Raw genomic sequence first — 71,706 nt, 5'->3', positions numbered from 1 at the left:
AAGGCTCGGGCAGCCCTCCTACGCACCAATATTGGATACGAGAGGTCCGCTAATCGTCATCGCACACCGGCTCCTCGCTACCATGTTGGCCAGAAAGTATGGCTCTCCACTCGAGACCTGCCAGTTCGGGGGGAGTGTCGTAAGCTGGGTCCCAGGTTTGTGGGCCCTTTCCCAATCTCGGCGATCATCAACCCTGCTGCTGTTCGCCTTCGTCTTCCTCGGACCATGAGGGTCCATCCGACTTTCCATGTTTCCCGAATCAAGCCCGTCAAGACCAGTCGTTTGGTCCCTCCCTCCGACCCACCCCCTCCGCCCAGGTTCATTGATGGTGGTCCTGTCTATTCGGTCAAAAGACTGTTGGCTGTGTCTTGTTTCCTGTGTATTTAAACCCCGCCTCATTTCTCATGTCTTTGCCAGATTGTCTTTGTTACCCTAGTGTTCTAGCTCTCTCGCGTTTAAGTCCTGTTTGATTCCCCGTGTATGATCTGTTTTTGGTATTTTTGTGACCCTCGATTCTGCCTGTTCCTGATCTGCCCTTTTGCCTGGTTTAACTGTCTTTTTGGTATTTTGACCTCTGCTACGTTTCTTGGATTAAAGATTTGGATTTCGGACATTGTACTTCTGCCTGACTCTCTCTGCATTTGGATCCACACACACCTGCCCTTTACATAACCTAAGACTTTATTTTATCATCATTTTATTCCATGTGTCTAGCCTGGCTCCAAAAAATTGGCGTGTCAATGACCCATACGTACAGACACTAGGATTGTATGTGCACTATAATTTATTTGTTCTAATCAAGTGTCCAGATGAACTTTACCTGAGAAGAGCTTGAGGAGAACTTGAAAATTCTCAAATATGCAGGAATAACAGCCTGTAAGACTACCACTATGTCTATGAAGATCGACTCCCTTTTGGAGCCAGCCTCAACAGGCCATTCAAGGAAGTGCAGTGAAAGTATAATGTACACAGTATATACAGATGCTATACACAGAGATGGGCTGTTGTAAAGTGTTATAGTGAACAGTAACAATGATTTCCTGAAATGTTTTTTGTGACAGTGGAGCTGAATGAGTTTGTGAGACAGGAAGCTCCACTGTTTCTGCAGTGTCATGGAGGGGATTAGATGGATGGATTCCTCAAAAATTATAGTCTGTTCATCCCCTTCTTGTTCACAGCATCAGTGTTGGTCCTTCTGTCCAGTCAAGTCAACACCCAAGTACTAACAATGGTTTGATCACAGTTGTCTTTCTCCTATCAACCACCATCTCCTTGTTCTTCTCCACAAGTCTTTCCAGTATCTTCGTGACATATGTGGCGCATGTGCAACCAGTCTGATGTCATTGGAGAAAGATGAGGTTATCTTCTTGGGTACCTGTACCAAGCAGATTGTTTTCCACAGCACCAATATCCTTTCCTGCCTCAGACTTAGGTTAAAGATGTGTTGCAGGATACCAGACAGCTGGGTAATGTAGGACTTCAGGACACTGGGACTGATACGATTAGGGCCTGCAGCTTTGCCTTGGTGGATTTACTTTAGCTGTCTTCTATCCTTGCTGGTCTTCACAGCCATTTTGGGGAGCATGGTCATGTCAATGGAGGTTGGAGTTGGGGGGGTTGTGATCAAAGTTGCTCAGCAGGGTGGGGTTGTGGTAGGACAGGGGAATGTTTTGGTATCTGAGAGGGTATGAGGGCTGGTCCAATGTGAAAAGGCACAGATTGGGATCCAAAAAAACAAAAACACAGGTCGTTGGCTCCGTCTAGGCTGCCCCCCTGTTGACGGTCTTTGATGTTGAAGTTAATTCTCCAGATTCTCTCAGTCAGTTTCATCTTGCGATCACACTGTACCCATTTCAGATCATCATTGTCACCAGATCTGCTTCTTTTTATTCAGCAGATCCTTCAAATCATTTTTGTTCCAAGGCTTGTTTTTGGGAAAACAGTGTACAGTCGTGGTTAGGATGGTTGTATCCTCACACAAGTTTATATACTCTGTGATACAGTGATGTTATTAATGGCACTCCCATGTAGTTTGCAGAGCACATCCCAATCCATAGTTTTAAACAATCCTTCAGGGCATTGCTGGCCTCCTGAGTCCACCTTCATTCCTTGTGTAAACAAGCTCCCTTTGAACTGCAGGAACATATTAAGGCTTTACAGAGACTAGGTTATGGTCTAATCTCCCAAGTGGGGGCAGGTCAGTGGCACTCTATGCATCTTTATCATTTGCATACAAGTGGAGTGGAGTCCAGTTTAACATATTAAAAATCCCCAGTGGTGGTAAAAAAAGCCTCAGAGAGTTGAGACTGGTTGTGTGCAAACACAGCTTCACTGTGCTTGGCACAATCCCAACAGCAAAAAATGTGAGAAATAGAATGATAAAAATCAAAAGATACTGAAAAAGCTTAGGAGCCATAGTGAATGGTGTTCCAAGTGAAAGAATAAGAGAGACAGGTGATGTGCGCCAAAAGGCCAGGCAACCAGAGACACATGGCAAAAGTGAAGTTTAAGTTGGAAGTGTGTGTGTATGTGCAGGCCTCCCAATAAAAGACACTGTCGGAGTGAATCATGGGGGGAAATCACAGTGGCAGCGAGACCTGCTACAGGGTCTCAACTAGATATTCCCAGTTCACCTTCACTACATGTCTAGGCTTTCCAGGGCTTTTCAGTACCCTCCTCCACCACCAAATCTGACTCACGACCAGGTAGTAATTATATGACAGCTCTGATCTTGTCTTCACCTGAGTATCCATGACATATGACCGTAAATCTGATGACACGGCTCAAGTTGATAAAATGATCTTTGGGATACTGTTATCATAAAGCCCACCTTGCAGTACCTAATGCAAACATGTTGTTTGTTAAGGAATATCCATGACTAGCACAGATGTCCTGTAACAAAATATCATCACAAATTAGGTAGGCCATTCCTCCAAGTCACCATCCAGAGGACCACGGTGTCTCCAAGCAACACACTCTGCAGGACACTATACAAAGTCTGGATACTCTGAACTGCTGTTCAGCACAAAGGCACAACTGGAGCTGTCTAAGCAAGACACAATTTTATGGAGGTCCCCCCCTTGTTCTGAGGGATAACTTCCAATACAGCATCCTGCCTGTGCCTCTCACCCTGAGAAGAGTCCGTTCTGGATGCCTCCTCAATGACATAGTTAATGCAGCTAACATAGGCGCTACCCTGGTTGGTATAGCCATGTAGGCATGGATTTTTAGAAATACATTATGGTGTGTCTGGGATTGTCTATGCGAGTCCCTCATCTGGCAAGGTATCTGCCTGTGCTTGAGGCAGCTACATCTCCACCTATTTTTTCCTTTTTTAACTTTTTCCATGTTGACTATTCATGAGCTTGTTACATGTTAGCCATTTCCGTCCCGGCACATCTGGAACCTGCCAACCTAAGCTAGATTTCTGAAGCAGTCAAACTTGAATTATGAGTGACAAAAAGTCCCAGCAATCATCATTACTGAGCTCCTGCCTAGTCACCTTCTATGACTTATATCAATGCAACATCCCTGGATCCAGGTATGTCTACCAAGTAAACCAGTCTCTCCACTGTCAACCACTCTAGAGCCTTGATGTAGGTCTCACCTGCAGTCATCCAGTTAAAATCAAAATCAGAGTTTTTGCTCACCTCCACTTATTTATGCTACTGAAGTGTTGTTGCACATAAGATCGAGCTGACGGCAATAGAGTAAGATATCATTCTCCATCAGTCATGGATTTGAAACATTAAAAACACAGAGACACTTATGAAAAACAAGACACATATTAATAAACAAGACCGATAGCCTATCTCTCTTGCTTTCCAATTGGCTCTATTCTATTGCAGTCAGCTTGATCTTATGTACAACAACACTTCAGTAGTTAGCGGTGAGGTGGGTCAACCGTCCTGGATCCAAGCTTAGTTTAAATCTTAGTTTAAATCCTTAGTTCCCCCAAATCTAGTCTTTTCCAAGAGTATCTGAACCAGGAATTCTGGCATCCAGTTTCTTCCTTGGTTTTGGTGGGACTGTGTGGTTGACTTCATTGATGCTTACATGGACCATCTGGCCACCCCCAAGTGGGTGCCACCTTTCTCTCTAGGTTCCTGAGTAGTTCCATCTGGTTCTTTCGTCACCTGGCAATCCTCCTGACTGGTTTAGGCGGATGTGCCCCAATATTTAAATGTGTTAAATATTGGGGCACAGCGGTGGTGCTATAGCACCACCATCAGACCAGACTCAGTTTTCAACTGAAGATGAATAAGCCCATTGGTTTTCCACTAGCACCACCACCAGGGCTACCTTTGTTTTTAAAGAACCATATCTCCTGATATATTGTGTTAGGTGATATGGTTTATTGTGCACATTACTCATACATGAGGATTAATAACCATTTTGATTTGGTGGCTTGTTTTGTAATTCTTCAAATCATATCTATGCAGTGGACGTCTGCACTTAATCATTTTCTCTTTGCTTGATTTCATAACAACAAATGTACTTTTTCAGCTCTCTGCTTCTGCTGTTAAAGCAACAAATGAGAAATGCAATATTATGCTAGACACTGTCATCCTCTTGTGGTCTGTGTGGAACAACTAGAAGATGAGTGCTACAGTCAATGTCATCACTAATGTTGGCAGATCTGCGTTTCATCATAGGCTGCCAGATTTATAGAGCAGCTGTTAGATTTCTGAGGAAAACAAAGCTTCAGCAGATCAGCCTAATTATCTGGATCACCATGCAGGGGAAATACAAGGCATTCAGTGTGTCTGTGTACAAAGTACTGTATATCCATTTTAATTGGTAAAACATGGGATTTTCTCACAGACATGTTACCAAAGTGCCAGTATCTCTACGGGTACTGTTTTAATTAAGGTGTTAGACTAGTGGTGTCAGTAATTGCAGTGAAAAGCTATGAACCAAACAACAGCAGATACAATTAGTCACAAATTTACTAAGTCAAGACTTTAATAAAACCTTTTATTGTGTTTGTCAAAGTCTGGGTACCAGACAGAACTTACAAAAGTTATCATTCAGTTTCTACCACACATTTATACATATCTGTGCAATTCTGAGCTTACATTGATAATCCTGTCACCTCTTCTCAAGTAAAGCAAAAGACATCTGGGTCAGAGTAACAGGAGTAAACAACATAAATATCCAACTTGGTAGAGAGGCAAAGTAATTCAATTATGTACAACAGCTTAAGTCACAAAAAATACAATACATACATTAACCAGACAAAACCAACTGTTTGTTGCTTCAATTTCCCAAGTCAGTCAGAAGTCCAGTTGTAATGTAGATATTTACAGATACTGTATGTCTTCAATGCACAATATTTGAGTTCCTAACAAAAAAGAAGTAAAGGAAGTCATGAACTTTCAAATGCAAAAAAAGGTTTCCACTCCTTAACTGTTCAACTTGAGCTGGAACTGATGACATTTGTGCACTGAGGTTCACAGAAGGAGCCAAAGCGCCCGTAGATGTCTTTGGCTCGAACAGCAAAATGATAAGTGGAGCCAGACTGGAACTGGGTCAGTGTACAGGCCATGGGAAGAGGAAGGGCCTTCACCTCCCCAATCTTCTTCCAGTGCTGCTGTGCTGCATTGCTGTTTGAGTTGTCTTGATGGAAGGCATAGAGGTGATAGCTGTCTACAGCTGCACAGGTCCGATCAGTTTCTGCCACACACCAGGACAGCACTATACCAGTCTGACTTGGCACCAGCTTCAGCTGAGGTTGCTGAGGAGGTGAGGTGCGCTCAGCCTCGGGGGGTAAACGTGGAGGTGCAGGTGCTGCTGGGAGAGGGGGCAGTACCATGCTGGAGCCCCTGGCTGGCGCAGTAGTGGTTACAGTGCGGGATTTCAAAGGAGAGTCCTATAAAAGAGGAAACCGTCATAAGTTAGTCATCTAGTAAAAGGGGCTAAATATGATCATGACCACTATTTCTTGAATAATTTAAAAACATCTTATTATCATTTATAGTGAAATGAAAGTGGTTCTAGAAATGTTATGGAGAAAGTTTTTCAAAAACTGAGATAAATAAAAGCTCAACTTCCAAACAGCCATCAAATTGAGCTTTTACAGTTAAGAATCTGTCTACTGGACAAAGTCAACTGGACTGATGGCAGCCTCTCAGCATAAGATCCGCACATTTCGTTACAACATCACATGCAAATAATAAATAATCAAGACTTAACAGGTAAGGTATAGAATTAAATAACTAAATTTGTTCTATGCAAAATATAAAAAAATGTATTTCTAATTCATCACCAGTGGGGGGCGGTGGTGGACTGTCAACTGAGGATTGCTGGAAGAGTTCTGACTGATTTGCGGGGACAACCTTGCTCCTGAACCTGAGGACAGAGCAGATGTGAAAATTAGATATGCAGTTTACATGCAAAATACACAAACTTTAATTGTGTTTATTTTTTTATTAAGAATTAGATGCAATATTTATCATAACAGTGCCCAATAATTAACATGACATGAGCAGTGGTTTATGCGTTTGTTAGAATATGACATGCATGCACTAAATCAATATAATGTGGCGGTCTTACTGTTGGGAATGCTGACGACTGGGTGAGGACGCTGACTCGGAGAGGGGGCTGCAAGGGTGGCATTTTTCACTCCTGTCACTGCAGAGCGTGCAATACAACATAATAAGACTTAAAGCTGCTTTTCAATACAATATTTGAACAAACATCATGAATTAAAAATCTATTTTATTGTATGGGAAAAACAGGTATGCTTCAGCCTTACCTTGCACATCATCATCATCTTCAGTGAGATCGATGACAGAGCCTTTGGGTCGTGTCGTGGCTGATTTGGATGAAGTGGCTCCTGTAGCTTGGTTGTCTGAGAAAAGAGAAAATAAAAGTTGATCAAGAGAAATAAAAAAATAAAAAAGACAAATACAGCAACAAAACACCAAAACAAGCAAATTGTACAGAAAGGCACATTGATGTTTAAACGATAATATACATTTTAAGTGAAAACCAAATGTTGCCATGTCTTTTATCTCCCCGTCTGACGTTTGTGCGCGTGTCCCACATGACAGACAACTTGATTTTTACAAGCTTCTGAATCCAGGAGAGATGACATTTTATATACCACCAAAACAAAACAACCTTTCTAATCAACGCAAACCCCCACCTGTCTTTGATGTCAGAGACGTCCCTTGTGGGGGTCCTGGAGCAGTGGAACCTGTTGCTGCTGGCCCCGACGTTGCAGGTGAAGAGGCTGACGACATAGCTCCGGCTACAGACACAGACTGAGCTGGAGTCCTGGCTGTGGTAACAGACACCCCAGCATTGGGCGTAGTTATCCCCCCAGCACCACCCTGGTACACGGCTCGTGCAAGAGAGATTTGGGCAGAAGACATCTGGCCAGTGGAGGCCTGGAGCGCTGGGACAGTGGCAGCGGCTGGGGCAGACATTGGTGCTGTGGTAGTGGTGGGAGCAGGCTTGAGTATAAAAGTGGCGGTGGAAGCAGTGGTTTTGGCCTTGTTGAGTGAGTTGGCTGCAGACAGAGAGGAGACAGGGATGTTGACCAGCGTTCCTGCCTGGCCATTAGTCACTGATAAAGGCAGCTGGATGAGAAGCGGCTGGCCTGTAGCCACCATGCTGCTCCCAGGGGCCGTCTTCAGCAGTAGGGTGCCTGTGGGACTCTGAGTGGTAATGCCAGTGGAAGCAGCATTAGAGGTGGAGGTGATCAGCTGGAGGATGGGGGCCTGTGTAACCATGGCTGTCGAGGTGGATGTTGCTGCTGGGACTGGGGCTGGGGCTGTTAGAGCTTGTGGGGCTGGATTTGCTGAGGAAAATAGGAAAGTGTCACTGAGATTTTCAAATGAACAGGATTTTGCACTCCTTTACTCATCTGCTCCTTATTAATTACAGTCAACTAAAAGGTGCAAAACCAGAAGCAGATTAGTCCTCATTGTAATCATCCATTAAAAACCTATCCCAGCATGCAATGAGCAAAAGACAGGTAAACACCTATTCCAACTCATCCACTCAGATACAGACAAATTCATTCACATGCTTACACACACCAACAGGAAACTGAAAGAATAAGGATGGTGATAGATCCATTATTATCAGTACATCTCAGACCAAAACCTCCCTGAGCCCGTCTGTGGCACTCAGCTCCAAGCCCATTAGTTATCAAAAACATATTTTTTATTTTTTTGATGTGGGACTGGCTTTCCTTTCAAAGCTGGCAAGAATCTAGGTGCAGTGAGAGTGATACTTAAACAAAAAAACATCACAAATGTGCACTTTCATTTTTTCAAAAGGCAGTTGGGCACTGTAGTTTTTAATAAAAATAACTGACTGGACTAAATAGAGATGGGGACCATTTTCAGCTGCAGACTTGGTAATGCATGCGAGTATTTAAGCCAGCAGGGCAGCGTATGCCGATTGCTTCAAAATAAAATATGGTGCCCATGTTAATGGTAATGAAGGAACATGTCGCTCTGTGTTTGGCTTCACAGGGAATACATGTTAGTTTGATCAAATCATAGTTGGGTTTGGTCTTTTAAAACATTTCTTAGCACAATGGACGGGACATGACAGAATCCAGACAAAAATCACATGAAAAAATAGAAAACATGCAAACTATAATGCCACTGGTTATTCTATCGAAAACAAAGACCAATAAAACATCCTACGCAAAAGGAAATCCTACAACTCACCAGGTGTGCTGGAGGAAGAAACTGTTGCTTGAGTCTGCTTTACCTCCATGGAAGTCCGGACTGGCCTGTTCAGAAAGATTGCTTATGCTTAGAGTTTTTCACACTTTGAGCCGTTTATGTCCATGACAGGAAGACGATTGAATGTGGTAAGGTGCTGAGATTTCAATTTATTCCATTTCATACAGTCATCTTTGAACAACATGTGGCAAGACTCGACCACATAATTAAAGTACATGTCTGAATTTTCATTAAAGCATTTATCGGTATGCAATTATAGTTAAGCGTTTTTGAGTGTGGTGCCAACTCCGCAACTTTTTGTGTACAAGTCATCGGGGTGCAGTGAGACTGATATTTAGACAAAACGTTTTGATAATTTCAATGACACATAATGACAATTGTCCCAGTATGCTTCTGTTGCTGTAGCATGAAACCCTCAAAATGACAGCTATTTTTTTTATTTAACCTTTATTTAACCAGGAAAAGTCTCTGAGATAAAAAATCTCTTTTATAAGAGCATCCTAGCAGAGACAGGCAGCAGCACAATTAACATGGTTGCAGAGATACATGTGACAACAAAAAATGAAAATAAAGAATAAATTACAGAATTGTAAAATATCAAAAATATTCATCATATTCGTCACAAGTCATCAACATAGGGGATCAAATGGGGGCAATATGAATCAGTCATCAGTCAAAACATCTACAGCCAGATGTCCAGGCCTCCAAGTCATTTAAAATTGCTTTAAATGCATCCAGTGAGACCAGCTCCCAAATATACAGGTTATTTTGCAACTTATTCCAAGCAGAGGGAGCAGCAACCTTTTTCCCAGTTCAGTTTGGGCTTTAGGGAGATAATAGGAATAAGTCCTGGGAGCGAAGACAGTAATTTCCCATATTTATTTGAAGGATACAGATTTGTAGGTGAGATGGAAGCAGACCAAGAATAACCTTACAAATAAGAATATGCCAGTGGTTAAGTCTAAGGGTGGACAAGGCAGACCATCCAACCTGAGCATACAATGAGAAATGGTGAGTAAGGGCATTAAAATTTGTCATAAACCTCAGTGCTCCATGGTGGACAGTACCCAGCGTGTGTAAGCATTGCAAAGATGCATGCACATATACTACATTGCCATAGTCCAGCACAGACATAAAGATGACAGTGACAAATCTTTTGGCATCGAAGGAAAGGTAAGACTTGATTCTAAAATGAAAACCCAATTTCAGCTTTAGTTTTTGTCACTAATTGCTATATTTGAGGCATAAAATAGAGAATCGTCAATTACAATCCCTAGATATTTGTATTGAGATACAGACTCAATCTCAGAGTCCTGAGATTGGACTCTGAGAGTGATAGATGAAAGGTTTAGTGGCTTCAATTTTGTACTAGAAAACATTGTTACATTTGTTTTGTCAGCATTCAGAACTAAATTTTAAAATCATACAAGGTACCTTGCGCAGTGTTAAAAGCTTGTTGAAGCTGACAAGGAGCCTGGCTTGATGTAAACTCAGAACAGTATCATCTGCATAAAGTGGAAATTTGCATTGGAAACATTTTGATGAGGACTGTTGATATATATATATATATATATATATATATATATATATATAATATATATATATATATATATTATATATATATATATATTATATATATATATATATATAGAATAGGAGTGGTCCAAGGACCGATCCCTGGGGCACACCCTTAGATACACTAAGGGAGCTAGAGGTGAAGTTCCGCCTGCATGCACTGAGGTCTGCCTGATAAACAGTTTTCAAACCTACAGACAGTTTGTTCAGTCCTACATTGATAGGTCTTTACTTCAATATTGCATGATCCACAGTGTTAAAAGCCTTAGACAAGACAATAAAAGGGGCTGCACAAGGTTGCTTGTTGTCTAAGGATTCACTGAAATCATTTACTACTTTTAAGGCCGCTGTAGTTGTGCTGTGTTTTTCCTAAAACGTAATTCATAGTCAGATAAGATATTGTTAGTAGATAAAAACTCTTTGAGTTGTTCTTTCATCATATTCTCGAAAAAATTCTGCTCTTCTCTTCACTCGCAGTATTTCATTGATAACATCCCGAATTTCTCTCCAGCTGTCACAGGACAGTAGAGGGAATCGACGCTCAATGTACATCCTCATCGTCTTCCTTAAGTTCGTGGGCAGTGCGTCCTTGCCCAATAATCCAACATAGTTGACCTTTGCAACCCAGTCACAGTAGACATCATATGGGACTAAGGAGCGGAATATGTACGATGCGTAGCGATCAGCCCTGGGATTCCCTGAGCTTCTTTTGCAGTTGTGGTACAGCACTTTCTCCAACTGGGAAGTGATCGTGCGGAGTTTAATGTCTGCTCTGCATCTTCCCTCACTGTATTCTGCCAGCTTTTTTGCCATGGCAATATGACGTGCCATATCTTTGTCCTCTTCCTCCTCCATTTTCTCTTCTTTCTTGTCCTTCTTGACAGACAGTGCAGGAGTCTTACCAACAGAGGGCACCACTTCTTCACTGGGCACCTCACGATGTGGCTCTACTGTCTGCCGACGGAGCACGCTGTTGGGAGGAGAGGTGCAGTTTTAACTACACTCTGCACTGGATGAGGAAACGCTCAGGCTTCACATTGTAGAACGTCACAAGACTCAGGACCTGGACCCACGCGGGGTTACTTTGCAGGTGCAAAACACAGACTGGCACATGTGTTTGTTTATTCCAAACCAGTCTAAAGAAATATTTGGAGTGAAGTTAAGAGTTTTAAAAAGCTGATCCAGGAAAACCGAACAAGAGACATGGAATCTTGGTTTCCAAAAAAGGTATGGATTTAGAGGATGTAAGGATTTGTTATTCTATCCATTAGTTTTAAAATTCTGCCTCTAGGGATTACAGATAGCAACCTGGGACAATGTCAACTATTCACGCTGTGAACGGCTCAGTGTGTAGTACTGGCTTCAGTCCGGTATTGTCACGTTCATACAAAGGCCAAATTATATTCACACAATACCAAAGAGCACACACTGCTGTATTCAAAGATAACATGTTTAAATACAATGATGCTGTGAATTTTGAAAACTCAAAATATTTTGTCACATGATGAAATGGTCTGGCAAACATGTGAACCTGCAGTGAAGTGATAAAAAAATCACTTCAAAAAAACCCTGAAGACCTTACTGTGCAATTTATAAGTTACTATATATAGTATTGTAGAAAGGAATCTAGAGGAGAAACTGCTCTAGGCATGGGCACACTTACCGTTGAGCTTGAGGGTTGTTTGCAACAGTTGTAGTCTTAGCGGCAGTAGCAGCAGCAGCAGCAGCAGCAGCGGCAGCAGCAGCAGCAGCAAGTGCCTGCAGAAATCAGACAATATGCTGTCAGAACATTTTCATAAAATATTACTTGCATAACTTGTATGCAAGTAATATTTTTTTTTTTTAAAGAAAAAAAAGGAAATACATGTATTACCTCCTGTTTCCTTTTGTTCTCCGATGCCTGATTAGCTTCACCAAACTTTTTTGCTAATCGGGCTATTTTGGCCTACAAAACAGTAGAGAGGGAGGTGGATGTTACAATTGATCGCTGCTAACTGTAAGGAGTGAATTTTAGCAGCTCGTAAGATTACAATGATGCCATCTACTTACTTGGAGTGTGTTAATGGCAGTTTGGTGTTTGGTGGCACATTCAATCTTGTCTACTCTGTCCTTGAGTTCTTGGAAATGTTTGTCAAACATTGTCAGCTCCAAGACCCTCAGCCGTTCATCCACTAGCTGTTGCACAATCTGAGAAAGAATATCAGGTAAAGGTGAAAAAAAAAGCAAAATTGTGTCATTACTTTTTTAATATACATTGCCACCAAAGTAGAGTTGGCAGCTTAGACTGGGGGAAAAATGCAGCAGGATAGTTGCATACAAACCTTTTCAAGTTTATGGTGACTCCCAGCTTTTGCAGTAATTTTAAGTTCCAGTTGTGCCTCCAATTCCTCACGCTCCACCTTGGGCCTCTTCCCCTCTCTTTTCACGGTTTGTCCATCTTTTTCAGAACCCTCTGATAAAGTGCGTTTCAGTCCCGAGGTCGAGCCCTTGTCCTCTTGCACTACTTGGGAAACAAAGACAAAGACCTGCTTACTTCCCATTCATTACCCTTTATCTGAACTCGAGAGTCAGATCCCACTAGCAGCTTTGATGGATTTCTTGTGTTTGACTTCAAGTTTTCAGTCAGTGTATTATTATATTTCTGCACAATTTCAACTTCAGGACATTACCTTTATGACAGCAAACCAGATAGCATAAAAACAAGCCATGTCCATAAATGCAAGTCCAATTTACATTTGATCTGAACTTTCAACTAGACAGATAAGCAAAGACAAACTCCTCTCAGAAACTACAGGCCAGTGACATAATGATGTAAACAGGATATTGAATTGTCATGATACAGAAGATCACATATTAAAATTACCTAGTTTTTAATGTTAGAAATGATGTAACGTAATATCGTGAAGTCATAAAGGGTTGTCCATCCAAAATGATGGTTTCTCCAAATGTGATATCAGATGCATCAATTCACACTCAAAATAATATACTTTGTTTTAGATTTTGATAATTGATTATGTCAATTTACAAATCACAGGGAGTAAGAAACAACCTGAAAACAGTAGCATACTATCCTCTGCAACTCTAGAGGAGAATTGCAGTATTTCTGGAGCTTGATCCACATGTTTACATGTAATGCAGACTGTAATTGACGATGAGTCTTTTTGTAATAACCCTGAACCTTACAGTCTTCATCGCTTTCTATTTCAAGTCTACATTAGTTTAACTAAAGAACAAGAAATTATTATTCTATATTGGTAAAGATCAGCAGATATCCAATTATCTTGAAGCTATGTGACACAATGTCCACTCACATACCTGTATTAGATGGTGGAGTGGATGATGGTCGAGATGGCTTTGTGGTTTTTCCAATATCAGTTTTTTCCTTTCTAATCTCTACTTTCACCAAATCCACATCCATCTTATCTTCACTGATGGGTCCTTTCTTCACATCTTCTTTTTTATTCTTCTCTTTTTTTATGTCATCCTCTTTGATTTCCTTTTTTGGTTTTAGATCCACACTAGAGGAGGAAGCTGGATGAGACGGGGGAGGACAAGAAGGAGAGGAATCGGAAGTTATAGATTTAGGTGAAGAAGGTTTTTCATCTTTTAATTTGGCTGTGGAGGCCTCAGGGTCCTTGGCCTTTGTAGTGTCACTATCTGTATCCATTGGTTCTGTGCAGTCAGATACTGGAGGTGGCAGAGGCGAACATGGAACCAAACCTTTAACAGACTCCTTTGCCGAATCCACAGCTGGGTCAACTTTTGCATTCTGTTCCTCCTAAGGAAGAGCATAAATTGATAATTACTGGAAACTTTTTTTGACTGTCTGAACAACTCCATTATAAACCGACATCACTGATATTAATTTGTAGAATAAATAAATGTTTAATGAAAGCCTCTGCACAATTTTCTTAAAACTTTGAAACATTTACCTCTTTCTTTTCCACCTCTGGAATAACTTCAGTGTCTTTTTCCTTGTTTTCCTTAGATTCTGTTGATACTAGTGTAACAGGCTCATTTGATGAGGATGATGAAGAACCTTTCTTCTCCTCCTCCTCGTCCGCCTCCATCTTTTTCAGTTCGAAGTTTAGAGAGTGGAATGGTGATGTGGGAGAAGTAGGAGTTTCTTCCTTTGCTTTTGGACTTTGTGAAGAGGCAGGGGAAGGTGATAGATTCAGGGACAAGAAAGGAGCAGGAGAGGCAGGTGATGTGGCGTTGGGGGAGTTTGTGTCCGAGATGTTGTTTTGCTCTTTGTCTCCTACTTTTTGTCCATCCTCTTTGTGTGTGCCATTCATTAGAGGCGGTGGAGATGGGTTGGACAAACCTGGAGATGATGTCAACAAAGTGCTGTGAAGACTCTCCAGTTGCTGTCGATCACTGATCTTCATGGTTTTCCTGGCACGGAAAATCTTCTTTTTCTCCTCTGTCACAACAACTTCCATTGCTGCCTGTGGAGTGACAAGGAGAGATTAGATGCTATCACAGGGCATGAGGAATCTGGGAAAGATCTACAACACATAGTGAGAGCAGTAAACAGCACAATCTTTTCCGCTTATGAACCTGTCCTGGACTTTACGCACTGCATAGTAAAGAAATGGCTGTAGAGTTTCAGAAGAAACACAAGAGGTCACTGTAGAGCCCTGTGGCTTTCTTGTTTCTTCTATTCTAGAAGGTTCTTCTTTCTCAGAGGTCTGCATACCAAACTGATCGGTTCCCTAACAACCTCTCTCCTCACCACAAATTTGACTCAGTATCCGGGCCAAATCAGGCAGATCCTTACTACCTGATTACACCCTGCTGTATCTGCCCTAAAGTAACAGTCTAGGTGCAGCTCAGTGTGCCAGAAACCCTTTTTCATGTCAGTCAGAAAAGCTTTAACTGCTCTGACAAATTCCCCTTGCCTTAATTTTCTCTTTTAACTTATGAATTTCATGTTTACCTAAGCCCCGATCCAGAGAACAGGAATGACATTGAAGTTACCAGCAGCAGCAACCCAACCTTCCTCCCATCCCCCCACCTTCCTATTGGTTCTGTCCTCAGCGAATCAGAATGGACAAACTGAGGCAGTGTTGGCAGCAGTAAGGAGGTTATGCAAAACATGAGGGATTTGCCGTACATAGTTATGTTTGTTGCACAAATTGTAGTGTTGAGGCTAGTTGTTATATTTTATATGTATTCATTTCATGTATATTCATTTTATTAATGTATATTAATGCAGGAATGGATGTGATTATAATAAACTTTTTTTATGGGAGTCACACAAAATTACAAGCTGTGTGCTGCAGCAGACTGTGCTTAGCTGCATAAAAATTCTCATTTTACATTCAGTAGCAAAACAAGAAATGTGCTGTGATATTAAGTATCATGCAGTGCATATAGTAATTAAAACATCTATGAATAACTCACCTTCAAGCTGAAAGGTTCCTGTTCATGGACTTACAACAGAATTCTTCGACAACCTAAGGGAAAAAGAGATGTATTTTTTAAGTAAATTGTATGTTAATGCTTCAAACTAGGACTATTGAATCAACTATGCATGAAATCCACAGACAATGCAAATCAAAGTGTAACCCTAAAATTAGCTCCTCTGAATTAAGCAGTCTATCTCTATCCCTTTAGTTGTAACTGAGCCCTTGGCTTCAAAGGGAGACAATAATTTGTGTGGTCAATTCAAATTTCATGAAACTGTAAATACAATTATGTTGATGACAATAAAGTCCATTATATATACCTATTACTTTTAGTTTCAGCAGTACTAGCTAACTTTCTGGTCATTTAGTAAAAAATGTGATAATGCTTTTATTAAAGATTTTTGAATATAGTATTTCAAATATAATAATTTGATGACATTGATAGCCGTTCTTATTCGGCATAGTTTAAAGATAAAATCGATAATACACACTATAACAAAAAATTTATCCGGTGACTAATCAGCTATTTGTTGGCACGACGCCAGCATAAGAGAAATCAATTAGACATGAGATGCTAACCAAAGCACACACCAAGGTGAAGAAGAAAAAAAACACCCAAAACAAGGAAACTGCATGGCAGAACAATGGACAAAGGCGTCAAACTGCAAGATAGAGGCTTTCATACAAATCACTTTACCCACATTTCAGTGAATCTGAACTCATGAATGTGCAGGCACCGGGGTTTGTTTTTCAGCTGTTAAAATGTTGACTGTATTGCTTAATCAGTCTGTCTGTTTACACTCCTGTAATGTTATAGCAGAAAGCAGGCACATTCAAATTGTAGATACTATCTTTTGTTAAATCTGTCTGTTGCTTTCAGCACAGGCACAGAACACATAAAGCCAGTTCTTGTTCAAGCAATCTTTAAAATCTTATCTGGTGAGAGCAATAACCTGCTTCAGTTTTACACTTGTAAAGTTGGTTAGCTTTACTGCTACTGCATTGCTGACCTGCAAGACTGCAGCTGACAGAGTCATCTGAAAAGGCATCGATCACCAACAATGTTTAATTTAGCAATGTGTGCTTTGCAGCTTAGCAGGCTGTCATGTGCGTGGAAAAAATCCAACATACGCCTAGAAGACCTGGACTGAGTGTATACTTTACACTGTAAAGCTGAGCAGCACACTGAGATGCTGGCGCATACGCACAACACTGTAAGCCATTCCTACTCTGCTTTCATATCAGCAAGTATGCTCCCAGCAATGACCATAAACTCCTTATTGTAAAAATAAGTGAGAATGTATTTCAGCATAATTGGATAAAAATGTAACCTGAAAAAACTATCATGCAAAAAGTCAGCATAAACAAACAAAAACAGAGTGGTGTAAATGGGCACGATCACTGGTACACTTCACATTCCAATGTTATTGCACACTGCGCAGAGCACAATATCCCCCCCTCCCCCATCCTACGGCCTCATTTACTACGCCTGGATTCAGTGCAGAAACTCAAAATGGCCGTCAGCTCTGCTGTTTGCTGCCAGACTGAGCTCTCTGTAGCTAGCTGAGCAGGATTCTAGATCAGATATATATACCAGGTTGCAGCATCACCCTTCTTAATAAGAATTTTATGTTAACCCTGAGGCTTCACCAAGCTGACAAAGTCAACTGAATGTAGAACATAGAAACTTCATTATACAAAATAAAAATCTTAAATAAGCCAAATTAAACATTCCTCAATTAACACCTCTGTCCAACATATCAGCTCCTATAATACAAGCTACAGCTAATCCAGAACTAGTTTTATTGTACTGGTTGACAGTTAAAATATAGCTATGGTTTAGGTCGTGTTTTTTTTATGGTTTATACTATATGGACATTAACTATAAAATCCAGCGTGGTAAGAATAAGACGTCTTACTAGATGTTTTTTTTCTTCAAGCTCATTAAGTTAACTCAGTTTATCAGCCCATATTTAGAAAAAGGGCTCTCTGCAGCTAGGTCAGTGAGTCCTCCGCTCTACCTGACTTGGAGGAATGCAGAAAATAATCATTACATGTGTTAGGTGAACACGCACAAGCTGGGTGTGGCATTCAATACGCACTGCAATTTCAGCTTTTCTTTTTTTGGAGTGAAAAAAATTACTTAATTCACTTTTACAACAAAGACATTACTTGTGCTTAAATTCTCACAGAAGCCTAATGAATTTATATAATTAATTTCCAAATTATATTCCCCACAATGAGGTCTCTGAGGTGAGAGTGCATTGGTCTGATTCACACCCCATTATGTTGTTTCATGCAAGTTGGGCTTGTCTCCTGTGATATCATGCACTGAGTAGACCATTATATTTCTGTCTTTCTCTCTGCATCTTCTGTCAAATAAATCATTTGCAGGATTTAACTGGAGTCAACAATCCAACATGCACCTACTTCAATGCACAGAACAGTTTATATAAGTTCCAGTACGTTTTCATAACGTATTTTAAAAACTTGCTTGACTAGACTATTGTCTTCTCAGTTAAGCTTCGATAACTACCGCCCCATACATAAGAAGGAATTATTTCACATATATACCTTCATGCTAAGCTGGACACATCAAAAACATGAGGCAAGTAGTGAAGTCAATCTTCTTCTCTGGGTTTTTGAGTATTTCTTTTCTCTCAAATTGCAAAATAGCTGCTTGTAGTTGTTTCAGTACATGCCTCTGCAACCCAGTTTCAACACCAGGTGGCTAGCCATTGATTTGCTGGTCAAATGTCACAAAGTGGCAGTAAACAGCAGGAGTCCTCACGTTTAAGCTTCTGTGATGCCAAACAAACAACAAAACTTGGCATTCCAACCTCACAGTTAGAATGAACATCAAAACTCTCTCTTTCAGTAAAAAAAAAGGATCACATTATTGGGTCAGATGTAGAAGATGCAACCATGTTTCAACGGTATGACTTCTTACTCATCAAATCTTACCCAATATGATTCAACCCTGTTTTGGAGACAGCGAGAAAGGTGATCCCTAACACAAAGTACAAGGTTTTTCTGGATGGGATACAGTGTATAGACATGCATGTGCAACTTGCCAAAACATGTTTGCTTCCTGAGAACAGCATCAAGAAAACTGTGATGAGTTTTTTATTAGGCACCAGTTATTGCTGAGTATGTACCTGGCTAACAAACTAGACTGGCACTGGTACAAACGAAAGCATTTTTAATTGATCAGTCACTGAAATGGATACGAAGTCATTTCAAGACCTTTGTTTGTTAGGCTCTGGCTACATCAGTTTTAAAAAACACATCATTGTCCTCAATCAAAATACTCGGACGTATTCCTTCATACACAGAACTGTGCGTGAGAATGAACCACGGTGTGGCATGAGCAAATAAACAGCGACCAGCAAGCTCAGTGAACATATCTGCACTGACTATATGCGTCACCAACCAGAACAAGTAAGGCCACTGTGGGCTAAAATAAAATGAAGTACCAATTTGCAGGTGCATTACGACTCTTAACATGTTGTTGCTTGAAAACTGCATAAATACTTTTTTCAATTTGTCAGTGCTGGGAATGATTAGACATGTCCACATTCTACATTAAGCTTTCCGCCACATCAATACACTCGGACACTTCACACTCCATGAATATTATATACACGCAACACCATATGACCCCCATATGACCCCCTCCCCCCAAAAAAATAGTGGTAGGAATTGCGCTTCTATCTGAATGAGAGCGATCTTGTGGGTTTGATATGCAGCCACACAATACTGCATTAAAAAAATAAAAAAAAAACAAGCAAAAAAAATGAATGGCAACTTTCATGACTGCTAGCAAGGGAGATGCTTTACACCTGTGGGATGTTTGTGAGATTCACAACTACAAATGGGTTGACGCTGCTATAAATACATATATGTACAGTCACCTGTGTGTATGAACAGAGAACATGTATGACTCAAGTTAATAACTTAAGTTACTAAGCCCAATGTGAGTGTCACCAGGGACAAAATGGTTAAAAAAGCATGCACACTCCTGGCATCTTGTCATGATGCAGGTGACAGAATTTCCCTACCGACATTGTTGATCAGCTAGTTAGTGAGAATTTAAAGCAAACTCCCTGACATTTATATAATGTCTCAAATTAACGTTTTCTATTGAAAGGAAAAAAACAAACAAATTGAAAAACAAGCCAAACTCAGCCTTCTTCAACTAGCATAGCACCCTCTACAAGTATTAAAGCTAACCTTGAGAAGAGAGTGAAGCTGCAAGGAGAACTCAGATAGACTCAAATAAGAGAGAGAAATGTTAAACATGCTTTAAAAAGAAGAAAATTTTGACCTTTAGCAGGATGTGTGGGATTGAGGCCTTCCATGTATTTGTTGATTGTGGGAGCAGGGAACAGCTGAAAGGCCAGCAAGAGAACATAAAAGAAAGGAGGAGGGGCTCAGTTAGGACTAGTCCATTTTGTTCCTTGCAGAGGTATGTTCTATAAAGGCTGTGTGGCCAACCTGAACCTATAGTGGGTGATAATTAAACCCTTTAATACAAAAAGGCAATTCCTGACACAGCACTGTGCTGCACTGCATGGTATGAAACACAAAGATGAACTATTATTTTTCTCTTTATGATATGACATCTATCAAGTGCATGATATATTTGCAAACATACAAATCAATCCTTATGTCTACAACATTTTCAAGTACAGCGTGATTATCAATATCAACCCTAGCTAGCAGCGCACAGAGAGAGGGGAAGTACACTGCACAGGCTGTTGCTTAGTAACCCCCATCCCCCAACTCTAGCACAAACTAGTCCACACTATGGAAATCTACAGCCGACATGGACTAAACCATTCTGACAAAGGGCAGAGGGGGCTATCCTTTCTAAATAACATCATAGGCAAAGAAAGTTTTCTGATTAAAAAAGGTCAAGCACAACACTGTAACAGAAATATCACAGGAGTACTTGACCTTTATTGTGGATCTGTATGTTTTAAAGATATACCTACCTACTCAGTTCAAAATGTTAAGCTGTGTTTCAGTTCATTATTTCTCTTTTTTAAGATGGCTGGTGCTGCAATTGTTTATTTTCAGCATAGTCAAAAAAGATATAATTAGAAACCCTGAAATAGCTGTAAATAAACCTCCTCTTGTCTCTCTACTGAATCTATGACAGAATTGATCTCAACTGCAGACATATGACATGGTCACCCGAGGTACTACGTGGAATAAACTGAGCACACGCTGCCGCTGACCTGAGTACTTAGTTAGCTTCAGTCTACTATTATCCCTCTAATGACTTGATCGGTGTGGACTGCAGAGGACCATACTCAGGCTGTAATATGATCTCTCATACTTTGACCATGCTACAGGCCAACTGAACAATAAACTGCAGGATAAAAAAATCCAATGATGCTTTGACTGAAAGAAGCTCTATCATTAAGGTGAATGATATACATCTGACAGTCATGAACATTTTAAACTTATGGGGCATCTATTTTAAATACTGTGGAAATACTAATTAGGATCTCAATGTGGCCATGGTAGCTGTTTTTTTTTAAATGGTAACGTAAACCTTAGCAGTTTTTGTCAAGAGCTAAGGAAAATCAGTGGCACTGGTGGTTTTAATGTCCCACAGCACAAAAACATATCCTCTTTCATCCTGCAGAGCTCATCCCGCTACACATCCTAGCTTCTCCATTAAAGGCTCTTATTCAATCTTTACTGTGTTACCACTTTCATTTTGGAATAGAGATTTGGAATATTTACATTTTTGACTTTCTGAGTGCAAGAAGTAAATTGAGTCTGAAAATCGAATCAACTTGACCAAACAAAGAATTTGCCATATTGTTTCAAGCAGTTCTATCTCCCACTCCTGGAGAGCTGGTTTAAATGGGAGCAAACTGGATGACAGAAAATGAAATTCAATGCTCAACAAAATGATGATGGAAAACATCTTTTTAAATTAAAAATTCACCTTTGACAGGAGGACTTAAGAAACTGAGGGCATTCATTAGATGTTAGATAAATCATTTCTTGAGCTCATCAATCGGCTACATGAGAAGGTCAGAGAAGCCAGAGAAGGTCAAGCCTGTTCAAACTGTTCCATAAAACTAAAAAACAGGATGTGTCTTTTTAAAGAAACTATGCCTTCGTGAAGACCATCTGTGGTAACAATGAAAAAACCAAATCATTGAAAACTTATATGTGCTATCAAACACTAACCAGCAAAACAAACAAATAAAGCCAGTTTTAAAAGACAAAGCAGCACAACATGCACTTTAGTCAGGGCCTAGCTAACGGCGCACAGCCAGCGCTAAATTGCACACCCTCAACAGACTCAACTTAGAGGCAGCTGCACCCGCCCTCCCCTGTCTCCCTCTCTCTCTCTCACACACACACACACACACACACACACACACACACACACACACACACACACACACACACATTGTCTCTCTTTCTCTCTCTGGAACAGCCTCTCCTAGTCAAGCATGGACTGAACCATTCTGATGAGGGGAGGAAGTAGGTGTGGGGGTGGGGCATTCAAAACAAAAGAGATAAAGGAGAAAGTGTTGAGGTAATTGAAAGGTCAAAAACAGTTACAAATTTGCTAAAAGAGTTTTATTTTCGTGAGATTTGATACAAAAAGTGAAATGTTATAGTGTTGGGATTTTTTTTTAGCTGAGTCGCTTTGATGTTGTTCTTTAAACCAAGTCGATATAAGCCAAATAAGCACTTTTCTCAGAAACATGAATATAACTGCTTTTCATGATTAATTGCAATTACTACATTGGAGTCTGGAAGATTATCTGAGCAATAACTGTAAAGTATTTTTGTCAAGTATTCTTTGCATTTGAAAGCAAGAAATATCGCTTTCTAGCCACATAGTGCCATGCTAGCTGCGCACAGCAAGAAATTAGAGCACAGCTTGACACACTAAGCAGACTCTATCCACCCAGCTTCTCCCACAGCAGGGAGGGCTGCTGTAAAACAGACTGAACCATTCCAGCACGGGGGTGGTTCTTTACTCAAGAGGAACAAAGAACACCCACTTACAAAATGAAAAATATTGTCATTGCATTATTACTTCCTTTACTGAAGTTTGCCCCAATGGATTCTTCAAAAAATAGTTAAATTAAGTAAGTTCTGGATTTGACTAGTTGAGACTCAAAACAGACAGAGAAATTGTAGAAGTAGGAGTAGTGGAGCAAGTAGTAAACAGGAAATGTAATTTGTGATGAAAATTAACTTTCATTCATAAACTTCACCTGTCTTACTCAAAATCCCTGTTGTGAGACTAGAAAAAACCTTGCAGTGCGTACTCTGCCCATCCCCCCTCTCTGTTACTGCAGAAACACAAAATGGCCACCAGCGCTGCTGCGAGCAGCATGCTGAGCACAGGCATGAGCAGATCCTATAACAAACTCCGCCTACTTAAAAAAAAGTACAGTGTATCTGCAGAGCTCTACATACGTACGTAGATCTTGAGGGAAAGCTGAACAAAAACTTCTTACAAATAATGTTATCTCTGTGTCATAGTGATCACCTCTAAATCCTGGTTTAGAGTTTCACTGTTGCTGCCAGAGCCCACATGTCTTGCGCTCACTGTTCAGCAACACTCTGAGCTATGAGTGAAGAGTTAACAAAACTAATTAGTTCATTTTTTCATTACACATGAGTTCAGAGCTACACTGCTAAATGTTTTATGAACCTAAGTCTAGATAACTGGCTAAGAAAAAAATGCCTTTTCTCCCTCAGGCTGCCTCAAGGGTGCTTCAACCAAACAGTAAACCTGACACTTAGATGTCAGACAGAGAGGACGCTGTTGGTCTTACTTATTAACCAACCAATAAAAAAAATCTTAATAGTTACCTAACATAAACATGTTCTGTAGAGGCTATATACTGAGTAGAGAAAAGATATCAGCCAGTGAGAGCAGAGCCTGCATTCCAACATTACTGCGCACAGTGCGCAGTCTTTCCTCCCCCACTCTCACTGCCTGCATCTGGATTCAGTGAAACTCAAAATGGCCACCTGGTCTGCTGTGCGCAGCCACACTGAGGCTTTAGAACCTGCTGTATCTAGTACGACATCTTATCATGTTACGGCAGCACCACACCATTGAAAATAACCTCTATGTACATATTACTCACAATTTTTTTAATTCAGTTGAATGGACCAAAATATTAAGCTGGATGAAACAAAAGCAAATTTCGCACGATTCTCCTAAAGCAGATAACTTACTTGTGTGGCTGTTACACCAATCAGTGCATCGCTCTAACTGTTTGCAAAGGGCTGAAGCATACATCATCATGTAGCCTTACTCTGTAAGCTGCTAAAAGGCTGTTTTTATTTCCTAGATTGAACACTGAAACCCTGTTGGTGTTACTTGCTTAATATTACAGGTTGTTTCTCAAACATTATTACGGTCAGTCTAGCCTTATTTTATATTCCTTTGCGAACTGATTTTTACTACTTTACTGTTTCAAGCAGTGATATGATTATGACTCTTAACATGTTGATGAAAGTGATCAGGGTAGGACTCTGTGCTGGGCAATGTAAAGGCCCGTTATGTAAGCACCTCCTAGATTTAATCACACTAGGCCTTTCTTTTGCATCTTCTCCCCCATTTTTTTTTTTTGCATTTATCACTGGGAGCTTCACTTTCTAATCACTGTCCAAAGATATCCAAGTCAGATGGACTGCAAACTTTAAATGCTGAGAGGTGTGGAAGTGAGTGAGGATGTGTTTATCTATGTAGATGTTAGCTCTGTGATCGACTGACAACCTTCACAACTGGGTACCCTGCCTTTTACCAATTGCACGTCTGGAAGGCTTCCAGTTTTTCATGACCCTGACCAGCATAAGAGGTACAGAAAGTGTTTGGAGAGATGCACATCAATGTAAAATCAAATAATGTGAAACCCCACAAGCAGTATGACTAATTTAAAACTGTTAAAATAAAATTAACAAATAAGAAGACAGGTACAGTTCTATTATTTTATCTTAATGATATTACAATCATCAGGACTGTGGATATAAGGAGTAAAAAAATTATTAAAAGGAGAAATTTGTTCAAGTAGATGTAATGTTTCGATATTTCCAGGAGAAACCTTATCTTATAGAAGATTTTAACTGTGATAATACATTCTAGATATGCTAGCAAGTGTCATAACTTGTGCGACAATTCAAGCTGTCTGTGCTTATACAGTAGCTTAATCATTCAACGTCAAACAATTAATAGATACACACAAATAAAGTGAACTGCTTGGCAAAATAAATATGAATCAAACAGTGATGAACACTCAGACCACATGCCATACCATCTACCACCTAGTGCAGACTTCATTCATGCTTTCCCATATGATCACACAGTTTTATGTTTGCTGCTATCTGAAAACCAGGAAATCAGATGGAGCCAAGACTTCACAGTTATTCTAAGCAGCAGCTGATTATTGATCTTCCCTGTGGTATTCCTTCATGTATGTCTATTTGTGTCTATCATATTCTACACAATAATCTAAGTTTTGGCTCCACTGAGGAATCTGTCATACACTGCAAACACAACAATTAATCGTAGCAACTAAATGCTGTTGCCTACACTTCAAATCACTGTCAGATGAAGCACAACTAACTAGTGTTTTAAGAAGACAAATGACATATGGACAGAATCTAAGGGTGAACAATTCACACTAAAATATGCCAAAATAACACTATCAAAGGAAAGTTATTCTCATAACATATTTAAACTGTTCAGCAATGGCTTAAAAGCATTGCTTCTTAGCCTACCATTGCCCAAACGCTGAACGCGTGTTTTGTTTTTCTTTCCTTGTAAATGAGTGGAGACTAGCAAAGGCTGGGTAGAAGGAAAAGAGGGAAGAAAAATAGGGAGGGGGTGGGGGCGGGCAAAACCAGGAGTTTCCATGTGAATCAAGCAAGCACATGGTGATTCTTCTCTAAACATGCGCTGCTGAGGGAGGCTCATGCATGGCTTAAAAAAAAAAAAAAAACACACAAATGTTGGACACTGCAAACAAAACAACAAAAAACACCATGTGAAAAAGTTAACATAGGTTCCCTGAAAACATATAAATAAAACACATTTGGTTAATTTCAGAGCTGAAATATCTTCATGTATTTGCTGTTTTTTTTCTGGTACAACTCTGACAACCTTAAGACCATCTTGGGAGTAACTACAGTTTAAGTCATATCGCATGAGCTCTAGCTAGCACCACACAGTCAGATCTAAGTCCACAGCCTGACACAGAGCACAAACACCCCTCCCCCACACCAGCAGTCTGCTCCAGTCTGGAGTTTTACAGCCAAGCATGGATTAAACCATTGCAGCAGAAGGGTGTTCTCACCAACAAGGGAGGGAGCTAGAGAGGTAAATGGCAAATTCAAAGCTCTCGGAACAATTTGAGCTCTGTAGCTATATGTTCAAAACTAAATTAGCCTGTGTTAAACAGGAAAACATTTTTAGTGGATTCTAGTTTTCCTTAATTGGTAGATATACCACCCCTGGCCCTGAAAGAGCATCTCATTCTCCCTGAGCTATTTGATTACACTTTCCTTCTCTATCTGTAGCAATAACTGATCTATGATTTTCTAAATGTGGCACATTTCTCAGAAGTTTAACATCAAAATCAAGACAAAGAATTATGGTGTTTTTATGGAAGGGTAAATACAATGCAATATGCTGCATTTTCCCCCTCTCTGCCTCAAACACACATTTTCACATAAGTAGAAAGAAGCTATGAGGAAAAGACAGATTGTTTTCTGTGACAAACAGCTAACATTTCCTTAAGTTAATGATTTGAATTAGTCAACAAGCTAGCCTACCGTTCACTTTCCCCACCCCCACTCCTTTCCCTTTGATGGACTGTTTGCAGTGAATGCTAGAGCACAAAATGGCTGCTGCTTCTGTACGCAGTTAGAGTAGAAACAATCCCTTTTAACAAGAGCACAGCTGCCTTTGCTTTCTTATGACAGTCTCTTGTTGATGTATTTAGTTACAAATATATCATATATGTTGCTTTTCTACCTGATGGTTTGTTCTCTTGTCTTATTTCTTTTCGTCTGCAAGGGGTATCATATTTTTGTATCTCAGGAAGATGTATTTGATATGCAACACTTGGTGAATGTTAATTTAGATTTACATCTCTGGGTGTAATCGGGCTACCTTTTTCTACATAATAATAATAATAAAAAATCATCATTTTAGAAAAAACAGATATACAAACATTAAGAATTGGATTAAATGTATTTCTAAAGGTTTAAAAATGATCTTTAGTAGAGTTTCTCAGAGCAGAGACTTGTGTTGGCCATTAACGTTATTAAACATCAGAAAAATGTATTGGTGGTTTAAATTATGCCCTTAAGGATCACCTTGAAGCTGGTGAGCATGTGACTCCCACTAAGACTCGCTAACATCTGGCTTTTGTGGCAATGGGAAAGGGTATGATTAGCATTGACACCCAGGTCAAATAGCTTTGCAGAAGACAAGGGATGGGAATCGAACTGGAACCGGTTCCAGTTGAGGAACCGGTTCAAACTGGTTCAATTCATCAACATCATTTGCCTCTATGTTAAAAGATTCCCTTATCAATGCCTTCCACTTACTTCCACGTGCCTTGCAAAACAATGACATCACGCTTTCGCAAAAGGCAGTCAGCGCGAACGAAGGAGTTGAGAGAGTGTGGCTTTATTTCACGCAAAATGACGCTAACAGTGCAACGAGCAATGTCTGTGGCACTAAGATTTCAAGCAAGGGTGGAAACACCAGCAACATGCTGAAACATTTGTCAATGCAGCACGGCATTAAATATCAGGAGTACCACGAGTTTGACCGTCTACGCCACGCCGGTCAACGAGTGCTTCCCAGTCTCTCAGCAGAGCAGTGGGGATACGTATTAGTGATGTGTTGGTCGCGAGCCGGCTCTTTTGAAGGGTGGGCTCCCGTCTGAGGGACGTTTTTTCCCCCATACCGGCCGACAAAATCAGCCAACCAATAAATCAGTCGGGTTAGTTAATGCGCAAATTTTTGCCCCTTCTCCTGCTGTAACGTCTTTCAGATACAGACATTGTAGAGCCTGTCACCTGCACAGCACGGTGCTGTTAACCAGAAACACTGTGGCTACATTGTGCTTGGAGATGAAAGAGTGAACTGCAGCCACCAAATAAGTTTTAAAAATTTGGAAAACTTTACAGCAGATGTGACAGATCTCTTTTACCAGTATGCAGCTTGTCCCGCTCCTTGCAGTTGTGTGTGTCCTAAGTCCAAACAGAAAGGCAAACTCCACTGGCAGTGGAAAAGGGGTCAATTTGCAAAAGAGTATAAGAATTTGTCCAATTGATGATCAGTGTCTGACACCGGGAACACACACCGGCCGTGTTGCTAACATACTGCAGTTTGCGCGCATATGTGTTCACACCAGCTGCATGTTTATTGCGGCACTGCTACTGCCAACTTTATATCTCTAAATAGAATTTTTGCAGGTTACTGGAATGTTGACTCTATTTTCATTATGAATTTATTCTGAATTATTTCGGACAGAATATGTCACTAAATTTTGTATTAGTTTGAATTTGGTCAAACATGACATGACAATAGCTCATGCTGTGGTGCTGTTGCAGGTTACTTTAGCATAACAAGTAAGCCAACTTGCTAGCTAACATTACTTGCCATGGATGAATCAATCAATCAATCAATAACAATCAATCAATAATGTTATCTTGATATTGTATATAGTTTTATCATGTGGTTACAAACTCGCCAAGTGAAAATGGAGGGCTTACCACTGTAAATTCACATTTGAACGTATTCCAACCACTGCTATTCTGACAGCGCCCTCCTCCTCTTCTCATTACATCAAACATCACAGAAGTAGCACGCTCCTGTAGATTCCTCCTGTACAAGATCAAGAAGATTCAGCCCCATTTAATAGTGGTGCTCATGCAGGTGCTTGTCAGCTCCTGCCTGGACTACTGCAACTCCCTCCTTATGGGAGCCCATGCATCTAACACCTGGCCTAACACATGGAGCTTATCCTTAATGCTGCTGCCCATCTGGTTCTCAACCTCCCAGAGTTTCGCCTGATCACTCTCCTTTTGTGTTTACTATTCTGGCTCCCACTTGCAGCTCATATCCAGTTCAACACTCTGGTGTTAGCCTACAGGGCAGTGAATGGAACTGACCGTTCTGACTGTGGAGTCATGGTCAAACCCTTCATTCTAGCACAACCATTGCATTGCTCTGCCTTTTGGCTTCTGGCTGCACCATCACTCAGAGCACAGTGCAACCTAGTTTGAATTCCGTTGTAACAAAGGAATTTTCCTGCAGGGAACATTGAAGTTTTTGTTGCTGGGGAACTATCATGCCCAGTTGCTGAATATTTGACTCTTTGGCAGACCAACAAGCCAAAAAGTTGGGTGCAGGCTCCAGAAATCAACCACAGTGCCAACCACCCAAAGAGATACATTGCTCTGACAGCTGAAGCTTGCAGACAACTCCAAAAAAGTCAACCTGAAAAGACACATGTCCGAGTATGATCAAAATGCCTCCAGCTGTGACTCTAGTTGTGCGGAGATACAAAAATAAAAAAAAAATCTTTTTTAAATCTCTGAAGCTGTCATTCAGACCCAAATTCATGCCATGATCAGTCATTGGGAACAATGACAAAAGTAGACAGGATTCACACAAGCTCTCATTTAATTCTTCACAAACCTACTTCTGTCACTTTTTTGTGCAAAATTATGAATGCCTTTGAGGGCAAACCGTCTTGAACTAAATGCATTTACCCACATTTGAATAATACATCATCAAGACTACAAAGACCTCCAAAGGTGGAAAGAGATCGGAAAGGCAGTGTGATGCAGCGTGGAAGAGCCTATAACAGCTGGCTTTTTGCCTTGCTTCAAGTGTGGCCACTTGGAACAAGTTAACACTTTTCTCTTCATTTACAGTTTGTTTCAAACATGCCTAACTCTTTAGACCATCATCACAAACAGACTGACATAACCGTAGGGATCTGCACACTAAAGCAAATTTTAGACATGACACAATGGCATACAAAGTCAATGGAAAAACACCAATGGGCATGAAGAGATGAGATTATGCCCAGGATGGTGCAAAGTGAGGTGGAGATGACACAAGCATACAGAGTAGGTCTTCCATTTTTAAAAAACTCAAGTTCAAAACGAATTCGAACTGGCACATAATTTGTTTGACCTGATTCATACAAAACTCCGGTGTGGTGCTATACAACTGTCTTTGCACATAAATCTTGTTACCTTATTAGTGCTTATTATCTTACCAGTGATGGCCTTTTGTACAAGCTACTGACGAGAGTCCTGAGGATTAGTCTGACGGAAAATGGGCAGTTAGACCAGGTCAGAAGTTTGCACCACTGGTTTTTGGTGACTACACCAGCTCACTTGGGTTGCAACAGCAAAATGAGTCCTATAATGATATCATCATAGAGTAAGGCAGCGCTTTTCAAGAAGCCAGCAAACAGCCTTCTTTATTTTGCCATCCACGATGAACAACCCAGTGTACTTCCACACACGGCTTCTCAGATGCCTCTGTGTTGTGACTGTACATTCAGCCCTGCTTTGGTCCCTGATGCCCTCCTCCATTTTTGGCTCTAGGGCAACAGTCGGGCAACCTTATAAACATGAATGTTACTGTCTGCCCGAGGGACTGAATGACCGAGTTCCATTCCAGTCACAATTACTCAACCGAATGCCACGTGACTGAGTGGCGTGAACATGTAGTGTTGCCAACTTAGCGGTTAGCTAGATTAACTACCTTTTCAGACCACTTTAGCAACTTTTGTCTTATAAAGTACCTAGCGGGGCGTCGTGTAGCGTAGTGGTTTAAGCAGGCGCCCCATGTGTAGAGGCTACAGTCCTCGCTGCAGTCGGCCCCAGTTCGAATCCCGCATCGGCCGGCCTTTCACTGCATGTCATTCCCCCTCTCTCTGCCTCCCCGTTTCCTGTCACTCTCCACTGTGCTGTCCATTAAAGGCATAAAAGCCCAAAAAATATACTTTAAAAAAAAAAAAAAGTACCTAGCGACAAATCTAGCAACTTTTTGGACAAACCTGCCTACTTTTCACAGCAGAAAGTTACCAGTATTGCCCTAAATCTGCGAGGTTGGGCTTTCCCTCCGCAGGCACACCTCTCTATGCTGACCACACAGCAGCTGATGTGAATGAGCTTCTAACCTTCTGAGTGATCATTTCACAAGTAAATATAGCCGAAATCACAGCACAGCCATCATCTTTAACTTAGTAAGTCAGAGGATGATCTGTCACGGTCAAGCTAGTGTTATACTTTCCACAGTATGTGAGGGTCGGCCAGGGTCCACATGACATTAATTTCACCATCAAAGGGTGTACGCAAGGCTCTGTACAGATGTCCATCTACCCACCAACTTGCGGTGACTGTCTGGACTTGTCTGCGCCAGTCTGTACTGCCTGTCTGCTACAAGGACACCATCTGCACGTGCTCTTCCAAGTGGACTAGAAAGAAGTAAAATAACTACATTTCTACGGTGTCCGCAGCTGTTCGTGTGCATGTCCACAAGGGAGTTTACTTGAGGCTAAACACACACATACAGCGCCCCCACTCTTCACAGCCAGGGGGTCAGTGTATATGTTGATGGGTTACAGATGATACAGTTGGTACATTTTATGTTGGAGCAAATAAACACAGTGTACACAAATATTCTAGTGGTCAAATTCACAAAAATAATTCACGACAAAAGTATTTCGTCTTCTGTCTGAACATACTTTTAACAGTGCTACACTGTTCAGTTCGACTGCTACACTGTTCTGTGCTATACAATTTTTCACATTCATAAACTTTGACATAAACATAAACTTCCACTCATGTTCAGACAACTAAAGTGATGACTTTTTGTGATTTCTTACATGTGGCTACATTATTTTAGCAGTGTGAACGCAAACATTGAAGGGCCACCTACTTCTGCCAGAGTCCAATTTGCATATAGAGCGGGGAAATGAGATCCGACCAAAAGTGGTCACTCGAGACATGTGGAGACGCATTTTAATGTCAGATGTGAACTTGATGTGCTTCGAGTTGTCCACTGGTGATTGGATCACCCAAGATGTATGTTAATTCCAGGTCTGAACAGGGCCAATATTTCCCAACAAAGCCACCACTTGTACAATACATCTGGGGCAGCAGGGAGTTGAAAATAAATTATATGAAGAAAACGAAGGAAGAAGGGTGTAGTTAGTGAGCTCTTCTCTTCTTATTATGAAGCTACTAAAATTTTCTTATCAATTTCATCACTTATTACATACAGAAATCTGCTTCATATTATAGAAAGACTGACAGCACACAGAATGATAAGGTACTAAATTATGACTGGTTAAATTCATTAGCTAAAATGCTGTATGTAAAGCATTTAGCTGGATATTCATTTATTCATCCACGCAGCTGACATGAGTAAAAACTGAAAATACTATAAGAACTATGTTCTATGGTTTATGAAACAGATATTGTTTTCTTTGTGCAAAAAGGAGATGATAACTGAGTTGTGTTTATAGTGTTCTGTGTGTTTAATTTCTCTCTCTGCATATTCTACCTGTTGTGGCATTTATGTTAATCTAACGGCAATTTAGACATGTAATGTTTAAAGTGTTTTGGAAATGTTACTAGATCCAACTTAGTAAGATTGCCACCATGAGTTGGGCACTTATTCAGACATTCGAGTGACATGTTAAATTGCAGTCAAATTTTCAACTTAACAAGATGCATGTCTGAGAGAGGCTAACTAGTGATAAATAGGTCAATATTGTACAGAGGGGATTGCCTTAAAAATTCAGGCAGGGGGCTCACAAGACTAAATGAAATGAGCAGACACACTGAAACATACTGCACAAGGAAATGGGAGTGGTAGGAGACATACTGTAGGTGTATGTAAAGCCTGAACATATACTGTAGGTGTAAGGTATATGTTCTAAAAGCTTAAACACTGAAAAATCACTGACGTTATCTTTTGAAGTGGCTTATGAGTATAACGTTTTTGAGAAATTTTGGAACAGACAACTGTGCACTCTATTTCAAACATAACTGAATTGTCAATGTGTTATACATGTTGTAAGCATTAGTGTAGTCCATAAAAATCTCAAATTACACACAAATGTGTAAGCCTGACTAATTTATTATAACCTATGTGTGAAATGCAAAATACTAATTTTAAACCAGCTGGTCTTTCTAATTATCAGAATGGCAAGATATAAATGTTGAATAACAAATACGGAGCATTTTGAGACTGAACCAAGATCATATTTCTTATCATTCTCATTTTCAGCCTGAAGCAAAGAAACTGGCTGTAACTGGTTGAAACTGGTCCTTATAGACTTGGCATGGCTTGGAAAACTCAATGATTGGCTTTCCTATAATCAAAATAAAAAAATTAAGGATTGCAACAAACCATCACCCCCAAACTGATTTGCATCTGCAATGTTTATTTAAAAAAAAAAAAAGCATTAAAATGAGGCTGAACTTGTCAATTAAGTTGAGAAACACAAACTACAGATTTCATTTTTACAGATGAACTAATCGGTTCTATAAGTAAATTTAGCTGTAATTTATGTGGTCAAAAAACTACGGACTGTGTTAACATTTTTATCAATATTTACATGTGGAAGGAGTGTTCATGCTACATATTGTGCACACTCTGGAATTAAAAAATACATTATATTACAGAATAAGCCTTAATGACAAAAGTATTTAGAAACAGTTCTTAACATGTGTTGGAAGCAGTGAAAAGCCATATAAGCCTATTACATGACATGTTCACAGATTCCATTATGTGGGTGCATACTGTAGCTCTCTTATGAAATGGCTGGTTTCTTATCCACTAAGTGTGATCATATTTTAATCATAAAAGTTAGAGTTACAGTACATCTGGCAAGATAACCATGTGCTATCTAATATCTACCAATACAATGTGACAAAGACGCCACTCAGCTGAAGGTATTAAACTCCCCTTTTTAACAATGCTTAATGTACATTAAAAAGCCACATGCATCTCAGTCATGTGGCTGAATTCACCACCGACATGTGTATGACTGATCAAACACACGCAAAAATACTTAAGGTTTCCATGGACCTATGGTGGGTTACGGGCCAGCAGCTGCACAGCACTGACTTACATTTGGCAACAAACCTGTATAAACCAGGATTGAGGACGGTGCCACTACAAACCTACACAAACTCCTTTTTTTCTCCATATGTAGGACATTTGGGGGTCTCACTTAAACTATAGACAGACAGAACCTCAATTTTTCCTGCATTCTCATTTAAAGGCAGCTAGCTCCAAATTGTTGTAGCAGGTGTACGATCAATAGGAAATTCTCATCAATTGTACTGGGTAAGAGTTTAAACAAATAATTTCTAAAGAAAATCTACTAACATTTACACGAAAGCTTTTGAAAAATGTAGGTGGAGCCTTTCAGGGCTGCTTCCTCTCTAGCAGAAAAAATAGACTGTGTAATGAATTACAAGTGCACCATGTGAGCACAGCCACTGGGTGAAGTAGGGGAGGTGAAACCAGACACAGGGCTGTACCATGTTTCAAAAGGTGAGAGCAAGCCTGAAAGACCTCACCTTTAACACGATGATTATGATGGAATAGTTCTGTTTCTGCTGACTGCCAAATCCACAAAATGGGGCAGACTTGTCTCTCAGGTTGAAACAGCAAACATTAAATTTGTTACTTATCTGTACATCACTTTACCTAAATCAAAAAAGATGGAGATTTTTTTTTCTCTTTTAGAAACCTACAAGACAGGGTCAAGAGGAAAACTATTCAACACTTGAATTACCATTAACATTAAGCCACACCCACATCCTAGGACAGTGTGGTGCATGGAAAATTACTGGGCTGTACCACTTTAGACCAAGAGGGGGGTTTTACTGCACAATATAATGAATGCAGCAGTTCTGTTTCCTCTTCACTTTAGACCATTTTTGTATTCTTTGCAATTTAGGCTCCAATTTAGTTTTAATTTTAATTTTAGGGATACTTTCTAAAAACTGCATGAACTCAGAATTATTTAAAAGAAGCCAAAAACTCTTTATTAAAGCTCCACTAAGGGCAATGATTGAAGTGAAAAAGCAGATTTAATATATTTTTACCATATACATTTCTTATTATCTCAGGGTAGACTACCTCTCCTCAAAATGTGTCTTCCTCTTTGCCCCTCCCCCAAACTGTCACCTCTGCAGTATGCTGGATGTGCCTGCTGCTTGTTTTAGCACCAACACAACATAGTCGTTTCAACGACTTGGTAGGGTTGGACCTCTTAGACTTTAGTGAAGGACAAATACATCAAAGACGCAAATATTTCCAGTAGCTATATGGTCACTGAATTACATTAAAAGGTATTTGATTACTTATATGAAACTAAAACCAACATGAGCGGTCTGAGTGAACTTTTGCAGAAAGCAGAAAACTGTAAGTCAGTTTTTTCTTTTTGTTCACATGACTAGCATTTATGTAAACGCTATCTTATACCAAGTTACCACAGAATAGTGTCAGACTTTAAGAGCAGCAATGTGTAATAAGACATAATGTAGTATCAATCAGAATTCGTATGCAATTAGCAATCCAGTAATTTTACAAAAGCAATTTAACAAACTGTCAATCTTGCGAGTCTACTTTAATAAAATAGTTCTAATGTGCAAACCTTTTTGAAGTTAAAGAAAAAAGAAATAATAATTTCTCTTATTCAACGTCATTGACGTAGTCATTAAGCTACCATTGCGAATGCTAGCTAACATTACTTTCAACGCCCGCTGAAATCCCAACCTGTAGGGCTAATTCAAATGTGTATCCACATACCAACAACAAAACAAAAATATTTCCATGTAATTCATTATCAAATGTTTTTGTTAATGAGCCCAAATCCAAAGAAGCATATAATCTATTTGCGTTACATAAAATGGCAAGTGAAAGCTACTTGAGAGCTAGCATGCTAGATGCAATACCTCGACTCACCGACTCCTCGCGTCGCTAAGTGATGTTCCCGCGATTTTATGTCTCGGTCTGTAACCGACAGTCACCTCCTCCTGCTGCTGTCGCACTCTTCCGGACCCTGTTGTGTACAACCGTTGCTGTCAGGATGTGGTATCAGTAGGGCATCAAGTCCACCGGTTTTAACATTCACTAGGAAAACTAGTAAGCTGTGCCCCAACAACAACTGTATAGTTGTGCGCTCGCGGATTCAACCGACAGCTCTCCAGTTCCCCTCACAGATAGACTCCTCCTCTTTTTGTGCACAAAAAAAATCCCACTATAACCGTACGTCAGCCGTCGGCGGCGGCGGGGGTTGGTCGACAGACGCCAAGCAATCGCGTTGACCAAACGTCGCGATCTGAACGGTGGTCTTCAGTTCTGTTTTTTTCAGTTTCTCCACTGGCGGCGATGCTGAAGTCGGTAGCTAGATCCGGGAAAGGTAGGTATGCACAGCTCCAGGACGTGTTAGATCGGTTTGTATGGAGGATCTGGCAGGACTAACACAAGTATGATTGAGAGCAGCTGCAGTACCTCTGCTTGGAGTAACCAAACTGCAGTGTGGTTGAAACAACCTCACAGAGTCGACGGTTGGGAGTAGGGACAACAAGGAGTTGAATATTAGCATGGAGAGGGAGGGGTGTGTGAAATGTCCACGACAGACACAAACCCGGGCGGAGGGGGAGGGGTTACAGTGGAGGAGGAGGAGTCAGTGGAACAACAGCCTGGAAAATTGTCTGCAAACTTTACAGACACTGGTTTCAATGTAGTTTGTATGTTATGACTCATAGTAATGATGGTGTGCTTGAATTGTCTTGTCTTTGATTAAGTACTCAACACTTGAGTGACCTTTGGGTCATGTGGGATTTGCTTAATGATGATTTTTTTTTAAATGGCACACGTGAGACGAAGAAACAGTCCAACCCAAGGAGAATACTAACCAATTTTCTTTTTTTCTATTGATAAACAAGAGAAAAAAAATTATATATATATATATATATATATATATATACATACACACACACACACACTATGATTTAATGGATTCTCACAAATAGACAAGAAGTGATCCTGTATTCTCAGCATCCTTAATGTCAAATGCATTACATTTATCAACAACATATGATCTGTAGTTTTTAGCTGTCTTCTGACATTATACAACATTATACAGGTCAGCCATTTTGTTGACTCATGTGTCTGAAACATGTAGTTTTCCAGCAGGCCAGCAGAGGGCGAGTTATGGAGATGTTCTGATCATATGCGTTAGTATGTTTGTGCCTGTCCACAAGGAATAGCCTAAACCTTTGCACTTACTGTAGTCTGTGTCATCATTGCTAGTCTCCTTGCAGGTTGTATGGTCATACAACAAAATACATGTGATCAGGAGTGGGAGTTGCTAGGGTAGCTGTGCTCTCCCTTGTCCTGTTTTTTTCTCCCTCTCTCATACACTCTCGCTCACATCAGACAATGTGTGAGGTGCTAGTCTAACAGAAGCTTGAGTATCTTTTGTCACCTACATGTGTGAACAAATCCAGCTAGGATACTCTGTAATGTAGTGCCTGTATGGAATCAATGGCATGGACATTTTTCAATATGACAGAGCTCTTGGAGATCACAGGCAGCACACAAAGCGAGATTATTACATGAAACAGCCTGAAGATCAATAATACAGCTGGAGTTGCTCCGTGATTCACTTTTCAGAATTGCCAGTAAATGATGAAAAACAAATAAATAAACACATTTGTTGCAATGGTTCACGAGGAATTCGTACAAAGGTTTTTTCACGAAAACTTTATAAATCTGCAAGTAATTACAATAATTAGAAATTTATTGCTTAATCAAATACTTTTGAACATTTTTATCTGCATTTTTGCAGGACTTCTGCAGTCTCAGATGAGCTACGTAAACGGCTTGATTTTGTTTGTTTTTGCATTTTTACCTTTTTTGCACATTTCAAAGAAGAGATTAACAGGAAAAACAGGGTGACATTCAAAAACTCCAATGCTGCCATATTTTTTATTATTATCCAATTTATTTCAGGTTTTAAGATGGTTAACAAACCGTGTTATATTTAAACATTTAATTTGTAAGGTTTCACTGGTAAAACATATAGTCTCGGAAGCCGCTACTTTTGTTAGTGTTCACATGGAAACTGTATAGAGCACATGTTTCTTGCTCTATGAACAACTGTGTCACAAAAAAGAAGCAACATAAAAATATCTTCTCCAAATTGAAGGATGTCACACAGGTACAACCCACAGAATCCACGACTGTATTTCTGGAGCACAGACGACACGACATTGCAAGGCCCTACATGCAGGAGGCAAGTTGCGCAATCCAACACAACTCATGTGAGACAACTTAGTTGAGACAATATAATCACCAATCAATGTGATACAGTGCTGTGTACAACACTGTGTAATTTGAGGAAGGTAGCGTGTGTACCAGACATAAACCAACCTAATTTCCTCAGTCTAAGTTAAACCTCACATCTGTTAAACAAACTTGATACTACAGTTGATGGCCAACTGACCAAATGGCCAAATATGAACTATTCTGTATTTCGTATGTAAATAATATGTGTAAATGATATTGTTATACAATTGGAATATGAGCTGGGCTTTTTTCTGATCAAAATCTTGGTACTGGCAGTTTTTGCTTGTGGAAGGAGAGAGAAAAGCCGGAAGTGAAGAAGAACAAGGAAAAATCACACTTAAAAGTTAGCCATGCTGAACAGCAAGTAGACAGCCAACAGACGGACTGCCTTTAACCTCTATTCAACATGATGACTCAGCCTAAAGGCCGCTGATAAGGGCAGACTAGTGCTAACAAAGGTAGTCACAACTTAAACTACAGGGGACCACGGACACTCAACAACAGTGCAATGCTGATGGATACTGCTATGGCGTGTCAGTGAGTTCCCCACCAGGACAGCTGAGGGCGCAACAGTGCAAAATAACAAAATGGACAATGATAATAATGTGATGATAGTGACAGTGAGGGCCAGCGCACAACTCCACTGGACAGCCATAATATAGCTGTAGAAAAGTTAGAGGCGAGCACAGTTGTATTACAACAAGCAAATATACCAGTGACATCAGCTCTGTCCGTTAACATGCTTATCGACTGCATGTAGTTTGTTTTAAGTTCATTTACAGTTTTGTCTTTGAGCACATTTCTGTTCAGCGAGATTTAAAAAAAAAAAAAAAAAAAAAAATCTCAATAAAGAGCGACTCAATTTTGGATTCATCACATTAACGGTCCTCTGAAAGTGTAATGCTTCTCTAAATTAAATCAAACTTGCTTCCGAGTTAACATTTCTACGGGCCAAAAGACAAATCCACGATCAAATGGATATACATAAAAAAATGTCTGTAAAAGCCTTCTGTCCTAAACATTGAGAAATTTGTTCATTATTATTTTTAGTGCTATAAGTATTTTTATCTTGGTCTTAGTATTCATTATGATTTGATATAATCAACTCTCTCCAGTGAGTCTAGGGACTTTAGTCTTTGTCGTGTCTGAAAAATTGACTGTATCAGTTTCTGGAATTGACTTGGGCTCATATGGTCATAAAAGACCATGTGATGCTGTTATTATCATTATCACATCAGAAATAAATCAAAGGCGCAATAAAACAAATAAAGAAATACAGTTGGGAAAAGTATTAGAAATGACAATATAAGGGAGAAGAAATGTGTGCCGACGTAAATTAAAGAAATAATGTAAATTATTACATTTTGAGGAGAGGTATTCTACATTAAACAGTATTAAACATTGCATGGAGTAACTGCAGCTAGAAGAATGACTCATGATTTAATTGTCAAATTTTTTAATTGTCCAACATTCAAACCTATTACCTTATTGTCATGATTAATATTGTATGCCTAATCATGATGTACAGTGTCTGTCAAATGTCTTTCATGTGATGATGTGATGCACTATGTGAGACTTCAATAAAGACCTTAACACTAGCTGAAATGGTAATAGATAAAAAATGCTCAGATGTACTTGGCTTAGTGACATCTAGAGGTGGTGGTGGGCATTTTATTTTGTTTTCTGTATGAGTGTGACTTCCTGTGGCACCAACCTGACACCAAAAATAACCTACGTTTGCAAATTTTTGCAAGCTGAATATACACCTGCTTCTCAAAACTGGGTTGTTTGGATGAGATCTATGTGTTATTCATTAGTAAAAGCTTCTCGATAGCAGAATGTTTTTGCAGAACTACGTTGTGAAAAATGAGATGTACAAGTTTTTAAAAAAACAGCTACTTTCTCCAAGTGTTCCTCTTCCTGTCTTCTTCTTTCTCAGCCACACTGAAAACAGGTTAACCACTCTGTGAAAGAATGACTCAATTACAATACAACAACATTCAGAGGATTTTGTTTTTCTTGTATCCTCGTAAGTTCTAAGGCTAAGAAATAAAATGTTTGTCCTGGAGGCCTAGGGGTGACATTACAGGAAAGAGGAACAGGTTTTTTAAAATAACAAAAAGTGTCTCCCCTTGGATCATGAAAATGTGCACATACTGCATTTTATAATGTGATATTGCGGGTGTAAATGTGGAATTTGAGCCTGAGGGTGGCGTAAGGTGGTGCAAGGCTCATAAACTGGATATGATTCATCCTCTGGGGCGCATGAATATGGTCACTATATTTCGTGTCAATCTGCTCATTGGCAGTCTGTCTGCTAGCTGTTCGGCCTGGCTAGTTTTTGAGTGCGATTTTCTCCATTATCACTACCGGAGGAAAATTTTGTGACTCAGACATAACCCTGTACACTTTAATGTATACACACAAACCAATTAAAATACCAGTGACTCAGTGTCCTATAATTTCGGTTTTGGTTTGAAGAGGAAATGCTAAGCCTGTTCACATTTGAACTCATTCATGATGAGACCTAATGTTCCTGTTCTTAATGACAAGGCAACACACACTTTGTCAATCTGATCTTTAGGATGGTTTTGTAATGACAACAACAAAAATAACAACAGTAATAATATGTGCAAGCAGCAGTGTGATCATTTGTGTTGCAAGAGGACAGAGATAAGTAAACCATGTTTCAAAGGAAATGTGAGGAAGTGACGATTAGAAACCAATACACACAAGCTGCCTGACTCAAGGTCAAAGAACAGTGGCAGTGTTTACTTTATAAACTCACAAAAATATGTTTATAACTTGGATATTTTTGGTCTAATTACCAGCTTTTTATAAACCAAGTGAGAGCATATCCAACTAGTGAACTTCCTTTGTGTGCTTGATCAGTGGTACTAGATATTTACATATGCCATATATTATAAATAAATAAATTACCTTAAAATTCTAAATTGTGGAATTAAAACTAACTTTATTTCTACTTAATTAAACCTGAAAAAGAAACAGATTGTAGGTTTTAGGCTACTTGCCTAAATGTAAAGTTGCTTGTTATGGTGCCACCATCTGACCAGTAAGTGTAAGTTTGAACCTTGTTCCTTACATTTGGTTGCTACTGGTTGCTGTAGCTCTTTGTAAAGGAAAGATTGTCATAACCCAGAAAAAGAGAGAATACAATAAAAAATGTGCTTGCATGATTTATTTCCGAATTAATGAAATGGCAGGAATTATGACTGGCCTGTGTTCATTTTAACATCTTTCTGTGTCGTGTCTATGATGGAGAATATCTCCACTCACCACATCCTGATACAATTTACTAAACCTTCGGGAATGATACATGTCAAAGCTCTGTTTGGGCATTAAATCACATTAAATAGCATTTTCAAATATACTCCGCATGCCACATTCAATATCTGACACTGCTTATTGGATTTTCACAAATCTCAAAGGAAAGACATCATAACTCACAATACACAGAACTTGTATTTAAGATGTAGTATTCTTAAAGAACATCCTTTTCTTACAAGTAAAATATTAAATTTAAACATAATAATGTGAAATACATAACTGAAGCCATGATTATGAGAAAATGTAAATTCTTCCTATTGCAAAATAATCAATCAGTATCAAGCCCCCTTAATACTAGCAGAGAGAAAAAAAAATCTTTCATGGAGTTTTCATCCTCTTTTTAATGTTTGGACATCTGTGCAAATTGAGGTTTCCCAGAAGGAGAATGTAGTGAGTAGTTGCAGCCTTCCCTTGCGCCCAAGAAAGCTGAGTAATCTGTTCTCTTCTTTATACATATAAACAACAGTTTGCTCTAAAAGATTCAGTTGAGGAAATCCTGTTATCGTCTGGGACCCTATCTTGTTCCGAGGAACTAATGAGTATCTTCTCATCCACCAAGGTGTCATATAATTATAAAGGTCTCTTATGCTCACTAAATATTTGGCTATTTTCTCCAACTACTTGTGGAAGTCTGTTCTGTCATTTCATGCTGCACACATAATTTAATATCAGCTGTGCTCACATGCTTGGAGCAACTGTCCACAGTTATATGGAGAATTGTTGAGAGGAATCAGATAGACCAGCAAAACCCAGAGATCTTCGTCAGGCATCATCAACTGGACAAAACCTGGAGACTTGGACATTGTTGATTGACACTGCCCTCAGTGTTAATGGAGCGTTTAAGACCAAAGGGAGGCAATTCCAGAGTTCAGTCCCCTCCTGAATTACCCTCAGTTTAAGCATATCCAATAGTTAGTGCACTGCACATTTTAGACCTCAGACAAACAAGCATTGTTCCTTAAATCTTAAACCAAATCCAGGATCTAAGTCCTATGAGTAAATACTAGGCCACAGATTTCAGACCTCTGGTATTAGGCCTCCGGCATCAGGAATTAGTCCTCATGCCAATAGGTGTCAGAAATAAGAAGAAATGTTACCAAGCTAAATTGTAAGATTAAACCGTCTACGTGAGGAAATGGCCTCAGGCATTACAGAATGAACCGACTACCTGTAGCTCCCATCCTTCCAGGGAACTTGTCTTCCATTTGGCATTTTTCCGGTCTGGGCATCGACCTTTAAAAGTAAATAGATAAAAATAAGTTGTAGTTTACAGTTGTAAAGCAGGCAATGTGGACTATTATTGTCACATATTTACAGCATTCAGCAATAAGGCACCAGTTTTAACTATTGTGAGTTTCTCATGCATAAACACTCATGGCTAGCTAAGTTGCAATGCTGGAAGAGGACAAATGGTCACTCCAAAAGGCTCACATGTTGTGTAATACGTGTTAACATCAGTTATAAGCCAACAATTTTCCAGGTAGTTCTTGTAGGTGAAAATGAAAAGGCAGCTGCAGTATTTGAACAATGTTAGCTAAGTTAGCTAATGCTAACAGGCATCCAAGCCTGAGACCTGACACCTGAGGTGTAATGTCAAATTTTTTAACGACATAAAGAAATTTGATTAAAAGACTGATCTTGTTTTGTCTCATGTCTGAGAAGCGATGCTGAGAACTGATGCCCAACAATTTGTTCCCTGTATGGAAGACCCAAACTGAAAAGACACTGCAACCACCACAACATTAAAAGATAATGTTATAATGCTTTGTGTTAAAGGTTTCCTGTGTATTCCATTTTTGCAGTAAACTGACAAGACACAATGATGACTGTTGAGTGTTTGTAAAATCTTAAAGAATATTATATACATTGGAATACCTGCAATATAATGTTCAATTTTTGTTGAAACTCCTAGAGAGGTGTGATTCGACTGTATGATAAATTTAAAGGAAGTAGTTTGTGGTGATGTTGAATTGTATTGTGTTATACTGACAGGTGTTTCCATTATTTTGTCCACCTCATATATATCACTGAGGGTGGGCCAAATAATGCAGTACTGTTCAAATGCACTACAAACTACATCCTTCAAAATAATCATATAGCTGAAACTTATTTGGAGACAAATGTAATGGACCTAAAATAGAACCTTGTGGCACACCACAAGCTTGAGTAACAGTTGACACAAAGGTAATAACAGATACAAACATTCGCTCAAACAGGTGAAAACCTCACTGGAGGACTTCCAAAAATACTCCCCCGCTGGTGACTTTTTTTTTTTTAAGATGGCAACAGCAGAAATAGACTGGAAAGTCAGTGGAGAGAGAGAAGGAATGACTTGCAGCCCAGAGCCCAGGCCAGACTGTAACCCGGGTTGCTGCGTTAAGGAGTCAGACTTGGCACATGATACCTGGTGAGCTACAAGGGTGCCCCTTAACTTGAGTGGATCTTTACAAGGAAGTTTTTGTATCCAGGCAGCTGTGAGCTACACAGCCACCAGTGGTCAAGAACCAGTCAATATGTTTTAAGAATAAGCCCACACAAGCAGTTGATGATGGATATCAAAAGTTATTTTCTGCACCATACCTGCCCTTTTCTTGTCTGGCATTCCCACTGATCTCTACAGAATAGCCTTACAGGTGGTATGTCTGCAACTCATAAAAACAGGAAATGAGTCTTATTCCTTGACACCAATTGGTAACTCCAACATTTGCAAAGGGTTGTGTTTATACTGTAACAAGCTTAGCATACAATATGGGTGATGAGTGATTTCCCCCAAAAATTCCCTTAAATTAGCTTGTCATCATTATTCATGGTATACCTGCAGTGATGTAAATATTTAAAATCTATACGGCAGTTCCAAAACTGTGACTAATAATAATGATGGAAAAAATATCACAAATATTGATTTGAGCATTTTGAGGGTATGATATAAATATTTGTGTAAATGATTATTGAGACATTCATGAAAAAAGCAATTTCAAAAAACATGGAAATGTGCTTTATTAAATAAAGAATAAATTACAATAATAATAATAAGACATTAATGTATAAATAATACAACACTAGAAATTATCTCTCAATGTGTCACAGCAACTTTGAGAAAAGTGGTTATTAAATACATTTACAAGGTGAAGTTATACTGATTCAAAGGAATGAGTGATAGGTGGATAGTGGGCCGTCACTTTAGTTACAGGAGTTAAGACAGCAGCGTTTTACTTCATGATATAGCAATTTAATGTACACATCACACACTCAGAAATAGCTGATAAGTTGATTTAAAGTTGCAGTGATGTGTGAACTTCTGTAAACAAACGGGCAATATGGATACAAGCATGCACACACAAACAATTTCAAATTTCTGCTTGAAAACCTTTGACTGCACTAAAATCACAGATGACTATTATCATTTGTTGCAGACATCACACTTCATATCAAAATCGCAAAAATGTGTATGTTTGTATAAAATGATGATTCAACTAAAACCAAAAATATTGATAGCTTTTCAAAGATTGATTTACTTGTGGTTTTGGCATCTTTGTGCTCTACTGCAGACAGTTCATGGTAGAACAGTAGGAATGTTTACAACTTAATAAATGTATTGATTTTAAATAATTACACCCACCCACTGACTGCATACTATTGGGTTAAAGCTTGAAGCTTCTTGTAAACCTGATCTAGAGAGATATACTGTATTAGTTATCACTGACAGCAGTGGAGGATCCAAACTCTGTAAACTTCATCAGGAAATGAGACTGGATTTGATATGAAAAAACTGACAGTTGGAGTGTCAGCTTAGGACACAAAGCAGTAAAGCAGTAACTCAACAGAACAAGAAATAGGTACTTGGACCAACATCCAAGTACCTATTTCTTGTTCTGTTGAGTTACTGCTTTTACATGGCAGAGTACTGCCACCAAGTGGTGAACAAGAGGAATTTAATTTTAAACTAGCAACACAAAAACAAGCAAAATACTGTCCTCATCTCTGGGTCAGATCACTGTTACGTTCACCAATACTTTGCATGGCACATGACGTCAAACAATAAATAATATAAAACAGTTTTTAGTTTTCATTTCAGACTTGTTGTTATTCAACTTGTTGCACAGTTATACTGATTACACCAGTGGATTGGATTTTTTTTTTTTTTTTGGGGGGGGGGGGGGGGGGGGCAGAAAATACACTTTTCATGGTGAGTGGATACAATTAGGATGAAAATGCATTAAATCAACCAAACCTACCAAATAAAAAACAAAAACAAAAAAAAAAAAAAAAACTTGAGCAAAGACTAGTGATTTTCACTTACTGATTTACACCATATGACTTACTTCTGTTGAGTGAGCTTGTAAATTAAATTTGATTTTTCATGACATTTGCCATGCTAATCTATTATTTCTATAAAGTAATACATTTTAAATTAAACATTGCAGGCTTTTAGATTTGCATTAAAATTGGGTGCATGTTGTCAATTTAAGTGGCAGAATAGGTCACAAGTCCATCTGGCTCCAGAAAAAACATAATATTTAATAATAATAAAACCACTCATTGGTTGTATAATTGCACTCCATTGTCACTGTAAGAACACAGTCAGCCAATGCAGGTGAGCACAGCACAAATGCACACAAATGACAGCTCCCCTTTCCTCTCTACCCACTGTGGTGTAACAACATATGCTGAGCCGTACTGTCGCAAACTGTTCATTTAGTTTTTTGCTCTATTACGGTGATTAATAGAATCACAGAATCTGGGATGTGCACAGTCATGCGCCCAGAGGACTCTTTAATCACGCACACATTGTCGCCCACCGAATTGCATTTCATATGTGACTGATGTTGCAGCTGTCTCTGATCTTAGTATGCAGGTCTGCACACGTTACCTATTTCAAAATGGTAAATCACCTCAAACAGAGCGAGGGAACTTTGATTAAACAAATTTCATTTGTTTCTTCATGAGGGTGGGTACAGAAGGAGACAGCAGTACTTGTAATGTTTGTTAAGCCCTCCTGACAGTAAAGCCACAGGGAGTCTTTCTTCAAATGAACAGTTACTGAAGAGAATTTTAAAAAAGCAATTTGTACAGAGTCAACTACAGAGCTGGCTCATGCATCACTACTACAAAGGAATTATGATTTTTATATTGAGAGCAAATAATTTCCTTTGTCTGAATTCAGACATTGGTTGCTACACAACACTAAAACTTTAAAATAATCCTCTTATACACATTATAACATGGCACTTTCTAAGCTCATACTACCCGGACAATGATAAATGACAAGGCATTGGCAGTAGATAAAATGTTACTTTTATAATGGCACTAAGTCTCTGGGTAGGACTGTCCTTTCATCCAAATATTCAAAGGAGTTACTCTGAAATGGGACTAGAGGGGTTTGATATGTGTATGTGTCAGGATGATGTGGGGAAGAATGTGGATTAAACAATCTGTGAATTTTAGAATCACAAAAAAAAAACAAAAAAACACCAATTTTTACAGATTTAAATGTTTTCCAAGCATGCAGCGATGCTGTGGTGACTGATTATAATATTCTGTAGATTCATCTATCAGCTTCATTGCACTGTTTTCACTCTTACTTTGTCTGAACTCCTCCCCTGACTGACTGACTGACTGACTGACTACAGGTTGCTTTCTTGGGTGTCGTTGGAGGATATGGGGTGTAGGCCTCCATTCTCGTTCAGTCTCTTGGCACGGTAAGTTTCATAGTGAATGTTATGAGTGACCTCCTTCAAATCCTGGAGGTGAGACCTAAGAAAGAGGAATACAGGAACACAGACGGGACATGATACTAGTCATGTATTTAGAGTTTTGTTATGTTTATGGTTTACTTTAATGCAGTGCTAGAATCCTACCCACTGCAAAAGAATAACTGGACCCAGGAAGTAATATGAACCAATAGGATTTGCAAGAGAGTAACATTTTTAAATACTTTCTTACCAGCAAACAATTAAAATGTTTAAATAATGAGTCAATTAATGGATTAATTAATTGGTTTATTGACGAAGATTAACTGGCAGCAATTTTGGTTTTAAAAAGGTCACTTTGGGCATTGGAAAAAAATTCATGATTACCCCAGAATAAAAAAGATAATTGATTATTTGACAAAAATAACCATCAGCTACAGCTCTATTATCTTTCACCTCATGTTTCACGTAATTATTACAATACCATTACGCAGAAAAAGTTTCCCAATATGTCAAATCCCATTATTTATAATTGCTCCTAAATTCCAGTTTATTGCATTGCTTTGATATTTAAAACATTGCTTTACCTGATCAGGAAATCTCTCAGTTGAGCAAACTCACAATGGTTGGGATTTTCAACTGCAACAAAAAGAAGAGAATAAAATGCTAAAATCTTGTATTTCAAGTCCTTTATCTAAGACTATCAATACCTTGTCTGTGACAAAGAGTCTGTAAATGTTACTTTCTAGGAAAGGCCATATCACCCACCTTCTACGATTCCCCATGCTGTCTTCCTCCCCAGAACTCGTTTGCCATTCACTTGATATTCTTTGTCACTGCCCACCACAGCAAAGGGCATCGCCTCCTATGGACAGACATTTCAACGCGGTTCAGTGTACTGAAGAGAGCGACACAAGGCTTATGAGATGAAACAAATACACAACATGCCCCAGTGCCCTGACATTCTGCTCAGAGGAAGCAGTGCATGAGGATGAGAGAGAGGGTGGGCCAGGGTGGGTGGAGAGGAGGGGTGGCAGAGACTCATTCTCTTGAGGAGGAGGAAAATCATCAGGGCAAAATGTGTAAGAGAGAAAGAACAGGACCACTTACTCTGATCTTGTCATTGTCACTTTTGTCCTCCATGTCCTCATCAAACTCTTTTTGCGGGTAAAACTCAATCCCACCCATCTCCAGTTCCTTTCTTACCTACAGCACAACATAAAGCCAGGAGACAAATAAAAAACTCTTTATGTGACACAGCTTTATCTGAGCCCTGTCTTTAAATCACATATACACATAACACAAACAAACATTTTTAATGAGGATCCTTTAAATTATGTTTTTTAAACCAGCATGAGTTGATTTTTTGGCCACTTGGGGGCAGAAGAAACAAGCTGTAAACACAATGCTGACATATTACCACCTTGTGCGCTTATAATGCATATGATGAACTGTAGCTTATTTACACAGCCAGCAGATACAGAGCAACATTAGAATTCATTATGATCCATGTTTCTGGCCACCTGACAATTAAGTGACTCCAACATTCACTCTCCTTTGGTATCTGTTTTAGTCTTGACCAGTTCCTTTTTTTTGGTGAACACATGCTGGATATGGAAACACTGATGAGAGCAATGTGACTGAACCAAAACAATAAACTCAAGGAATGTAAAACCAAAATAATTAGTTAACAGATGCTAAAACAGTCTGTAGAGGTGAGGGGGAACTATAGAGATGTGTGATAATTCTCTGTAGCTACCCATTTCACATCACATGCAGTCATTTTATTCATAGTTAGTATAAAGTATTGATTCAAATATTGATTAGAGCAGCTTCAAAGACCAAGATATGTACTGACACATTTTCTACATTACCTCAAACATTTCTGTTGTTTCTGAACTGACTTTTCTTGTTTAAATGTCAGCTGACATTTACTCTGATACCAATTCCTCTGCAATAAGCTGATTATCATCTAGCTTTAGTGGGATGATCTGGGGCTCTTCGGTGAAACTCACCCGCTGTTTGAATTCCTGCCTCTCCTCAATGGTCATCGTGTCTGCTTTGGCAATGACAGGAATAATGTTGACCGAGTGACTCAAGCGCTTCATGAACTCGGTGTCTAGCTGCCGAAGTCTGAGAGAGAAAGAAAACAGAGAAGACAAAGAAAGGAAATGAGTTAGTAGGCAGATTTAGGAGCTGTGATTCTCCCAGAGAGCTTGTTTGCAAGTTAACAAATAGCAGAGGGAGGAACTGGGATTTTATTTGTCATGTATAATACATCTCATTACCTTTCCCTGGTCTTGTAGCAATTATAAAAGATCTACAGTGTGAATGCTTTTGAAAAGTGGGCTTATCACTAGACAAAGTTTGTGTCCCAGTTCTTGTTTGCCTGCACACAAAACATCCTGTCGGTCTCAATTACCCTGGCTAAGAGGAATGGGATACACTGGCTGTAACAAAAGACTGTATCCATTTATCCATTTAAGAGCAATTTCACAGTTGTCAACTGGAGCTAATTGTGAGGTGTTCGGAGAGCAGGCAGAGGTGTGTGTTGTCTACAATATAAAGTAGCACAATTGATGGAGCGCTTTGTTAAAGTGAAATGAAATGTTTTTTGGATAAATGAACATTAGCACTGTGGGTGAGTGTATGAATACTGTCCTCTTCAAGCTTGCCTTCAGATTACTAAAAACACATGGTCTGACTGATTACTTTACTAATCTCTACATCTGATAACATTTAACTCACGAGTGTCCGGTTGGGGAGATGAAATAGAGACAGCAGTGCACCCTGGTGTCAGGGATGCGCTTCTTTCTGGTGATGTTGACCTCCTCCTTTAGGAACTTCTCATACTGCTCATTGATGTACTTGGAAATGGGTTCCCAGCTTCAGAAACAAGAGAAGAGGTCAGCTTGGGGGACAAAGATTACTCGAGATAGAAAAGAGTAGGATATGTAGAAGTTGGGAAACTCACCAGTTGTCGTTATTGATTTGGTCTCCAAAGCCGGGAGTGTCAACGACTGTCAGCTTCATCTTCACACCACCCTCCTCAATGACTGTAAAAAAGATATGCATATCTGAATATTCAACATATTAAACAAATGTTTACGTCTGGAATTTTCAGAGAAGCGGCTGTTGAGATACACACAGCAAATATTATATAAATGATCTGAACAAGATTTTTTTGATGCAGCACTTCTGCTGTGTCTCTCTCTAACTGGAAAGGGCATATTAATGTCAGGTCACTGTCGACCGCAGGCAATGTGCGCATGATCATGTAAACTGTAGCAACCAAACGCTGAGCCCAGTCCATGGGTTTGACATATCATCACTGTTTCCCCGGTGCCGATAAACCATCAAGGACATATGTAAATGCCAGTTCAGTCAGTTTATCAGTCCCACATGCCTTGATGAGCATAGCACTGCGCTCTACATACTGAAGAGTCACCAACTGATTTTTTAAATTCCGCACATAGCTGTCTGATTTGATACTAACACTGGGGGTGGGGCGCCACAGTCAGACATTTTTAAACACTATACACACTGGCTTTAAATGGGGACACTTTGCTATGAACTAGCTAAATTTGGACTTTTCAAACAGAAATCACAGCTCACTGTTGTTTAAAAACTCAGTGATGAATGAAACAATTCTAATACGTCATCCTACATTGTTGTCAACAAACCACAAACGGAGCTATGATTACCTCTTTGTGTCATTTGTCAGCAGGGTTCATTGTTGTTACCATGGAAACACACCATTTCTTCCTGACATTGTCTCATTTTATGGCAACAAAGTTTTTAGGCTTCAAATTATGTAATCTTCAACATTATGCAACCGCCTAACTTGTAGTAAGAAAGACAAACTAAGAATGCCTAAATCCATAGACCAGTCTCTCATTTATTTGTGGAACGTGTCTCTAGTTTTATCAGAATGGAGATAAGAGACTTTGTTTTTTTTGTTTTTTTTTACCAACTGTAAAATTTGCATGTCTCATTTTAGATGTCGTCTTATAATGGAAATGTAAGAGACAAACATAGCCTGGCTGGATTAGCTAAAGTCTCCACTCTGAGAAAGTGAGAGTGAGAGTGAAAGTGAGAGACCATTTCATAAGCTCAGGCAGTTAAACCAGTTCTGATGCCCCTACAGTATACAGTACGTGCGGTGTAGTGTCGAGATCAACAAATTTGCACAAGCCTTGTTTGAAAGCAAAATGCCTTCTCTCCATTATGAAAATCCCCACAGTAAAGGACATTACTGCCAGCACAGATTAATTTGCATCGAGTAGAGCTGTCAGCGATCCAGTGAGAATCTGTAGGTCCAAGAACACTCTGTACTGACTGATGACTAAATACCATTTGTCATGAAGTAGTCAGAGTTTCAGTCATGAAGGAGAAGTAGAAATAAGGTCAAGCTATTTATTACTGAACGTTAGCATTCATATTTTCACTCAACAAAATGCTATACACCACAGCTGATGCAGAAATATGGTTCTGCAAGAAAATCATTATTTATCATTATTATATACTAAAAGCTTCATTAATTGTTCTGAGAAATGTAACACATGACCACTGACATGTTATATTTAGGCACATGAGGCATTATATAGAAGCTGATAATGAAAAATCTTGACAACACTTGGCAAATCTGAAGCCTCCCTAATGAAGTTTATGGTGACAGCCAGGCCTTAAAGCATAGGTTCACAATTGTCTTTTCTGTCTTAAAACAATCGTCAGGTGCCCATATTCCTTTTGCTTGCTGTAATCGTTCCTCGTATTCATACTGGCCATTAAGTGATTTCCAAATGTGATTTCAATGTAGTCTTAGTAACAGCATGGCAGCAGTACAGAAATATTCCCTTCTAAAGTTTTTGAGTGAGCCTCAGCCTTCTAACCAATCAGAGATGGCAAAAGTCACAGGTGGGAGATAACAGTTGTCAATCAATAGATGAACATGCTTCTGGTTCCACTACTCCTCTGGCACTGAGCCTTCAAGCTAGTATTAGCCACTGGAAGACGTCACTATGGCTGACTCAAAAGACTGGCAAGCTCCTGACTCATTAGCTGAGATGGCGAACATGACGAGGATATAGGTGAAGTCCTGGGCAGACTAACTATTCGCCAGACTGGAAAAACTGTGAACTCATCCTTTAATATTCTGCATCGTTTTTCCCGTTGTCAGTCTGTCAGTTACTAGTTCTTCCTGTCACTTGAGAGCCTCATATTTCCCTTGTCTTGCAGTAGTCTATAGTCTCTCCCATCATTCAGCACCATCTGACCGCCACATCCACCTGCACAGCTGTTACCAATCTCCTAATCAGCTCCCAACATATATATACATGCGCCCCTTAGCCCAGTTCCCTGTCAGATTGTCTATTGTGTGTTCTGCCTTACTGGGAGAGTGTTCCTGTTACCCTTTCCTGCCAGCTTGTCATGACCTCTCACTTACTTTTTTTTATTTGGTTGCCTGTCCTGACTGATCCTCTTTTAGCAAACTCTGTTTTGTACCATGGACACAGTGAACTTTGCTTGCAAACACAGAACGTTTCAACTTACACTGGCACATTTACACTGCATCAGACAATTGTGTAAAAAAAAAAAAGAAGACCCAGATCAACACCAAAAATCTAGTTAAGTGATCTGCCTACAAAATTTCTGCTTTATACATTTATTATTTTTTTGGGATATTTTGAAAACAGACAGGGCAAAGTAGACAATCACAGTAAACGAATGATGCGCATGTCATACAAAGTCCCTACAGGAGATGCAGAAGCTGGCAATGTGTATTTGTAACTCAGCTGAAAATAAATGGCAAGGTTTCTTGGCAGCTACCAGGGTGCACTGATATACTGTAAGTAGGCTATGTAGGACTGAGAACATGGTCAAAGATCGTCAATTTTCTCTGTCAAATTAAATGCTACTATAAATATCTGACCCTAAAGAAAGAACAGGATCTCTCCCTGTCTCTCCCTCTCTCTCTCTCTCTCTCTCTCTTTCTCTCTCTACTCACCATGAGACACTGCTTTGATCTCCACAGTTTTGGGGATCTTCTCATCGCGGGCCCATCCTGCGCTCCTCCTGCTCACTTGGGACTTGAATAAGGTGTTCACAAGAGTCGACTTTCCCAAACCGCTGTTACCTGCGGGGAGAAGGAGGGGAAGCAATTGTGAGAGAAAATGAGAAGTGTCCAGCTGTGCAGGAAAAACATAATTTCTTTTCACCAAGAAGAAAATCCACAGGCAAATCCTGCTGTGACTTACCGACTACCATGATATTGAAATCAAAGCCAGTCTTCATGGTTTTCTTCCTCATCTGCTCAATGATGGTGTCAATACCAATGTACCCCAGCAGAGTGGATCCTCCGCTGGAGCTGTGGGAGCCGCCGTGACCATGACCTCCGCTGTGTGCTGTAGCATGGCCCCCACCATGGCCCGCACCGTGGCCCACACCATGACCAATACCGTGATTGGCAGCGAAGCCCGGGCCGTGACTCCCGATTGGGACTGGAATGGCACTCGGAGGAGGGGCGGAGACCCCACCGCTGCCTGCTCCACCGCCTGGCCCCTGGGGTGGAAAGGGGCTGGAGGGGGAAGGAGCCCCCACATTTGGGGGCTTGGCAGGGACAACTGGTTTGGGTCTCACTTCTGGAGGAACTACGTCTGACATGTCTAGAAATGAGACAGCGAGGAGGGTAATAAGACAATTTCAACAGAAAACATTGCTACATGAGGAAGAAGTAGGCCAGTAGAGCAGCTGCGGTTTTTTCTCCCATTCCTTTTTCTACATTGAGGAATTGGGTTGTTGCAGTAGGCTTAAAAAGCTGGTTCACCTAAATGACTAACATATATACTTCCTCACATGCCCGGTTGTTTCTAAACACAGATGTTGCTGTTGAATTCTATAAATATAACTGGAGAGTAGACTGGTGTAGATACTGGCCGTATTAATCTAATCTGGTATTGGCCAGCTCTTTATCTAGATCTAGAGCTATAGACCTACATTAAAGACAGTTTCTTCATCAATGTTACTGTAAAATATCTGCTTCTAATGGTACTCAGTATCGGCAGAGTTTAAGAGTCAGCACGGGTCGGTTTGGGTCATCCCTAAATGTAACTTTTTAACGCTGTAAGCACTAGAGCTGCAACAATTAGTTGATTAATTGATACACTATTTGAACACTATTTGCGTGACCTCTGACTCCACTACAGGTGAGCCCTTCGAGTGAAGCAAACAGTACAGGCAGATGGCAACAGACAGGAGGCTGAGCCAAGATGTTGTAAACCTAAGCCCTCCAGGGCGTACACATGGAGCAGCCTGCTGCCATGCTTTAAGTCAGCGCAGCCACCGCCGTAGATACAGATCATACAGGTCACTGAGGCAGTGGCTGTCACTTTGATTCACAACACTCAGTGGTCATGCAGCTCTGCTCCCCTCTCTGCCTCAGGAGCGGGGGGGGTGGGGGCTGGGTCAGAATGGGTGGCCAGCAGTGGCACAACCACAAACCAACCACAAAGATACACAAAATGACCACAAAAGGACAACTTAGTGTAAAACAAGTTAGCTGCTTTGTGTCTCATTCAGTTTGGAGTCTTAACACTAGAGCTGCAACGGTTAGACAATTATTCGACTGAAAGACAGTTAATCAGCAGCTACTTTGATAATTGATTAATTATTTATCAAACAAAAATGTCTAACATTGGACTGTTAGTTGGACAAACATTTAAAGAATCCCCTTGTGCTCCAGGATGTTATGATGGACAATCTCCAACATTTGCTATGTTATAGACCAAATTATTAATTGATTGGGTAAATAATCTGCATATTAATAGATAATGACAATAACAATTAGTTGCAGCCCTACTTGACACATTTATACTAATTTTTACAAATGCACCCCTCCTTTAAATCTGTGCACCAGTTAGGCCTCCCTTATTCAAAAGTTTCTAACCCTGCCTCACACGTACAGTAGCTACATTCACAGATCAACAGATTTGCAGAATTATTTCAGCATTAATTTGGAGCTACATACTGCAGACAAATCACACTTGAAGGCTGGAATATGCAGTAGCTGCTGATGCTCTGGTGACATGAAGGCTGCGACCTGTTTCCCTGATATAAAGATGCTTATACGAGTCAAACGCTGCTTTTGTCTTTTTTATTACAAAACAAGAGGTTGGCTCCATCACTGCCTGTCGACCCCATTGTCTCTCTCCAGCCATGCTGGATAACAGCAGCTAGCGGCAGCTCCGTGTTAGCTGCTAGCTACGGTGGGCTCGGCTCGGCGGCGCAGACTAGTGTCTCACTTACCGAGTCCCGTTCAACCGACCGTCAATCTGCTCGAGGAGAGGACGGGCTCCTTGATCACTGACTGATCTAATGTCGCTCCCGGTCCAGCAACAAACGATATGTATCCACCACAGAGATAACAAGGAGCGGTCATGTGATGAGTCTGGGTACCTCTCCTCTGTCCTCCCCTTCGGCCGTTACCCCCCCTTCTCCGTTACCATGGCGACAAGAGGAGAGGGAGTGGGGAGATGCAGCGCGCACGCGCAGTGCAACATTACCTCTAAGGGACATTTTTTTGGTACAGTGAGTGATACAGACTATTTATAGTGAATGTTTTGGATTGTATTATAATTAGGTAAAACAAATCCAGTTTGATCTGGATCCATTGTTCACTATTCAGAGTTCTCTGATGTGGTCAGAAGTTGTACTGAGATCTTTCCCTGAAGCAGTGTGGAATAAGCAGGCCTATTCAGATCCTTTACTGAAGTAGAAGCTTAAAATAATAATAATTTCAACCCTGCTTTGCTTATAAGTGTAGTCATAGAAGTTTTTTTTCCTCAAGAAAAAGTACTAATGCAAAACTGTTAAAATCCTCCACTGCAAGTAAAAGTCATTGAAAATCCTAATTCAGCAAAAGTCAGAAGTATTATCAGCTAAATGGACTCCTTCATGAAAGCTTATTTTACTTTTCATTTTATCATAAGGTCATTAATGTACCATTGCTTAAACAGCATTTTGCTGTTGTAGCTGGTCGAGGTGGAGCTTTTAGTCACTTTGCACATTATTAGGTAGTTTCATTCAGTGGCTTACTTCCTTACCTATGGGGCTGGGAAAGCCCTCTGAGGGGTCTTGAGATTATTTATGGGGTAGAGAAGAAGTTCTGCTAGAAAGATCTCTATCCTTCTTTTGGACCTTTCTCAAACTGTTGCCTTTATTTGTGAAACATTTGAGAGTTTTACTTTTTGAGCCTCAAGTAACTGAGTAAAGTAACTGAAATGAAAGCATTTAAAGGAATTTAGAGTCAAGGGGAAATGTGAACAAATCATCAAAAATGTTTGTCACCACTGGTATAATATAGGAAATATAAGGCATTTTATAAGCTTATTCTATGTTTTTAAATGTAAAATCTGAAAAGTAACTACTAACTACAGCAGTCAGATAAATAAATGTAATGGAGTAAAAAGTATAGTATTTCCCTCTGAAATGTATTGGAAATGAAACTGTAAAGCATCAAGTAGCATAAAATGAAAAGTAAAAGCGATTTAGAATTGTAGCTAAGAACAGTGCTTCAGTAAATGCTCTAAAATACATTTGACCGTGGTGAAATGTACTATAGTATAAAATCACCACAACAATTGTTCCCAACTAGACCTACAGGATAAACCTGAGGGGTTGCAAGATGATGATGGAAAAATATATGTCATATTTCTGCTATTTTCTGACTTTTTTTCCCCCCGCCAATCTTCTCTTTTATATTGTGAACAGCCACTAAGCTTACATACAGGATTGGCAGATCCTGACAAGTGAACAAACCTCATCCCCTGACGAAAACTCTGACACAGTTGAGAGCACAAGAAAAAAAAAAATCAAGCAGCTCCATTCAAACAAAACTATCTGACAGTCAACTTTTTAGTTGGACCACACATTACTAGTTCGCAACCTGTGGCAAAAAGGATCACTTGTAGATATTGCTTCACTTAAAAAGATCACCACCGCTGCATTATGATTTACATTTACATTTTCTATTTTGCTTTTATCCAAAAATCACTTACAGATGAGGGACAACATCAAGGCTCCAGGGCAGTCGGAGACCGTTGATGTAAGTAGTAAAAATTGCATCTATTCAAAGAGATCAAGTTAAGAAGTGAAAGTGCATAGTAAGTGCTAGTAGTTAGAGATATCCTATAGGACCTCATAATACATCTGTGATTCTCATTAGGGAGATGCAGACACCTCATTTATACTCAGTGGTGTTTTTTAAATATCTGTCCTGTGGTATTATAACAGGATTAACTTCAACTTTAAAAAGGAACAATTACACAGTATGTGCGAGTGTTGCTGTGATATTGTAAGGTAGATATATTCTTCAAAGTGCCACAATACTCACACTTTATGTCTGAGCTGCTCTCCTCTCACTCTTCTTTAGCTTTCCTCTCGGCATGTTTTCGCTGCGTTTGCTTGTTTCTATGGCAAGTTGTTTTGCCTTGTCCTCTTGTGCTAGTCACTTTGATAGAGTCTGCTAACCAACGCTGTCACGTCTCCCTTCAGCACGTCTGTTACTCTGCTGATAAGCAGCGGTGTCTTAATTCCCTCTGCTATCCTCTTTGACCACCCCCTCATCATAATTCCCGCCCCCTTAGATAGAAAATTATTTAACTCCTACTCTAAACAGATTAAACAACAAGAGATGAAAGAGTCCCTGTCATGTATGCTCAGATGAATGTGTTGACTTTGTTGCGTTAAAGTCTTCCAAGTGGTTTGGATATCTCTGTACTCACCCACATACACTGAGCCTGGGTAATACATGGTGACGTAATACGGGTCCTCTGGTTCCTCCATGATAAATGCTCTTTTCGCTAAAGAGTAATCCACTTGGTTTGGTGGAAGGGAAGCTGTTGTTGATGTTGTTGTCTCTTCTGGTCTCTGGTACAGTCTGTGCTGTGGCTGGGATGGCAGGTCAAAGACCCCCTTTGAACTACTGCCACAGCTGTTTGTGTTGAATGGGCAGCCAGCCACAGACGGAGGCCAGCTTACCACGCATTTCTCTGAGGGATGTTCTAGTAGCTTTGTGGGCACACTATGGTGGTCAGGTGGTGCAAAAATATCTGTTTGATTCGGCCCTGTGTCACTGAGTGTCACCTCTTTGTGGTTTTTATTTTGCCCAGGAGATAGCCTGTGATCTAACAGATATTTCTGTGATGGGATGTCAGCGATTGAAGAGCTTCCTGTTTGTGGTGCGGTGCACTCAACAGAGGAAGGTCGGGAGGCCTCTTGCGTCTGAGGCACCACCAGACATGTTTTAAGTCGATTTAATCTGTGTGCACGCTGAGAAGCCTCCGTTTTCTGGTCGATGCCTCTTGACTGGCAGCTGTAATCCTTTGTAAAACAGTCAGAGTTACTCACTGTGCTCTGTACATCCATCTGGGCAGTTTCACTCTGGGCCTTTGACCAGAACCTGCGTTTCTGTTGGGACTTGATGTGTTGAGATGCTCCAGTTTGTTGAAAGAGAGTAGGCCAAGAGTTTCCTGTAACTGTCTGTGCGTTGTTTTCTTTCTTGGGTCTCCTGAGATTAGAGCCTGGTGGAAATGTATCCACTTTCGTTTCATTGTACAAATCAAATCGTCTTCTCCTTGTCTCTATATTGGGTGAAACAGTCGACTGACTCAGGAGAGGCTCTGTGGATAATGACATTTTAGGAGTTGTAGGTAAAGCTGTACTTCTCATTTGTTCATATGATTTATTATTGGAGGCAGACCTTGCAGTTTGAGTGTAGTATCTATCCGGAGGGTAGTCTGCACATTTCCTCTGAGCATTCAGTCCATCAAGCACTGACTGAGATTCTCTGGGAACATTAGCCGACTGAATCCCCTCAGACTCTGAGAGAAATATTTGTGTACTTGTTGCTGGACTTGGCAAAAATTCCTGTTGCTGTTTGATGTTTGATTTTGGTTTGTTGATTGCAGAAAAGTCTAAATTCCTCGGTGGAGGCTTTGGTTTATCTTTTGAACTACTTTCTTTTTTACTTGAACCAACTTTGCCTTGCAATAAGCAGGAATTCTGAGACGTGGCTGCGTGTATCTGGGACTCAGAGTGAGTCTGATGTAGAGACTCTCTGCCCGTCACAGCACAAGATCTTCTCAAATGTGGATGAGTAAAGTCCAGTAAAGTTTCTTGGTCAAGAAGGTCATGCTTTGCCTCGTTTGAGAAACTCTGTTTACGCTCCACTTTCGTATTTGAGATGGTTATAGATCGAGCACGTCTTTCTTTAGCTACAGGAGAAGGCTGCTTGCCTCTCTGGCCTTCCAAACTCATCCCTTGGCACAGCGACGTTGGGGATGGACTCAGTCTGGGTGTTGGGACAGTCAGAGTTGGGGATATACTAGGCTGAGGCTGAGGCTGGTGCAGTAATGGAGGAAGATCACTCAACTGTGAGGCGGGGAGATGAAGAGAATCACTTGGCTTTGGCCTCAGAGTGGAGGCAGTGGGAGAAGAATTTGGCTTTGAGGCAGGAAAAATGGAGATGCTGGGCTTTGCGGAGAGAGTTGGAGAGCTGTATGTTTTGGGTTTGGTTCTTGGGAGGGTTGATGCTCTTTCCCCATGGATTCTCTGCGAATGCTGACATGATTTACTCCAAGAGGACTGACTGGATGTCTTGGTGGAACAAATTGGAACAAAAGATCTGGAGCCAAAAGACGGAAGAAAAATTGTTAAACTGCAAAATGAATCCAATATAATATTTACAATATTGCATAACACATAAAACTGACTTAGAATATGAGCTACAACTCAATTTACCTGTCAGTGGTTATCTGTTCTGTGTCGTGTTTTTCGTAGATGAGCCCTCTCTCATCAAATGATGGGATTTGAATTACTTTCTTTTTGATCACAGGAGAAGAGAGCGAGAGAGGAGGTGACAAACAGACTGATGGATGTTCCCTTGCTTGTCTGGAGGATGCAGATACTTGAGACATCAAAGGAGCCAGACGGTCATAAATGCTCATTCTCTTGTGTGAAGTTGTGAAGGAGGAGATGGAAACAAAGACCAATTAAACTGTTGCTAGGGGAAAATAAAGGAAAATCAGGTTCTAAGAGAAATAGCAAATGTAAGAGTCAAAGTCAGACAGCGGTGGATGAAACATTCAGATCTTTTAGCATTCAAAATCTCCTTGAGAGTGTTATAAAATATACTTCAAGTATTAAAGGAAAAAATTTCTCATTATGCAGAGGAAATGCCTCTGTGAAAATTAAACTATGATTATCACATTGTTAATACTGATGACTTAATGAGTAATTAGCATTTTACAGTTTCAGCTGTAACTACTTTGTTGGGTAATTACATTTGTAAAAGTGCATTGTTTGCTAAAATTTCAACATGTTTTTTATATTAGATGTTAATCTGCAGCAACTATAGCTGCGTCAAATGTAGCGGAGTTGAAGTATAAAGTAGCATAAAATGAAAATAATCATGTAAAGAACACAGCGATAGTACAGCAAACACTGCAATCTGAGACAGCAGGACTGGTAAGCAGTGCCACCATACATTTTCACTGAATAACAAACATCTACAAAGAAAAAATACAAGTTTTCAAAGGTTACAAATGAGGAAAAAGACACAAACCTGCTGCTTGCCTCTCTGTCCCCGTTGTTGACACTCTGAGTGAGTGAATAAGTCAAAGAGGGCGAGACGAGGAACAGAGAAGTAGGAAGTAGTGGGCACAGAAGTGCCATTCTCTCCATTCCTCGACACTGAGGCTTCACTGTTTCACTCCCACTCTGGTCCCTCATTTTGTTCGGTTCATCAGACACTGTCTGTGAAGTCTGAATGTGTTCTGTCTGGTTACAGTCCAGATCAGAGGTGGGAAAAGTATTCAGATTGTTTACTATGGCCTAACAATGTAACAATGTAGAAATACCCCTTTACATGTAAAAGTCCAAGAATTAAAAGTATCAAAAGGAAAAGTACTGGAGGCCTGTAACTGATATGTTATTTTAAATGACATTTACCTTAAATACAAAAAAAAAAAAATCAAAGCTCTGTTCATTTTGTCCCATTCACTTTCACTCATTGCTTTTTGTGAAACAGTTATTTAAATGAGATTATCTGAGAAGTTCGCCTATCCAACCTGACCTTGGATAAGCGAAAGAAAATGGATGGATTGAATAAAGTTTCTTTGACATCTGAAATGTAACAAGAGGCTACCATCATATCAGACACCCCTTTTTTTTGGTAAGGTTTTGTCTCGCATTTTATAAGCTTTTCATGTGTTTTTTAATATAAAATTGTCATTTTGAAAACTCTAGCTGTCAGATAGATGCAGTGAAGTAAAAAGTACAATATTTCCCTCTGGAACATAGCTGCATAAAACAGAAGTACCATGACAAAAGCCACTTGAGTAAATGCACTTTTGAGCAATGGTGCAGATATACTCCACAAATCTTAAATATTACTTTACTCCGGTATTATTATCTTTGTGATCACGTACAGAGTAAACCCAAAGGACTGAAGATTAAACTGTTTTATTTTTGTATGAACAAAGGAAGCATATGATCATCAAAAAAGGGTTGTTACACACCCACAGTTTCCTCACCATGCTGTCAAGTAAAAACAATGAAAACAAAAAAAAAAATACACTTATAGCATTACCAAATACTAGTTTTCTGTAATCTTGGTCCATCGAGGATAATCTTGGCACCTTGAATAAATCAGTCGCATTTATTCAGTACACATTATTTTAATAAAGTCACTACTACACCATTTTGGCACAGTGGCACTAACAATCTACATGCTTCTCAGCAGCTGCCATGCCGACATCGCCACAGAGAGGATTAAAAACCCTCCTCAGTGGCAACAAATTCATTGCACTTATTGTCATTCACTTCACTAATTAAATGCACAATATAAGTAAACTCCATGATATATGTAAAGTGATTGTCAAATTACAAAACGTATGTAAAAGTTGGCACAAGTATAAGATGGCATGAAATTTACATTGGGTTTCAAACACGTTTCTAAAGGGCAGCATGTCCTCCAATCACCTCACAATCTCTTTCTGCATGTAAGTCTTCTCCTCCTTGTGCATTTGGATACATTTTAAAAATTCTTTAAATCTCCCACTGCTTCAGTTTTCCCTGATGTCTACAACAAAAAATCTACAGAGATCAGAGAAAAGTTGGAATGATAGGACAGGGCTTGCATTATTATCAGATAATCTTTCCTTCATCTTTTGTCTCTTTCTTTTTCTTTCTCCATCTTTAAGGTGTTGGCTCCCATCCCTCCGGTGTCCTGGCAGCACCCCTGTCCAGATGGCCTGCCGCCTCGCCCTCTTGATCATATCAGGGCATTGCTATCGTCATCTCTGCAGTTCACACTGGCCACCAGCGGGTGATGCCGGACTGTTTTGTTGCTCCACTTGTGGGCATCCTGCAGCCCGGGCTCTAGGAAGTACAGGCACGCTCCGAAGCCTGCCAGCACCAAAACCGACACCAGCAGGTAGAGTGGGACGAACCAGTCCAAGAACAGCCACGACATAACTGCTGTCAGAGCGAAGCGATGGGAAGGGTGGAGGAGGAAAGGACAGAAAAAATGGATGGGTGATGGGGGATAGGGAGGAAGGACGTGATGGAGAAAAGGAAGGAAAAGGAGGCGAGGGGAGAGATTTTGGAGAAGGGTGGATGAACAGAGTTGTACTTTAAAAGTCATCCCTGCAAGCACTCCCTCTCTGCTGGGTAAGATATCATGCATGACAAACTGCAGCATCTCAGTGTCCCATTATTTGCAGTCATTCCTTAGAAAGCCTTCCCGCTCCCTCCTTGTAATCCCAAATGTCGGATGAAGCACACGAATGAATACGTTACACAGTACACAATGCCTATCAACACTTCTATCAGGCTGAGATTCACGATTCTTAACTTGCAAACACACACACACACACACACACACACACACACACACACACACACACACACACACACACACACACACACACAGGTGTTGCGTTCTAAAAATAGTGCACGGTAGTAAATAAAGGCATGGTGCTTACCTGCAGACGCTGCTGAGTCAGTTGGTCTCTGTGTGTCTGATGGTATGTGATGTGCGGCAGCTGCGAGTCAAAACAATCATTAGATTATTTCCAGTGCTGCAGCTCCCACTGTTGCATGTGAGACGGCAAAAATCACAGGTGCTCTCTGGGAGGCACAAGAGACAGAAGCTGCATGCGGCTTCATCCTCCAGCTCCTGGCTCTCTGACGTTCAAAGGAGGGGTGGGGGTTGCCATGACAACACCCCTGCTGATGGCTGAGAGGATGGAGGGAGTGGGAGGGAAAACTTATATAACTATAATCATTTTTTTAGGGGGGGTGGGGGGTGAGGGGGGGATGACTGTTGGGGTAGTGGGCTGGAGGGAGGTGGGGAGGGGTGGGGGGTGGGGGGTGGGGGGGTGGCTTCAGATGTCTCTGGATGCTCGCCGCCTTGCTGCCCGCTGCGTAAAATCAGTTCCACTCCATTTAACACAGAGGCCATCACACCGTTTGTGACATTGCGAGAGAGAGGGGGGGTGGGGGTGGGGGTGGGGGGTGTATGTGTGGATGTGTGTGTGTATGAATGTGGGGGGGCATTTCTGTGCGAGTGACTCCTCTCTTATCTGCTCTGTCTGACGGCAGCTGTGGTGTTTTATGGAGTCACTCCCATGAGTTTTCTCTTCTTTTTTTTTTTTTTTGTCTTGCTGTTTCCAAGACAAAAGCTGAATACAGAGATGACGGCCTACATAATGAGAAGTTGTCATCTTTTTTAATGACTGACATTTTTAGCTCATTCTGCACAGGCAGCGGATTTGTGACAAGCAGCCGCGTTAAACAGATCAGCTTCAAATAAAGAGCTGTGATATCTTTCCAAACTGAAATGATGACATGTGACGTCCTGGTTGTATAAGTTACATAAAGAACTCACATATTCTATGAACTGGCAGGACTTCATTCAGTTTAGGGCTTTTATAATTGGCTTGTCCTGAAAGCTAGCTCTGATTCTCATCAGATCTTTGGCTGTTGTTTGATTTGATTTATAGTTGATAAAATACAACATTGTATCAGACTTTGTCAGGAATGGCAGAATAAAGTCTATTTTTGTTATCTTGTATGAATTGTATTGGTCTTATTCATTTTATTACACTATGTGATTCAATATATTTTTTATAGATTTTATAATTTGTTGATTTTGGTTTGCTGCCTTGGACAGATTAACATTATGATTATGATTATTATTATAATATAAGTCCTTGTTCCCATTGCTACCTCTGCTGCTTTCACGGTCCACCAACCTTTATCAAGATGGAGACAGTTAATCATTTTTTCTGATTCTGACATTATCTTAAATGTGTACAACAATCTTTGTGAAATGATGACAAACACAAACAAAACAACAAAAACACCTGCACTTTTGTACTTTCTGTCTGTTTGAGTAAAGACTGTAAATGTCTAGTCATGGGTCTAAATGTAAATGAGCAGCTTCAGTAATAATGTGTTCAGTGGAGGTTTACACATTAACACATAATTATTCCAAGTCACTGCAGGAACTTTACAATGGTGTTCAAACAGTAACGTATCTGGAGGGGAAAGAAATGGCACAATATTATGGTAATGTGTTCTCTGAGTCAAGATGAGAAGAGTGTACTGAGACTTCGAGTGTGAAATTTCACAATAAAAATGTGTCAGAGTGTGTGTGTGTGTGTGTGTGTGTGTGTGTATGGGTGTATGGGTGCGTGTACTGTTTGTCACTTGTGTGTCCGTCCACTATGCTGGCGGCTGCTGCGACAACACTTTGGCGTGCAGGAAGTCAGAAACAAGTGGAGCGACGACTTCAGGATCATTTAGATGGACGTGATGATCGCCTGGTAATGTCACCACCGTGTGCTGAGGGAGAGAGAGAGATTTAATGTTTTTTTTCCATAAACAATTAATCAAACTTTGCAAACATTTATGTTTTGACTTCATTACTCTGCTGTTTCATTTCTGGTTCTACATTCATTCTGTAAATACTGTATACTGTAATACTGTTTTTAAGCCTCAGTAGTGAGGCTCAATGTAGTTTGGTGACTTCATTTCACACGGGGGATTTCTGTCTGTATTCAACATCCTGTTGCTCTGGTTAAATTATCATAATAAACGTTTTGCAGCATCTACTCAGATTTTTTTTTCCCCCTTAAAAGTTCAAACTCACATTTCTGTCACGGTAGCCCTGTAGAAGTGCGGAGAAAAGTTTCTGATGGTTTGATTCTGAAATTTTTGCCTCAAAACCTTTGTCTGCTCTAGAGAAACAGAGTTTGAAAATTTTTAGGAAAACGATGATTTTATAAAGGCACATTAAATTATTGTGATAATTCATAACATTACAATGCAAATATCAATTTCAGTATAGAAGCCAAATGTTTTACAGAATAACTAGGACAGACGCTTGAATCCTCAGCTGCATCTCCAGACTCTGCTCCAAAGTGATCCGCACTATGTTTTTCTGAAATCATAAAGCCAAACACACACAAGATGAATGCTTACTGTCTTTTGGAGAATATAGGGATGTGGTGGAGGGCTTGGGAGGTTAAAAGGGACTTACAAAATTAACTCTCAGGTCTCTGGAGAACACAAATCCTGCTGAAGAGAAACACATTCAGCTGCCAGCAGATGAGAGGAAGCAAAGTGAGATTATTCCTCACTGAGAGGAGAAGAGGAAGATAAAGACGTACCTCCTTCGACTTGAACTAGACCTCGCTCTAACAGGATGCGCACAGACTGTTCAGACAGAGTCGGGTTTGCAGTCAACAGCCTGAAATACATGAAATATCTTGGCCAACAGCTGAGCACACAGACAAAGCCACTAGAAGTCGACTAGTCCTTTTAAAATGACCGACAACTGAAATAATATAATACCTCTCAACCGCCTTCTCATAAGTGTAAACTCTTTTCTTTTCTTCTGACTTTTTTTCAAACTGGATCATCTCATCCATCCCCTGCCTCATCACTTTGGAAACTTCTTTCTGCAGGAAAAGAGACAGAAAAGCTGAAGTGATAAAAGACAAAAACTACTGACACAAGTAGAACATGAAAATAACTGAGGAATCATGGAATAATACAGCAACAATTTAGACATCCATTTTATCACTATTATTCCTACTAGACCACATCTTTCCTTTAAAGGCTCTTCATATCACTGCAGTGGTAATGAAAACGGGTAAAGTACCGGGTCTGCAGGTAAGAATCCGTAAGCGTCCAGCAGCACGAGAGCATCCACCATCTCTGGATACAGAGCACTGAACTGTGGAAAACACGATACGGACCTTACACAATGACACCATGCAAGAAAATACAGCAGAAATATTCTTTGTATATTGTGTGAAAACAGTGATTAAGTTGCATTTGATGGCTCTTGGTTACCATTGCAGCAACATTAGCACCTGTAAGAGAGGGAAAAACAACAATCACGCTCAATGACTTTGATCGTAAAGCTGCAACTAACAATTATCTTCATCGATCAAATATCTCGATGATTGAGTTTTTGGATTAATCAATTAGTCTTTTAGTCCATAAAATGCAAAATGAAAAAGGTAATAAATGTCCAAGATAATTGTCTTCTAATTCAACCATCAGTCCAAAACCCAAAGATTCCTGATTTTTTTCAATGAAAAACAAAAAAAGCAGCAAATCTGCACATTTCAGAAGCTGGAACCAGACAATGTTTCCCAATCTTGCTCTATACTGCAAATGACTTAAATGATTAATCAATTATCAAAACAGTTGGTGATTTATTTTCCGTCGACTAATTTGTTCAATCACTGATTGCTCCAGCAGCGTCTGACAGATCACTCTACACACAAATTTAATCACATTTAATCAGCTGGCCTTGTTCAGGTTCCTTAACAAGGTTTTAATAGTAGCAGATGTGAAAAGAGTGCAATGCAGTGTCAGTACAGGTGGTGTTTTATTTATATTTTGCTTAGACTGCAGAGCGTGTGACTCACCCATACTATGACCTATGACGGAGAAGTTAGTCCACCGCAGCCCTGTGGGAGTTATTTCACAAGACAAAGACCACATCTAATTAAATCTAGTTACTGCTACTGCTGTGCTTTGTAACGGCGCTGATTTAACTGCCACAAAGATGCACCAGAGTCCTGAAGAGATTCAAACTATCGCTGCAGCGACATGTGAGTGAAACTAACGGCTAAAAATGTCCTGCAGTGTCTTGCACTCACACACCATCAACGACTCTGCGTACATCTGCCACATACGCAGAAAATGAGTAGAAAACCCCAGGAGGACGGTGTGATGACAGACCGTGGCCTGCCAGGTCCACCGCCACATATCTGCACTCTGAGGGGAAGGACAGAAAGAGAGATGCATTGAAACACACCACAGAGAGCTCAGATACAACCTGGAGAGATGGTAACCACAACAGGCTTCAGTCTTGTGTCTTATGTACTGTCGTTATTTATCACTGCTAGCCACTTTGGCTCAGACTGAAATGTCTCAACAAATGTCATCCCAGCTCCACACTTCTGATTCTGTACAGTTACATACTTATTGACACACTACACTGTTTTAGCAAGTAGTATACAAAAATACCTGCATACTATTTTATACTACCAGGAAATCATGCAAAACATGTGCTGTTTGGAAAGCTTCAGTTTTTAAGAGTCACTATTCATTTTTTTCCAAGATGGTTTAGAAACTATTTGGCCACCAAACCACAATTTATTTGTTTATTTCCCAGAAGTGAGTAGCTCATCTTTTTCCTTTGTGCATTGCATTGTGGGAGATAAGTGCGCATCAGCAGCACACTCTGCTTTTATTTTGTCACTTTTCCAGTGTAGACACGCTACATGCCAAATACCTGTTTGGACACAGTATAACTCATAAAATCAGATGAGTCACATGGGACAGCCAATCCAAAACACAAAAATTTTGTTTAATAAAAGTTTGATTACCCTCCTCTGGTGTGTCATGGTTTACCTTTGGGTAGAAGGAAATTTTAAAATGAATTAGGGCTGTAACTGACAATTATTCTCATTATTGCTTAATCGCTTAATTTGTTGTTTTTTTTCTATGATGACTCGATTGTTTGGTCTATAAATAGAACAAAGTGAAAATTCACAGTTTCAGCGCCTTAGGTGATGTCTTTAAAAAACTTGTTTGGTCAGATCAGCAGGATAAAACCCAAAGATGTTAAATTTACAATGATATACAACCCAGTGTGGGACATGTGTCAGCAAATGTTTCACATTTTTCATTGAAAAAAATTACAGAAGATTAATTGATCAATTGCTGAAGCGTGCTTTTCTTCATCCATTTTGTCCATTTAATCAAATTCATCAACTGGAAGCATATCAAAGCAAACATTGCCTACATTTCATTATTACCAAATTACATATGTAGCTCTTTGAAGGAAATGTCCTGGAAAGTTATTAGGAAATGGAAATTATGGATCCATAATAAGAAGCTTTTCCCAATTTTGTTTAATAGAAGTTTGATTACTCTCCTGTGGTCCGTCATGGCTCACCTTTGGGTAGAAGGGGGATGAGGGTGTTGAATGTGCCACAGTATTCAGCCCAGCCGTGCAGGCACAGCACAGGGCGACCATGATCAGGACCCCAGACTTTACCTCTGATCTCTCCCCATGGGACTGGAACACAGAGCTCTGAGACTGGACACAAAACACAACGGCTCAAACAAAAGGATCTGACAGATATTTAATGTTGATATAAATTAACAACAGCATTTGACAGGAACTGACAACATCCATGACTCTTGAGAGTTTGGGGTAATGAGGAAATGATACCTGCTTGTCTCACTGCAGATGACATTTCAGTGCCTGATGATGCTCACTTTATGTCCCTGAAGAAGCAGAAAGAAATAAACACCCAAGGCAAACCGCAAAGTGACTCAGTTAACTTGACACAAATCCTGAGGTGTCCATGCAACAGGTGAGACAAGCATGGACCTGTGCTCTTTGAACCCCAAAGGCAGCGCATAGTGACGCAATGATTGCATTGGGTGTTCAGAATGACTGGCTGCACCTGTGGCCAATCACAACACATTGCGGAGGCGGTTTCTTACCTTGCAACAAGCCAGAAGCCTATGGCCAGAAGAGAGCAACGTACGACTTTTAGGTGCCTTTGTTACCTCAGTACGGTCTGTCAGGCAGCCTTCAGCCGGGACAATACAGCTGGCAGAGAATGACATCTGGCACGAGACCCGCTGGGAACAACACGGGCTTTTCAGGTTCAAGTCTGACACAATTAAAAGTGAAAGAACAGACTTATTTCAAGATTTCAGTTTGGTTATCGTCTGATTAATGAAACTCCATGATGTGCATGTTTTTTTTTTCATTCACAGTGGCTTCCCATGTCTGCTTGTTCCCTAGAATATCAGCGAGAGATTCACAGTGCCATGATGTCACTGAGGCTTTGAGTGAACATCTCATAAGTGTTGAAATATTAATACACAAATATCAACAAACATAAACACATCCTGCTTTTTCTGTCAAGCGTCCTTGAGACCTCACCCTGAAAAATAGGGCATGAAAAAAAGTTTCCTCTCTCAAGAATAAAAACTCCACTTATATGAATGTGCTTTTAAGTGACTCCTTTCTCATTTTACTGTATGAGCTTTCCTTCCTTTATCGAATGACGCTTTTGTGTTGACTCTGTGATTCTTTCACTTTTCTATTTTGAGTTATTTCTTTTACCTTGTTGTTTTATTGCCTTTTGTCTTGTGATGCACATTGTAACCTTGTTCTGAAAAGTTAATTATTATTATTATTATTATTATAAGTTATCCTTACTCATTCTCCCACTGCCACAGGGTAAACATATGGTCACTTAAGTGAATTGTAGTAAAGCACAATCATCATGTTTCTCTGCTGAGCTAGCCTCATTCACATCCTCCACCTCACTTGCTTTTATCATCTAACTACGACATATTCTTGCAGTGCAGAGCCATAAATTATAATAGCATACTATTCATAACCTTTGACTGAGGAAATGCAACACAACATTCTTTAAATTTAACATACATCTAAAAGAAAATGATGTATGGATGATTTCAAAGTTCAATACAAATGGTCATGATGACCAGCCAGAGGAAAGTAATAACAGATTGTATGTAAAAGCAAAGTTAAACTACAGAGCATTAGGCTGAATATTCTGCAGACGCAGGTCATACATGGATCCTGATGAGAGGATAAAGACTCCTGCGACCATTGCAGAGTTGATAATCATCCACCTGAGCCGGCCTAGTTCTTAATGTTCACTGAATCTGTCGCCAAAAAACAAGAAAAAAAAACACAAACTTGGTGTCTTTAGTACTCACATTTGTTTGCCTCTGTGCCGCCACTGTCCCTTCAGTTTCTGCAGGTCACTGGGATGGTGTGAACCACAGCCAGTTTTGCCAACAGTGTCTCTGTCGCTCAAAGCATCCACCGATCACATGAATTCACCAAAAAGCTTTTAATTATCAACCCGTCCACCATAAAAGACGCAAAGCTGACTGTTTTAATACATTTAAAGCATGGGTGTTAATGTGAACACTGCAGTAAAAATACAGTAAAATTAAAATCTAAATGTGGGAGACTGAGAACCTGGATTTTAACACGAATTACTTCTGAGTTCTGCTATGAAACCATCAGCCAACAGCAGAATCTGAGATAATCTGGACAGAAGTAAGGAGGGATCAAGTGCGTCAGAGGCCTCTGAGAGACTGATGAGGATGCATCACAGTGTGGTCTGATGTAACGTCCATGGCACAGTGTTTCATTTCCAGCCGGTGATGTGAAAAGCTCTAAGGCCAGACTGAACGTTACCTGGTGATCGCAGGATGTTTCCTAGACAGACAAGCTACAGAGATGGAGCTGTGGTTGTTCGTGTCACTTTTCTCCACAAAGTTTTTCATACCTTTGAAAGTTGAGTCATATTAGAAATAAAGTTTAAATTAAAAACAAATGCTGCATCGATCAAAGTAGAGAGTTCAAAGTCGACATTTTGGGAAAGATGCTTTATTTGCTTTCTGGCCAAGAGGTAGACGAGATGATTTTACAGTAAACATAAAACTACAGCTGGCAACTGGTTAACTTAGCACAAAATAAAACTGCTACGTAGGTGCAGAAGTGTGTCTGTCATTCCTCTGTATTGATTTGTTAATAAAGTTGTAAAATAAACAAGCAATGATGGCACTTCATGGGAGCTTTAATGCCGTTGTCAGCCAGGTTGATCTTATAAACAAACCTACAGACCTAACTGTGATCTAAAGTGTGTTAGGAAATGTCTGTAGCTTATAACTTGTGCTGCTTGGTTGATACTGACAGTGCTTTAGTTCGCAGGAAGTTGGACACAAACGGAGCCACGACTTCAGGTTTATTCAGATGGACGTGATGATCGCCTGGGACTATCACCACCTTGTGCTGAGAAAAAGTAGAAACACATATTAACTGGACATAGTGAAACAAAAAGACAACTCAAAAGTCTTTATTGAATTTAGATACAAACTTACATTTCTGTCCTGGAAGGACTGGA

At 40.0% G+C, this 71,706-nt stretch overlaps 4 protein-coding genes across 13 annotated transcripts in view; all 4 read right to left on the bottom strand.

The window, feature by feature from the left end:
* Positions 1-4,963: 4,963 nt before the first annotated feature.
* atf7ip (activating transcription factor 7 interacting protein) lies at positions 4,964-36,372 on the bottom strand. Of its 5 annotated transcripts, XM_056372005.1 has the most exons (15): positions 35,714-36,372; positions 15,690-15,742; positions 14,216-14,731; positions 14,004-14,061; positions 13,599-13,814; positions 12,605-12,786; positions 12,333-12,470; positions 12,157-12,228; positions 11,947-12,041; positions 8,691-8,755; positions 7,151-7,807; positions 6,758-6,853; positions 6,556-6,633; positions 6,269-6,351; positions 4,964-5,872 (listed from the first exon to the last, which is right to left on the bottom strand). In XM_056372005.1, the coding sequence occupies exons 3-15, from the start codon at positions 14,723-14,725 to the stop codon at positions 5,414-5,416; spliced, it is 2,709 nt and encodes a 902-aa protein (XP_056227980.1). In that variant the 5' UTR covers positions 14,726-14,731; positions 15,690-15,742; positions 35,714-36,372; the 3' UTR covers positions 4,964-5,413. The 5 variants fall into 5 exon arrangements, with proteins under 5 accessions (XP_056227980.1, XP_056227975.1, XP_056227979.1 ...); XM_056372000.1 differs by having other exon boundaries at positions 13,599-14,061; XM_056372004.1 differs by having other exon boundaries at positions 12,605-12,783; positions 13,599-14,061.
* An 8,062-nt stretch (positions 36,373-44,434) lies between these two features.
* septin3 (septin 3) lies at positions 44,435-58,085 on the bottom strand. 3 transcript variants are annotated; one of them, XM_056371997.1, is made up of 10 exons: positions 57,934-58,085; positions 53,410-53,817; positions 53,160-53,288; positions 50,127-50,208; positions 49,901-50,038; positions 49,168-49,285; positions 48,263-48,358; positions 47,921-48,017; positions 47,740-47,791; positions 44,435-47,216 (listed from the first exon to the last, which is right to left on the bottom strand). In XM_056371997.1, exons 1-10 carry the CDS (start codon positions 57,992-57,994, stop codon positions 47,087-47,089), a joined length of 1,311 nt encoding a protein of 436 aa, XP_056227972.1. In that variant the 5' UTR covers positions 57,995-58,085; the 3' UTR covers positions 44,435-47,086. The 3 variants fall into 3 exon arrangements, with proteins under 3 accessions (XP_056227972.1, XP_056227974.1, XP_056227973.1); XM_056371999.1 differs by lacking the exon at positions 57,934-58,085 and adding an exon at positions 57,543-57,705; XM_056371998.1 differs by lacking the exon at positions 57,934-58,085 and adding an exon at positions 55,457-55,808.
* Positions 58,086-63,196: 5,111 nt separating this feature from the next.
* LOC130166416 (serine hydrolase-like protein) lies at positions 63,197-69,147 on the bottom strand. Of its 2 annotated transcripts, none has more exons than XM_056372006.1 (12): positions 68,976-69,147; positions 68,697-68,840; positions 67,397-67,510; positions 67,159-67,200; positions 66,575-66,594; positions 66,381-66,455; positions 66,071-66,177; positions 65,887-65,966; positions 65,757-65,794; positions 65,581-65,657; positions 65,367-65,454; positions 63,197-65,059 (listed from the first exon to the last, which is right to left on the bottom strand). In XM_056372006.1, the coding sequence occupies exons 1-12, from the start codon at positions 68,998-69,000 to the stop codon at positions 64,940-64,942; spliced, it is 930 nt and encodes a 309-aa protein (XP_056227981.1). In that variant the 5' UTR covers positions 69,001-69,147; the 3' UTR covers positions 63,197-64,939. The 2 variants fall into 2 exon arrangements, with proteins under 2 accessions (XP_056227981.1, XP_056227982.1); XM_056372007.1 differs by having other exon boundaries at positions 65,757-65,791; positions 68,976-69,144.
* A 2,022-nt stretch (positions 69,148-71,169) lies between these two features.
* Positions 71,170-71,706, bottom strand: part of LOC130166379 (serine hydrolase-like protein) — a 4,454-nt gene continuing 3,917 nt past the window's right edge. For all 3 annotated transcript variants that reach the window (XM_056371950.1, XM_056371948.1, XM_056371949.1), the window contains exons 11-12: positions 71,684-71,706; positions 71,170-71,594 (exon numbers count right to left, since the gene is read on the bottom strand). The exon at positions 71,684-71,706 is cut by the window's right edge and continues 59 nt beyond it. In XM_056371950.1, coding sequence (XP_056227925.1) covers positions 71,466-71,594; positions 71,684-71,706 — 152 coding nt within the window. In that variant the 3' untranslated portion in view covers positions 71,170-71,465. The remainder of the gene's footprint in view (positions 71,595-71,683) is intronic.

The sequence above is a fragment of the Seriola aureovittata genome, chromosome 3, assembly GCF_021018895.1.
Source record: "Seriola aureovittata isolate HTS-2021-v1 ecotype China chromosome 3, ASM2101889v1, whole genome shotgun sequence".
NCBI lineage: Eukaryota > Metazoa > Chordata > Actinopteri > Carangiformes > Carangidae > Seriola > Seriola aureovittata.
The sequence above is the reverse complement of the archived record's forward strand: the minus strand, read 5'-3'. Positions and strand labels throughout refer to the sequence as shown.

Bases quoted from the DNA above. Each gene is read 5' to 3' on its own strand.
- atf7ip (XM_056372000.1), bottom strand. From the start codon at position 14,725: ATGGAAGTTGTTGTGACAGAGGAGAAAAAGAAGATTTTCCGTGCCAGG. The intron at 12,042-12,156 runs GTAATACATGTA...TGATTTCTGCAG, and splicing joins AGAACAAAAGGAAACAGGAG to GCACTTGCTGCTGCTGCTGC. The intron at 8,756-11,946 runs GTAAGTGTGCCC...CTTTCTGAACAG, and splicing joins AACAACCCTCAAGCTCAACG to GCCAGTCCGGACTTCCATGG.
- septin3 (XM_056371997.1), bottom strand. From the start codon at position 57,994: ATGGAGGAACCAGAGGACCCGTATTACGTCACCATGTATTACCCAGGC. The intron at 53,818-57,933 runs GTGAGTACAGAG...TCTCATTTCTAG, and splicing joins CCCAGGCTCAGTGTATGTGG to ACATGTCAGACGTAGTTCCT. The intron at 50,039-50,126 runs GTGAGTTTCCCA...TTGTTTCTGAAG, and splicing joins CAAATCAATAACGACAACTG to CTGGGAACCCATTTCCAAGT.
- LOC130166416 (XM_056372006.1), bottom strand. From the start codon at position 69,000: ATGTCATCTGCAGTGAGACAAGCAG. The intron at 66,178-66,380 runs GTACTTTACCCG...CTTTTCCTGCAG, and splicing joins GATTCTTACCTGCAGACCCG to AAAGAAGTTTCCAAAGTGAT. The intron at 65,658-65,756 runs GTAAGTCCCTTT...TTATGATTTCAG, and splicing joins GAGACCTGAGAGTTAATTTT to AAAAACATAGTGCGGATCAC.